The sequence below is a fragment of the Morus notabilis genome, unplaced genomic scaffold (genome assembly GCF_000414095.1).
Source record: "Morus notabilis unplaced genomic scaffold, ASM41409v2 Scaffold384, whole genome shotgun sequence".
Lineage (NCBI taxonomy): Eukaryota > Viridiplantae > Streptophyta > Magnoliopsida > Rosales > Moraceae > Morus > Morus notabilis.
Window position 1 is genome coordinate 1,084,016 of NW_010387635.1, and position 70,511 is coordinate 1,154,526.

The 70,511-nt window shown below is 34.3% G+C and overlaps 9 protein-coding genes across 9 annotated transcripts in view; 5 read left to right on the top strand and 4 right to left on the bottom strand.

Annotated features, from left to right (window-relative positions):
• The window catches only part of LOC21409335 (protein WUSCHEL), a 2,228-nt gene extending 64 nt beyond the window's left edge, over positions 1-2,164 (bottom strand). Inside the window, 3 exon segments of the mRNA XM_024177046.1 lie at positions 1-335; positions 1,143-1,274; positions 1,670-2,164. The exon segment at positions 1-335 is cut by the window's left edge and continues 64 nt beyond it. Coding sequence (XP_024032814.1) covers positions 1-335; positions 1,143-1,274; positions 1,670-2,164 — 962 coding nt within the window.
• A 9,933-nt stretch (positions 2,165-12,097) lies between these two features.
• LOC21409336 (RNA demethylase ALKBH5) lies at positions 12,098-15,334 on the bottom strand. The gene is made up of 6 exons (XM_010115057.2): positions 15,030-15,334; positions 13,917-14,555; positions 13,615-13,700; positions 13,149-13,459; positions 12,976-13,047; positions 12,098-12,868 (listed from the first exon to the last, which is right to left on the bottom strand). Exons 1-6 carry the CDS (start codon positions 15,196-15,198, stop codon positions 12,601-12,603), a joined length of 1,545 nt encoding a protein of 514 aa, XP_010113359.1. The 5' UTR covers positions 15,199-15,334; the 3' UTR covers positions 12,098-12,600.
• Positions 15,335-28,940: 13,606 nt separating this feature from the next.
• Positions 28,941-29,722, top strand: LOC21409338. The gene has a single exon (XM_010115059.2). The coding sequence runs from the start codon at positions 29,003-29,005 to the stop codon at positions 29,546-29,548; it is 546 nt and encodes a 181-aa protein (XP_010113361.1). The 5' UTR covers positions 28,941-29,002; the 3' UTR covers positions 29,549-29,722.
• A 259-nt stretch (positions 29,723-29,981) lies between these two features.
• LOC21409339 (uncharacterized RNA-binding protein C17H9.04c) lies at positions 29,982-34,227 on the bottom strand. Its single transcript, XM_010115060.2, has 7 exons — positions 33,911-34,227; positions 32,193-32,587; positions 32,046-32,079; positions 31,752-31,825; positions 31,471-31,649; positions 30,866-30,946; positions 29,982-30,340 (listed from the first exon to the last, which is right to left on the bottom strand). Exons 1-7 carry the CDS (start codon positions 34,074-34,076, stop codon positions 30,292-30,294), a joined length of 978 nt encoding a protein of 325 aa, XP_010113362.1. The 5' UTR covers positions 34,077-34,227; the 3' UTR covers positions 29,982-30,291.
• Positions 34,228-35,189: 962 nt separating this feature from the next.
• Positions 35,190-37,212, bottom strand: LOC21409340 (protein KOKOPELLI). The gene is made up of 2 exons (XM_024177047.1): positions 37,102-37,212; positions 35,190-36,605 (listed from the first exon to the last, which is right to left on the bottom strand). The coding sequence occupies exons 1-2, from the start codon at positions 37,210-37,212 to the stop codon at positions 35,190-35,192; spliced, it is 1,527 nt and encodes a 508-aa protein (XP_024032815.1).
• Positions 37,213-43,997: 6,785 nt separating this feature from the next.
• On the top strand, positions 43,998-47,247 carry LOC21409341 (endoglucanase 24). Its single transcript, XM_024177112.1, has 6 exons — positions 43,998-44,229; positions 44,711-44,994; positions 45,385-45,822; positions 46,016-46,163; positions 46,649-46,815; positions 46,915-47,247. The coding sequence occupies exons 1-6, from the start codon at positions 43,998-44,000 to the stop codon at positions 47,245-47,247; spliced, it is 1,602 nt and encodes a 533-aa protein (XP_024032880.1).
• A 3,243-nt stretch (positions 47,248-50,490) lies between these two features.
• On the top strand, positions 50,491-53,530 carry LOC21409342. Its single transcript, XM_010115063.2, has 3 exons — positions 50,491-50,640; positions 51,793-52,655; positions 53,031-53,530. Exons 2-3 carry the CDS (start codon positions 51,796-51,798, stop codon positions 53,203-53,205), a joined length of 1,035 nt encoding a protein of 344 aa, XP_010113365.1. The 5' UTR covers positions 50,491-50,640; positions 51,793-51,795; the 3' UTR covers positions 53,206-53,530.
• Positions 53,531-54,702: 1,172 nt separating this feature from the next.
• On the top strand, positions 54,703-57,022 carry LOC21409343 (transcription initiation factor TFIID subunit 14b). The gene is made up of 6 exons (XM_010115064.2): positions 54,703-55,044; positions 55,483-55,571; positions 55,676-55,897; positions 56,104-56,291; positions 56,374-56,495; positions 56,696-57,022. Exons 1-6 carry the CDS (start codon positions 54,940-54,942, stop codon positions 56,783-56,785), a joined length of 816 nt encoding a protein of 271 aa, XP_010113366.1. The 5' UTR covers positions 54,703-54,939; the 3' UTR covers positions 56,786-57,022.
• Positions 57,023-61,366: 4,344 nt separating this feature from the next.
• LOC21409344 (auxin-responsive protein SAUR50) lies at positions 61,367-62,028 on the top strand. The gene has a single exon (XM_010115065.2). The coding sequence runs from the start codon at positions 61,476-61,478 to the stop codon at positions 61,791-61,793; it is 318 nt and encodes a 105-aa protein (XP_010113367.1). The 5' UTR covers positions 61,367-61,475; the 3' UTR covers positions 61,794-62,028.
• Positions 62,029-70,511: the final 8,483 nt, after the last annotated feature.

Consider the following 70,511-nt stretch of genomic DNA (forward strand, 5'->3'; position numbering starts at 1 on the left):
TGGCTGCCGGAGTAGTACCCGCCTCCCGCGGTGGCGGTGGGGTCAGAGAAGTTGGACTTGATCATGTTGTTGTAGCCGTTGATCATCATCATGTCCTCCTCGCTGTGCATGGGGAAAAGAGGGAGGGTTTCAATGTTCCCAAAAGTTTCATGATGACCATGATCATCATCATCATCATCTTCTTGTTGTTGATAATGATATTCTTGATCATAAGGGTCAAGTGGGATATTTGATGATCTCTTCTCAAAGAGAGCATATGGTGAAGAATTATACGGGTCCACTCCTACCCACCCGAAGCCGTGGCTTATGGATTCACTGCTTCCACAGTCCTGCAGCTTCAAAGAAATTTTTATCAAGAGAGAGAGAGAGAGAGAGGTGCATTAAACAAGGGTTTTTTTTTTTTGGGTGTAAAAAAGAAACAAGGGTAAGGTATTAAGTATATATCAGAAGACAAAATAACAAAAAAAAAAAAAAAAGCTTAGATTAGAACTCTTTCTTTTACTCTTTTTAATTAGGCCTTCTCTTTTATTCTTTTGAAGGGAAAATTGATTAGTGCATTGTTAGAGTATATTAAAAAAAAATATTTTAGATCAACTCCTTTTTTCTTTTTACTATTTTTAAGGCATATGGGAAAAATTCTTTCGCCATGAAAAAATAAAAGGAAATATAGAACAAAAAACAACATTGTTATCCTTTTCAGAATATTAATTTTAAATGGGGATCGATTATATTGAACAAGAAGAGAATAATTGTGTTTAGTTAATTTGTCTCTCCTCTTTTTTTGCTAAACCAGATTTATACCTTTCGGGTTGTTGTTTGTTTGTCGTTGTATTAGTAGCTAGAAACAAAATTGCATGCCCTAATCACATATGGGTGCAAGTACGTATGCATCTTTCCATTCGTCACTTTGTTTCCATTTATAATCTGTCTATAATTAAACGGGTAGCAAAAAATATAGTTTTTTAAAAGGGAAAAGTAATTAAAAAGTTAAATAAGATACATATATATTTATGTATTTATGTATGTATGTATATATATATATATATATATAACAATTTGTACATAATTATATCAGCTGGATCATGGATCTTTTGCTTGGCACCAAAGGCACAAGCCCTTTTTCCTTAGTCATCAATACTTACCCTAAATGTCTTCTCCATGGTCACAGCTCCATATCCGTAGTGTCCCATCTGTCCATTTACACCAAGCATACTTGCCGAAGATGATCCAGACGAAACAACTGCAAAATTATGACAACCCATTTTTTTTATTTTTCATTTTTAATTTTTCAAAAGCCCTAACCCTAAGTAACAACACCTTTATATGCTCAATACACATGTTGAGATTTAAAACTTTGCTGACTCTTGAACAAATTAAATCAGGGTCAAGTTAGAAGCAAAGATTTGTTTGAACAAAAAGAATATATACAGTGGGCTTTCATTTTTTTCCCTTATTATTATTATTATTATTATTTTTTTTAAAATCCCTAATAATCATTATACGTAACAATTAGACCCAGCTTAACACTAGAATACATATATAATTTTGGTAAGATGATCAAGAAAACAACTTTGCTGACTTGAACAAAATCAGGGTCATGTAATTAGAAATAAGATTTCATTAAAACAAAACAAAAAAATATATATATATATAAATATATATATAATGTATTATGGGGGTGATCTTGATCATGTTCATGAGGAGTTTTTCAAGCAGTAGTAGTAATAATATTATTATGGTTATTAGAAGAAGTAGTAATAGTAGGAGTAATACCATTTGGAATTAGGGCTGCAGCAGCCCCGGCCGCTGGCGATCTTTGCATATTGATATTGTCAGAAGTGAACCTTTTCTTTTGCCTCTCACGAGCTTTATGGTTCTGAAACCAATAAAACACATTCTTGCCTTCAATCTTGCCGTACTGCCTCAGCCGCGCAGAGATCCTCTGAATCTGCTCTGCGCTCGGTGACCTTACTCCGTTGTTGTAGTAAAGCTCCTTCAGTATCCTTATCTGGTCACTTGTTGGCGTCCATCTTGTGCTGCTTTGCCGGCACAAAAACCCGCTTCCGCCGCCGCCGCCGCCCGATGATCCTTTTGTAGACGTCTCCTGCTGATGATGATGATCATTCGATGGTAGTTGGTTTTGCTGATCGTGATTCGGGTCCATGATTACAAGCTATTACGATATATTGGTGGATAAACAAGGAGATTACAAAAGCTTATAAAAGAACAACAGAAGCTGCTCAAAGAGCTAGAGAGAGAGAGAGAGAGAGAGAGAGAGAGAGAGAGAGAGAGAGAGAGTATGGAGAATATGGGGTGTTGTTGAATAACTTATAACAAGATGGGGGGATTATAAAGAGAGAGGAAGGCACATGGGAGTGAAGTTGATAGAGAGGAAGGAAAAGTTCATAAAAAGGGAAGGGACAAAATAGGGCTTAGAAAGGTGTAGGGTATCAGTGGAATTTACTTGGATGAAAAGGCATCTAAGAAAATCAAAAAAATTATTTATTGCACTTGGAGAGAGATCTAGAAAGAGGGGGATAATATTGAAGTGAAATGTTGCATGGAAAGAAAGAAAGAAAGAAAGAAAGAAAGAAAGGCGAATTTGTGAATGAATGAATGAATGGCAATAAAATGATGCGTTGGGTTTGGGGGGGTGGGGGAAGTGATTTTAGGAGTTTCTCTGAGGAGGGTTCTTCTTTTAATGGAGATATGCTTTTTTTTTTTTTTTTTTTTTGGCCTTTTTACCAGGTCCTATATACTACAAAGAGATATTGTACTTGAGACTTGAGAGCTAGGGCTCTCAGGGGCAAAACTGTCAATCACTTCTCAACTAGTGTACCGTACCTTGAATATAGGGTTCCAAACGTCCTTTTATCTTTTTTTTTTTGCCAATAGGGTTTCTATTTTTTTTGGTTCTGTTATACCCTCAACACAATTAAAATCATATCCTGTCTAGGAAATTCATCAGTGCAAAAATAACAAATGAGTCGGGGGTTGTTCTTTTGAAGTGTAATTTGAGTGTAATTTTTGAGTTGAATTTGAATTATAATTTGAATAAAATTGAGTAAAGTTGAATAAAGTTGAAACTTAAAAGAACGTAAACTTAAATAAAGTTAAAATTTGAGTTATTTTTTTTGAGTTTTTTAAACAAAAAAACATGCCCTTAAACATTTAAACATGAAGTGAAAGTAAGGACCAGTATATAGTACTCTAGGGGATATGATAACAAAAATATATAGCTGAGCTAGTGAGTTGTAATACATATATACATAATTAGCAACTTATAAATTTGCAAGACCAACCTCAATTCTGGTCCATTTATGATGGATTCAAGCTAGTTAGCTGATGATGAGCGGTAACTTTTAATTGCATTGCCATTTAAAGGCCAATAGCTAAAACACCAAAACATTCTTAATCTTTTCTGCCTATCCAAAGCCAATGCTCTTTGATTTGGTCTGTCTAAAAGATGACCATTAATCATGTTCCTATTTTGGTTCTTCCTTAATTATAAAAAGTTTCCTTGATCACTATAATCCCATGAGATTGATAATATCTTATCTTAGATTAGAATTAATATTTTCTGTCTATCCAAAGCTAATGCTCTTTGATTTGGTCTGTCTAAAAAATTATGACCATCCATGTTTCAATCTAGTGGTTCTTCTTAATTATGTGGAAGTTTTGTTGATCACTACAATCCCATATTGAGCTTCTTAGTTCTTATAATATCTAAAAATTAGAACCCCGGGAATTGATCATAAAGAGAACTTACATTATTCCACAAATAGCTAGCTATAATGCTAAAGAATATTTCCGTTCACTTCGTTGATTCGAGTTTATAATTCGAGTTGAGATGTGATTTTGTGTGAGAGCTTTTTACTGTAGCAAAAAAGTTAGATGTGACTGTTTCTGAGAGCTTTTTACTGTAGCAAAACTCGAATTCTAAACTCGAATCGGCGAAATGAACGGGGCCAAAATATCACACAAAAAAATCTATAGTCTTGATATAAATTAGGAGACGTTTGGTTCATGAATTCAGAATTATTCTCGTTTTACGTATATTTTTTGTAAAGAAAAATATTATAATGAATCACAAATCATAATTTAAATCATGACATAAATTCTCATTTAGGCTTGATCCTTATAAATCTCACAGAATATTCTGATCATTTTAATTATTATTCTTTCCCTTTCTGCCAAAAAGAATATATATATATATATATATATATACCACTTTGAAACGGGGGAAAAAAGACAAAGGAAAAGTTGGGAAATGATATAGAAGTACATGACCAAATTATGAAGGATGATGTGTGTAGTCTTTCATGCAACCGAGCACGCGACCCAAGCATTAATGGCAAAGCATTAAATGAGGAAAAGGAAGGGGTTTGATGGGTTTCTGGGGATTTTTATGTTTCATATACAAATGATAATATGGCATCATGATCATGGAAACTGGAAAGTTTCATCATTCTTTTCCCATTCCTCCTATCTTTTCTACAGATGCTTTAAATCTGTACACCCAATTAATTCCATTTCCCAACTCACTATAGCTACATATATTACCCATTTGAATATCATAACTCCTCCCTATTTCATCATCAACACCCACTCAAGTACTTCTGATTTTGTCTAAAGAATTGGAAAATGCTAATTAAAAGGAAAAAAATACAAAAATAGTAGAAAATAAGTTAATATAAAAAGTTTAAGAAAGTATATATGTCAATTTTTAATTATAAAAATTAATAGGTCATAACTTGTCAAGTTATGGTTTATAACCAGATAAGTTATTGACAAACTTGTCAAGTTATGATTCATAGTCAGACAAGTTATAAATAAAAACCGTGAATAACTTATCAAGTTATGGTTTATAACCAGACAAGTTATGGATGAAAACAGTAATTTGGTCTATTTATTAACTTATGTAAACTATTAACCTATTAATTTTAATTCATCTTAAGTCTTTACCTATTTCTCTCTTTCTCTCAAAAAATATATAGGTAAACATGATATATAAGAATTCTGTTGTAGCTATGGAATTTTGATCAAGTTTCTTTACATAATCATATATTTTTTAAAGCTGATTTTCATGTGATTCACATTTCATATTTGGTTCCACTGTGGAGTATTTTTTCAATATCTTGTCTCATATAGTTTTAAAATGGTTTCCAAAAATGGCCGTCTAATGTGCAATCTCAAATTTATGTAACACGGAAATGGCCATTTCACTTTTTTCTTTTAACTATACATTAGACTAATTAGTTTTTTCATCTTGCCTTCTAATCTATAATTTCCAATAGTACTGGTACGAATTAAAAAATACCTTACGGGTAAGACATAATTTGAATAATCAAATTAAAGAAGTATAACTAATCAAGAGATTAACGACGGCCTTAGGAACATTTGACATACGTAAGCTATTTATTATATCACGCCCATTTACAAGATTATCCGAGTAGAATTCTTCATACAAACTATAACACTTTTCTTGAAGAATTCTACTGCAAGGTATGAGGAAAAAAAAATCAACATACCAGTAATTAAGGGGCTGTTGGGGCAGTGAGTTATTGAGTCAAAAACTCAAAAAAACAACTCGAGTTACAATTTTATTTAAGTTCATGTTCTTTTAAGTTTGAACTCGAGTTTGGGACTAAAACTCGAGTTCAAGTTTTCTCTTCAACTCGAGTTCTGAAACTCGAACTCAAATTAATGAACAATATTTTTTCTATTATTAAAAATGCTATAACTTTTTCGTTTTAATTTTGATTGAGATGATTTTTTTCTTTATGCGTTGGCAACGAAAAGACAAATAAAACTCCACCCATATATCCTATTAAAATTTTTCATCAGCATTGAGATTTTATTAAAATACTATCTAAATACAAATTCAAGTTTTGACTCACTTAAACACAAACTCAAAAAGATTCTTATCTCAAACCATAACTCAAATGTACACAACCAAACACAAACTCAAATTACAACTTCAACTTAAGTTATAACTCAAATTCAACTCAAAATCTACACTCAAATCACCTAACTCAAAAACGGTAAAAAAACAAACCCTAAATAAGACGTTGTTTTTAAACTGTCAAATCACATAAAAATTATTCCAATTTACAATATATATATATATATATATATATAATAGATCAAGTTTTTAATAAAGTTTTTCTCATGGTTTAAAGTATTATTCCTATCTGTCAGGAAAAAAGCTACCAAAGAATTCTCTTAACCATATCTAATCTAATGTAATACATATAAAACAAGAATTGTACATGCATAGCATGAGAAAAATGTTTTTTTTATAGGGTAACATGAAAAAGAAAAGTTATGTATACATGTAACAACTAACAAGTCAACAAAATCATGCCTAACTATAGATATTCACCATCTAGTAAGACCAAAAAAAATAATAATAAATAAGCAAAAAAAAAAACCCCCAAAAAGAATGATATAAAATTTCTAGTTATAGACAAAGTTTATGTAAAGCTTAAAGCAATCTTTTTGTCTGGTTTTCGGGCGTTCCTCCCACTGAATCTCTGGTTGTCTTATGTGCTCGAAAGCCTTACAAAGTAGGAAAGTGCAGTACAGATCATGGGGAAGGAAGCAGTAATGGGAATTTATTTGTGTTCAAAAACAATTGTCTTTCTTGTTCATTACTATATAGACTATGTATAAAAAGTCATGTGTCACAGTCACAATCACACACTGGATCAGAGTTCAGACTAGAGAGAGAAAGAGAAAGAAAGGCAAACCAAATTTTTTTGAAAAAAAATGTTCATGAAAATTAAAATTTAGCTATATATATTTTTTTCTCCTAGCTAAAATCCCAACCCTTAAATACTTGAAAGAAACAATTATAACAAATTTTATTTAAAAATAGTTAGTTTATAATTACCCTGAAAATTTTAATGGATCCGATTTTATTTATTTTTAGAGAGAAAGAGAGAAATAGGCCAAGACTTAATATGAATTAAAATTAATAGACCAATAGTTTACATAAGTTAATAAATAGGTCAGATTACTGTTTTCGTCCATAACTTCTCTGGTTATGAACCATAACTTGATAAGTTTGTCCATAACTTATCTGGTTATGAATCATAATTTGACAAGTTATGATCTATTAATTTCTATAACTAAAAATTAGCCTATATACTTTCTTAAGCTTTTCATATTGGCCTATTTTCTACTATTTCCCTTATTTTTATCATATATTCAACAACTAAGATTGAAAATTAGCATAATCTTTGACTTCATCTAAAATTCACGGCTCATGCTTTTTTTCATTATATATTCAACAATTGAGATTGATACATGATATATAGTCATGTTCATTTCATTAATTTGAATTAAAAATTAAAGTTTTATTATAATAAAAAGTTCTTATAAATAGTTACATTTAATTTTTTTATTACGGTAAAATTTTTTTACATAAAATCACATCTTAATTCAAATTAAAAACTCAAATCAATAAATTAAAAATACATTATATATATACATCTTAAAAATTTGCAAACAAAGTTTTTCAGAAATATTACATGTAAATATCTCTCCTTTTTTTTTTCCTTTATTTTTTCCTTCTCACTTCACTTCACCATTAACTTTTAAATTTGCAGGCGAATAGAAAAATTTTGCTTTATCTCCTTGAATTCAACCAGTAGCAGTCTCATTCCTTTTTCTACAACTCTGACATGCAGCTCTCTCTCTCTCTCTATTCCCTATCTCTCATATTCAACTTTTTCAGATTGTAAATTTGTTTGATTTTGACACTATCATCATGAGATTTTCCTTTCCTTATCATACATTTACACGGGTTTTGAGCCCTATCTTCTCTCTCCGTCTTTCACTCTTTCTCTTTCCTCACCATAAAATCAATGTACATGCACATTGTAATAATATATTATACTATGTAATATGGAAAGTTATTATATGTACATAAGAAAATGTCTCGCTCTCCATAACTTTTTTGTTTTTCATTTGAACATTATTCACCATACGTTCATATAACACTCAACAACTTGTTTTAATATATCATACAATAAATAGTCTAATACAAATTAATAATATTGAGTGTTATACTTGAGCAAATTCAATGTTACATAACTGTAAGAAAGATGTTACAGTAGTAAATAGAAAATATTATAAGTGTCTAATTGATCCAAAGACTTTATCTATATTATATATATTTTGAGAAATTTTACGGATGCATCCTCTATTTATGACTCACCAGTGGAACAAGTAGTGAGATTTATATGAGTTCGTATTAAAAATTTACAGCGTGTTATACAAAACTACTTATGCAGGTCTATATTAAAAATTTATAGCGCGCCACATAAAAATATTATTGTTATAGATCTGACTGTTAAAAAAATTGATCAAATGATAAAAATACTTAAGGGCCGTTTAGTTCAGTTATTCGAGTTGAGATGTGACTTTATGTGAGAGCTTTTTACTATAATAAAAAAGTTAGATATGACTGTTTTTAAAAAAATTTTACTATAACAAAACTTAAATTTTAAACTCAAATCAATAAAATAAATGAGTCTTCATTCTACCGGTAGGTCACACTTTTAGGATGCACCACAAAAGAAGTCATGTATATTATATATTATATGTGGGTTTTCGTTCGTTTGCCCAAATTCCAGCCAGTCAGTAAGTGATATTGTTTTCGTTGATATATATCAACTTTTTTGGAGTTGATTTGTCATTGAAGCGTTTAATATATGTCCTCCTCTTATCCACAAATCCTGAGTTGCTTACCTCATAATATATCTATAGAGTCCCCTTTTTGTGTGCATAGCCGCAGTGCCACGCACCCTTTTCTTTCGGGTAATCATCTTCTGCTTCTTATTTTCTTCCCCCATATCTCTCAACACACATCATACTATCATTTCCCGTATCTCTCTCACTCTCTCTCCTCCTCCTCCTCTTTCTCTCTCTAGGTACTACCGCTACTACATGAGATACTCCCTCATTCTTTCCTTTTCTCAATTATCGTTTCTTTTCTTTGCTGTCCAAGTCCAAGAAAGAGACTTGCAACTACATGGGAAACCCTAGCCACAAGCTTTTATTAAGTATATATTTCCTTTCTTGTTTTCGTACTTTGGAGACAAAAATATAAATAACTAGCACAATTGAATTTCTAATAAGCTTCTATATATCTTCTTTGTTTATATACACATATATATATTAACATTGTACGTGCAGTTGAGTAAAGTACCATAGATTAATTACTTGGAATGTTTTAGAGTACTCTCTCGTACTTCATTATGTAAATAGTTGGACACATATATATTCCATCATAACGAAAATCATTTGATTGTTATACATATATATAAATATGAATATAAATATATGTATGTATGTATGTATATATGTGTATATGTGTGTATATATAGACTTTGCAGTGTGGTAGCAGTAGTACTAGTAGTGGTTACTTTCATGTGGTTTAATATTGCATGCTTTGTTTCTACAGATCTAGGGTTTTGTAGAGTGGACCCGTAATTCCATAAATGCAGCTTAATTTGGTTTCGGTCAATTTCCACACAAATACACACAGTTATTTTTATTTTTATTTTTGAAGGGAACAAATAGTTACTAATAAGTTCAAGCTTGCTTGTTTGTCTCTTGACAATAAATGCTTCCAAAGTTGACTGAACTCATATAAGAAGGAAGGACCACAAGAACAATGTCTTATTATTATTATTATTTTGAATTTAATTTAGGCTTGAACTTCTAGTTCATTTTCAAAATTTTTCTATTCCAGTTTGCTGTGAAAAGGACAAGTAAACAGGTTTTAGTACTTCATCCATAATAGTGATTATGTTATAAGTTTAAAGTACTCATTGTCTCTCTAGGGATTCTATTGTTGAAAAGATATAGGACTCTTATGTAGTAGGACCTCATGTTAGTAGTTCTTGTTTCTTATTTTTATATATGGTTAAAATCAATTTAAAATGAAAAAAAAATATGCACAACATATAATGCGTGTTTAAAACAATTTTTAAAATTATTTTCACGTATTTTGAGAAGTAAAAAATGAAAATGAAAACGAAACGATGTTTATTTAGTAAATGTTTTAAAAATGAAAACAGTAAGAATGATTTTTGTGAAACAATTAGAAAACAATTGAAAGTTATTTTTACTTTTCTGTTTTCATTTTTTAGTACTTATCAATAATATTATAATATATTAATTAATAAACACGATTTAACTTTTTTATTATACTCAAAATAATCTCTTAAAAAACTAACCAAACGCAATTTTAGAATCGGTCTCATAATAATTTTTAAAATAATCTTATTTTTACTTTTTATTGAAAATAAAATTATTTTAAAATTAATTCTAAACGCACCCATAATTTTTGATATAAAATTGACTGTTAAACGCAAAGAATTACCGGTAATTTATATTTTTAATACCTATAGTAAAAATCTCCAAATATATATAGATATGTTGTGGAATTGTATGATTTAAAAGAGAAAAAAAAAATCCAAGTAACTTTCACCCATTTGGTAATCGGGAAAGAGGAATGAGGAAAACATGGGAAAGGAACTGTATTGAGAAAGGCGCTAAAGGTAAAGGACATGTTGTGGAATATTAATATTAAGGCCTTAATTAATAGTAAAAAGAAAAAAAAGAATCAAATGGTCAAAAAACAAGGGCAGATATTGAGCAAATAACTAGGCAAACAACATGATTATGTGGAACAGTACTAGGTTGTTCTCCTAGTCCGGGTGTTCATTATTATTCATGTTTGTTGTTGTTGTTGTTGTGCTCCAAATCCAAAGCGGTCCAAATAGTTTGAACAACAACATGACTGATGTAACATTAGCATCAGATATCAGATGGACAATTGGGCTCTGGGCTCCTGCTGAGACCTACTTGAGCTTCCTCTGGCCCTACAAACTTTACTACTCTAACTGGACTACCTCCATTAGAATTCTGGCCCAACTATTTTTCTTTTTTTTTTTCTTACTTTATTATTTTTATCGTGATTATTGTATTTTTTTTTTCCTTTCTGTGTGGCTGACGCAACTTATGAAGTAGGTTCTTGCTTTTGTGTCTTAGGGATTAAGATTTTTTTTTTTTTTTGATGAAAGGATTAAAAGAGATTGTTTGGTAGGAGAGAAAAGTGAAAGGAGGGAGAGAAGTGGGGGGATTAGTGAAAAGAGAGAAGAGGAGAGAATGGATTAAGGGAGATTCCCAATTTTTACAAAAATTAAAAGATACTGGACATAACTCAACGTAACAAAACCGGCTTATTAGGAGAGAATTGCTCTCACCTTATTAAGTGGAGCATGCCAATATCTCCAGTCAATGTGAGATTCTAATACGCCCCCTCACGCACAGCGTGGACCATGCCAAACCGTTGCGAATAAGTCGATATTGAGGGACCCAACATTGCAAAATTAGGACTGCTCTGATACCATTTTATAGAAATCAAAGGATATTAGGCCTAACTCAACCTAACAAAACCGGCTTGTTAGGGAAGGATTGTCCTCAGCTTATTAAGTGGATCATGTCAATATCTCTAGTCAATGTGGGATTCTAATACCAATCCTTTTAAAAACCTAATTTTAATATATTGCAATACGAAGAGACGAAGGGAAAAAATATATACTGAACGCAATAAGAGAAAAGTATCTCTATTTTCTCTTCATTTTCTTTACCTAGATTATATACTTTCTTTCTCTCTAACCAAAAAAGAAAAAAGAAAAGAAAAGAAAAACCTAAAAGGTCTTAGAGCTAGTTTGATGAGAAAGAAGTGGAAGGAGAAAGGGTTGATGGGATATTTGGGATTAGTGAAAGAAATGGATGGCGTGAAGGACTTAAGATCCTTTAAAGAACCAATTCTAATGTCTCTAAATGCGGAGAGCTTAATACAGAAAATACGTACAAAAGACAATAAAAAAATAAATCGTCCATTTTCTCTTTGTTTTCCTCACCTAAGTTAGACGTCTTTCTTGCGTTTTTATTTTCTAAATTTTACCATCGAAACCTAAATTAGGTTTGTGCATTAGGGTGATAATTTTCATCCCACAATATTGCCAGGGCATGGATTAAAAACCTGCTGGAAAGAAGAAACTGATAGCCACAATCCAAATTCAGGCAAGCAAATATCTAAAAATTACAATTTACAACTCTATGTCTTGGACAATACATGTCCAGAGACCATAAGTACAACAAATTCTCCCCTCCACCCCGAAAAAAAAAAAGGTTCTGAATTTCATAGGACAAATCTGATAGCATAACCAGTGATACAAACTGATAATAAGGCTTAAAAAGAAAACTGATAATACTCCGAATGATGCACCCTTTTACTCTGCATACAAGTGAAAAAAAGGTCGAAGAATAGATAATGGCTTTTATTGCCTGTCTAAGAAAAAAGGGACCAAACCAAATATGGTATAACCTATCGTAGATGTACAAAAATGAAATTCCAATCACGCTTGGTTAGCTTCTTAAAATAAACAGCGATGAAGAAGCTTTGATGACAAACTCATGAGAAGAAATCACGAAAGAGTTTATTCAGCTCTTTAGAACTTGAATGACAGATGCAACAACAGAGAGGTTATTTATCAGCATCAGCAGCACAGATTCTCAACCTGATCTTCTCCAGTTCCCTGGCCCCCATTGACCTCGATTTAAGTAACGGGGCTCCAAACGGGGATCACTTCTCCCAGCGGATCCCCTAGCATCAATGTTACCCCCTCTTCTGTTTGAATGTCTCCTCACAGGACGTTCACTATTTAACTTGGTAGTCTTCTCTGCCTCATAAGACAACGGTTGTAACCCTTGCAAATCGGGTTCTGGGGCATAACCTTGCGGTCGCTTGGATTCGTCCATTCTTCTAAATGTGATAGATATCCTAAGTAAAAAGAAAGAGAAAAACATCATCAACGGCATGGAACAAAAAATATCAATCAGCGCCAAGGAATCAAATCCAAATATAAATATTGTTAACTTCACTCTTACCTCTTTGTAGGTACTGCAGGAATGCAATGCTTAGCAGCATCAGCCCCATTACCGTTTAAAACAAGTACAGATCTGTAGGAAACGACATCGTCATGAGACTTAAGATTTTCAATCCAGAATGAAAAACAAGTGCAAATGACAGAATGACAGAAGACACAGCATAGCATACTTACCCCACTGGCAACGGCAGCGGGTACGAACCAGCGAACTCACCCGGACCAACAATCTTCAAGTTTGACCCAAAAAGTATATTGCATTCACTAAGGAACGACACAGTACAGAAGGGCCGCACAAAATCATGATTGTCTATATGGGGAGGTATACAGTCCCCTTCTTCATATATGTTGACAATGCAACTGTCAGGTACACAAGTTGGAGGAATTACATGCCACCTCACCAACCTCCGAATGATCACTTTGAAAAGATCTGGTAGAGGATCCACAATTTCATTGTAGAGGATGCCAGGAGGATTACCATGTTTATCCTGCAAGCAGAGTCAGAAATTGTAAGTTAGCACTGCTTTCTTCTCTAAACATCTCTTCATAATTATACTAATACCGCCCAACTATCCTCCCAAGATGAACCAGAAAATTGGTATAGAAAACTTCAAAACTATTAGTACAACATGGAAAAACATACGGTTGCATAATTGTAACAGCATCCAAATTGAATAGTAACACGTCCCTTTCCCCTCATCCATTTTTGAGGTGCTGTATACGTACGTTCTGCATTAAGTCAACGAGTAAAGTTAGAATGCCACATAACATAAAACTTCTTAACTTAAAATTAAAGGCTAACACCTAACAGAAAGGACAACAAAATTCTTATGGCTTTTTTTACTGCCTGATTATATTTTATGCCATTTCAGACACAATAGTATGAAAAGGGAACGATCAAACATGTTACAAGTATTCTATGTTATAGATTATGCAATAACTAACCTTTCAGTTCTCCTTTTCTCCCTTTCTCCTCGAGCATGTAAACATATTCCACTATCCTCTTCTGTTCTGCAGCACTAAAAATACCCATGTGGTGTTCAAGCCCGTCTAGAATGTTAACTAATTTTCCCTTAATCCTCTCCAAGCAAATAAAATCTTTCTTCCGCTTCACATTCATGAACCTAATATGCTCCCTCTGTTCCCGAGTCAACTTGGGTTTTTCTACAACCTTTGATATCCTCAACTCTCCAGTTGAAGCATTTACATTGACCACCCGTTTGCTCAAATCAGGATCTTCTTCTCCCTCCTCTTCTTCTTCCTCTTCAAGCTCATCCTCTTGGGCCATGTCAGCCCAAGACATCCGAGGGCTTGGGGTCTCCACAGATGGAGATTCACCTGCTACTCCACTTGTAGAAGCATCCGGTCCATGTTCGGCCGGTCCATGTTCGGGCGACCCACACGCCCCATCTTTCCAACTACCCAATGAAGTTGTATCTGCCTCATCGTTCTCACTGCCTGCTGAATGCCGATCATAATTCTCACCGTGATTATTATTCATCTTGTCCCGCGATTCCACATTTTCCACCATCGAATCATTTGACTCCCCAACCGGATTTGGCTGTTCAGAATCACCCTCAACTTCTGCACAATTATTCAAGACCCCAAAAGTCAAATCTGTATGGTTTAACCCTAATTCTTTCAGCATAACGCATTGAAAAGAAAAAAATAAATTAAAAAAAAAACCCAGAATCCTGGTTACCCAAGCAAAAAATCAACTCCTCAAGGCTAATTATCCGAATAGCAACCAGAGAAGAAACAAAACAAACAATTCCTAATCCCCTGTTCCTAGGTGAAGAGCCTCATAATCAATTGAAGCAAAAACCGAACGAGTGAATTCAAAAACCAAAAAGCGTCAAACTTTCCACTTTCACGAAGCGAATTATCCGGATAGCAATTGCAGAAAAAACAAACCAAGCAATTCCCAATTCATATTCCTAGGTTAAAACACAATTCATCTAAGCAAAAAACCGAGCGCGAGAATTCCAAATCGAAAAAGCTTCGAAATTTCCACTTCCTAAAAGCTAAATCATGTCGAGAATCGGAGAGTAAAGGTACCTGATTCGAGGGAGCGAATGCGGCGGGAGAGGATGTCGGTGCAGTTGTGGCAGAGGTCTCTGGAGAGGAAGGGAAGCCATGTGGAGAGGAACTCCGAGGCGATTTTAAAGTCGGAGGGCTGGTAGTTCACGAGGAATGGATCGGCCGGTTCGTCTCGCCTGTCCGCCATGGATGTCGTCAACAAAAAACGGCGATTCTCTCTCTCCTCTTTGCTTTGCTTCTTTGATTCGCTTCGCTTGCTTTCTCGCTCTAAAAGCAGTTGTGTTTTGTGCGTGTATGGAAGATAGAGAGAGAAAGTGAAAGAGGGAGAGAGAAATATGACGAGTCTAAAAAAAAGAAAAAAAGATATTTATAAAAATTACTTGGGAAATAGAGGTTGGGTACTTGGGTGGGGGAGGGACTCGAATTTACGTGATATAGAAGGTTTATAACTTAATGGTAAAAAATAAAAATAAAAAAAAATAAAAACATTTTAGCTTAATTTGATCTTTTATTATGTATGAAAACTTCTATTCTTTTTTTTTTTATATATATATTCCTTTTGATCTGCTAACATATTAATCGGAAAAATGTTTACAAAGCCAACAAATTTTGCGTAAAAATAAAAATTTCCAAATTTGTAAAAAGTAATTATGTTAAGAATTACATTGTATGGAAAATTTATGAAATGATTATAAGATATTTTAAAAACAATAAAAATATAAAATAATTACTTTGATTATATTATACTATAAACATTTGTAGTAACTATTTTAATGGTTTTATTTTTATAGTTTTTTTTATATATTTTAACATGTTTGGTGAAATTTTCTTATATGTTTAACTTTTCTAACATTTAATTGAAATAATTACGCAAAAAGAATCACTTTAAATTCTTTGTTTAAGGTGCAATTTTGGTTTAACAATATTGTTAATCTCTTCATTTTATAAGAATATTGTTCATATATATATATATATATATTTTTATATGGGTGGTTATAAATTTGTATAACTAATATTAAAAGATGTTTTAAAAAAATAGGAATATCATTAACGTTATTTTACTATATCGTGCAAATATTGTCCATATTGCAAATTTGCAATGGATATTTCACTCTTACAGAAAATTACACTAACATGCACCAAAATCTCACAGATTTATATTTATGCCATCTTTATTGATTTAAAATATATATTTTGGTAGAATATTATATTCTTCTAAAATACTTTTTTGAAGATGTTCGTATATCTCTGTCGAAAAGAAAAAAATAATCTGACAGGATATTACTGATAAATTTAATGGTATAATTATAAATGTTAAGTTTATGCTATTAGTTGGCATATGATATCGCATCTTTATATTTCTCCTTTAAAGGTCCGTTTGATTAATGAGTTTAAATCAGTGATTTTAATTTTAATTTTTAAAATTTAAATTTTTTATGAGAGAAAGCACAAAATTAAGAATTATGGTTTAAATTATGCATAACTTTTTAAATAAACGCACCTTAAAAGTTTGTTAGAAAATTACAGATTTTACATCTTTAAGTATGACTTATTAAAAAAATATATTTTTTAAAAACTCTATTCTTTGGGTAATTTTAGTCTAAAAATATAAATATAAGAACTAACATTATGGGGTAAAAATTAGAAAAGCTCCAGGTATTTTTAAAAATTTTCCCAAGTTTATGGAGAAAGAGAATCATGTTATTAGAACTATTTTTGATTTACGTGTATTTTTTGTGAGAGAAAACACTGTAGCGAATCATGAATTATGATTCAAATTATGGTTTGAATCCTCTAACTAAACATCCCCGAAGGGTTTCAGGTTCAAGCCCAATCTGCTTAGCCGGTCCAAACTTGTAAAGTCCGTTCCTGAATAACATCTAGCTTAGGCTGCCAATGAACACCAAATATACAAGTACCGATGATGTAATTACTAATTAGCATCTAATGGATATGGTAATCATATAAAGCAGTTATTTTATTTTATTTTATCTATATTCTTGATATGCATGTTTCATTTTTCTATATTTACCATATTTCCGTTTTAACTTCCATACTAAACAACGATGACTTGGGCAAAATCTCCTTTTAATCCAATTCTATTAACAAAAAATAATGAGGACGACTTGGAGAGCCTTTGAGTACTACTGACTATGGCTTGAAAGTTTGAGCACCAATTGAAAACCAAATCTAAAATCAAATTCAAACTAATTAGTTAACCAAAATTCAACAACATAAGTTGTGCTTTGAACTACCTAAACAATTAGAAGTTAAGGGCAACAATGAGTGTAGACTCCGTATTTTTTGGCATTGGAGAATTGTATAGCGATTTCGAGAGCGTTTGCATATTGAGTGACGGAATTGGGCGACACGGAACGCCATTCGGCTTGGTCTTGGTGTGTTTGAAATAGTTCAAGAGAGTTAGGACAGAAGTTGAAGCTACAAGACTGGACTTGGTTTCCTCACCTTTCTTGTGAGCTTTCATTTCTTTGGGAAGATCTTAATGTACTATGGACTCGTTTACTTCGCTGATTCGAGTTTTTAATTCGAGTTGAGATGTGACTTTATGTGAGAACTTTATATTATAACAAAAAAATTAAATATGACTGTTTCTGAGAGTTTTTTACTGCAGTAAAACTCGAATTTTAAACTCAAATTGGTGAGATGAACGGATTATGGAGTCAAAAGTGAGGAGTGCTTTGGAATTACGGAATTGGCCTGTAATTAATTGAGGGTTTCCTATTGTGCCGTTGTGTCTTGTATTGTATGGGCTGGGGCTGGGGTAAAATTGGAAGGTTGGAGAAGTGGCCAAAAAGTGATACCGTGTTGTGGACGGCAGGGCAATGCTGTGTCAATAACGAATCGACAGGTCTGACTTGTCGTTTCTAATAAACTCGGTCTTTATGAAGTATTTCTTTGGTTTTGTCGTTTTTGTATCAACATTACTTTTATTGTGATATTTGTTCAGGGCTTATTGTGATCAAGTTCGAGGACAGATGATATATATATATACACAGTATGTTTAATGCCTGCACAGTAATGTTTAACGCAGAGGCCTTTTGTTTTATAAATCTAAGTCTTCCTTTTCATTTTCTTTTAAAAAAAAGGAAAAATTGGAATAGTTAAATTTGCTAAATAAGGAAAAAGGCCATTTCTCTGGTGTAGAAATAAAGATAAATAAAAATGTGGTTGTAGTTACACAACGTGGAACCATATCGTAAAAACACTTCCTTTTCAAAAAAAAAAAAAGTGATTGTAGTTTCTGCAATATTTATTTGTGGTAGTGATATATACAATGCCATTAAGTTAAATCGATAATTTTAAATTTTTTAGTGAATTATTTGCTATTTAATATCATGCATTTGGTCATTTAAAAAAAAAAAAAATTTCATGCAATTAGATTTAAATCACCTGTCCAATTTCAATGTAAACATCAAAAATTAAATATGTAATTTGAGTCCCATGCGTTTTAAATTTATTAAAAATGTTATGCAATTACTGAACTTCTCAATATTGTATTCTTAGAATTTAATTTCATATTAAATTTTTATCTTGGTCTCAATCAAATGTTGGTTTTGATAATTTAAATGACTGACTTTACTAGTTGTGAGTTATAGTGTGAACGTGAAAGAAGGAAAAAAACTCCCCCTATCTATTGCTCTACTAGAGTTTGGTTCTTCTTTTTCTTCTGCGCTACTTCAACTGTAGGCTTCACTGGGCCGGAGTCCGGCGCCGTCGTAAGGCAATGCTTCAGACTCTTGGCTCTGAGGGTGAGTCACTAGATGCGGCGGCTTAGATCTCTCCCGGAAGGCGCCGTCGATTTCGTGGGTGGGGAGCAATGAGAGATGGTTGGGGACGATTGGCGCGGCATCCATTTGGCTGCCGTCCTTAGGAGCATCATTGCTCCGGTAGATGTAAGCCCCTTAGGGTTTAGCTCCCTCAAATCGACAGTTCCTTCAAGGGGTGGTTGGTTCGGCGATTAGAGATGGCGATGGAGGAGATAAGTTGGGTGTCTTCTTCGAGTAGCATGTTGTGCTGCAGCTCTCTCGCCCATCCGTGGTGGTGCTCGGAGCGCCATCAGAGTCTCTGCTGGTGTCTTTTGGTGTTTACTCTCTTGTTTTAATTTGTGTGTTTGTAATAAGGTGTTGATATTTCTGCCGTTCTATTTTAGTTTGTTTATATTTCGTTGGTGTGTGTTCGGCGTGTTCTAGGTCTTGTCACTGATGTCCCCTCGTTATGGGGTTGGTAATCATACCCTTCAGAACGCAAAAGTTTATCTCGACGGGAAGGATTTCTTCTAGTAGAGCCTTGATTGTGCTCATTGGTAGTGTGCCGATGTGTTCTTCCATTTTAGGGCCTCAAGCATGCCTCTGTTCACTTGTTGGGTCATTAGCGTTGTCCTGTGAATGAATCTCAGTTAAAATAGTGAAAGTAGGAATACTAGAGGTTCAAAATAAGTTAAAATCATAGGCAAATATCATAATCATATAAAAACAAGATGGAAAAACTAAAACTCAGTAGTGGAAAAAGAGAGCTAATATATATGTAAACAACTTTTAATCAAATACTAATCCGAAGAAGGCAAAAACATGAGAATAAGCAAAAGGAACAGAAAAGAGATAGCCAAAAACTACGAGTCAAAAAAGGTAGATAAAACCAGAATCCAAATGAGGATGATATATTCTTGATAATCTCTGGACAAATTATATAAAACTCAACGTGTCAAAATCAATTGTGCTCATCAGAGCCATATAAAAAAAAAACATGTGAAATAAAGATATGTATGTAAGCAAGTTACTAAGATACAAATAAACTGCAAGTCAACACCTGGGAACTACTAACTAATGAGATTAAAAAAACCAAGAAATAGACATAGATTAGCAACATTTATTAACAGTATAAAGGAACTTTTACTAGCCCTCTACCTCAGTACTAGCCATTAATATAATAACAAAACTATGCATTAACAAAGATAATAAAACAAAATCGGCACATATTAATAGCATAACAGCAAACCAATATATCCAATATCAACAAAAGACATTAAAAAGCTATTGGTAGAAGTTATTAATGGTACCTGGAGAATTGTAAACACTGCTTTAATTGTGAGATATCAGCCAACTAAAGGTGAACACAGATAGTCAAAGACATAGAAATAAAGAAATAGAGCAGTAAATGATCGAGAATGGAATGAAGCAGTAAATTATCACAGGTCAAACAAAGGTGAACACAAGTAGTCAAAGATACAAGGGTAAAGAAACAAAGTAGTAAATGATCGATAATGGAATGAAGCAATAAATGATCATAGGTGAAACGGAGGAGAAAAAACGTCAAGTACGAGAGAAAGGAACAGAAACACACATGATAAATTCATGTAAAGCAGCAGCATTCATAAATAAGGAATAAAAAGGTAGACGTGAACATTATATAACCTATAATAACATAACACGTAATAGCACATAGTCGGTTTATAAAAATTAAGGGATCAAAATTTTCTAATTAAACGATAAAACCAAAAGGAAAAAAAGGGACAGAACTTAAAAAATAATCGCCTCAGAGAAAGGAAAAAGAAAAAGAAGAAAAAAGGGAAAAAACTGTAAAAAAAAATTTCCCTTAAAATTGCTATGTGTTTCAAATAATGCAAAAAGAAAAAATCGGTAATTCATTTAATATCTATGCAACAAAATAGGCACAAATCATCAAGCTAGCAAGATAAATCAGCACCATAGAGAGCACAGCTCATCAATTCAATTAAAGGGAAAAATCAAGATTTACCCATACGCGACACGCAATCAGCCAAGAGAAGGTCCACCGATGCACTTAAACTCCCTCCACAGAAGAATCTATCAAACCAAAAGATAAAGCATCTAAAATTTTTTTTTTAACAAAATGACATATACTACCCAACAGAAAATTACAATAGATCTTGATGAGTTCTAAAAAATTTATACAAAGCAGCACAAAACAAAGCAGCCAAGAGAAAAGGGAAAAAAAAGATTAAAAGGAACTGGAAAAAAATATGGACAAAACATGCAGTCCGACAAAAGCACATAAAAACCCAAACTAAAAAGGTGAATCAAACCAACAGAGAAGCAACCAAGAAGAATAAGAGAGCCTTGCACCAAGAGCACAAAAAAACCGAACACAAATCACAATTGAAGCAGTCGAAGAGCCCAGGAGAAAAAAGACATAAAAGCCCGAAGTTTCTGCCTAAATCACATGAAAAGGGCGAAGAGATTGAAACCATAAAGGAAGAGATGCAAGATTTTGACCAAAACCATGCGAAAGAAATGGATCAGAGCGGAAAAGAAAAAGTGAAAGAGGCGGAGAAGACAAAGAGATCGAGAAAGGAGTAGAAAGTAGGGCTCCACGCCTGTGAAATGACCGAAAACCCCATGCCAAAAACAAAGCAAACCATAAGAAGCTGGAGGAAAAACGATACAACCACAACCCAAAGTATAAGAAGACCAAAAAGCCCATGCCCAAAAACGAAAGCAAGGGAAAAAAGTGCAAAACTGTCATTGCACTGTACTACGCACAGTGAATTGAGTCTGAATGAACAGTGGACAACTCCTCCCTTTTAGTATATCTGTAAGCACTCAGTAAGCCTAGCTCGGGCCTGTGCGCGAGGGTACAGGGCCCCGCATAAGCCATGCCTAGGCAAGGCATGGCTGAACTTCTAATGAGCGGTAGAAGTGTGGCATGGCATGGGCGAGAAACCAGCATGCAAGGGCGAGAGACCAGTAGCCACATGGATGAGCCACGTTGGCTCAGACAAGGGGCGAGAAAGAAGGCTTAGGCGCGGATAAGCCTCAGTCAAGGTTGTTCTGAGATTTATGGAAGACATGGGCGCTGAGGAAGCACCAAGGCAACGGTCACTTCGTGGGAAGGCAACACGTGGCCATGATTAGCTAACCTCCATAACGTGTTGAGAAGGACACTTGGGCCACGATTGAGTGATGGGGCGCCCAGGTGGACAGGTGGCAACACGTCGTAGGCTGTTGACCGAGTCTGAAGGAAAGTGGACAGAATCATAGCCTAGTTGGCTGATCCACGTACAAGTAAATGCCTTTAGTGATCCCTAGTGGTCTGGGGGTGTCAACCATGTAGTCCCTTGTAACCTCTATAAATAGCAAAGCCCTCGAGACACAAAACTCACGAGAGAATAGCCTTGAGTGCTAGTGAGTGTTGTGGTGATCTGGGTGTGAGGTAGAGCTATTGTTGTATTCATTTTCTGTGATTAAATAAAAGGTTGGAAGCGAGTTTCCGTACTTCGGTTGTGTGCTTGTTAATTAGATCATTGTGGGTAAACACTTGGGTAGGCTGACTAGATAGAGTGACTTAGTGCCGCACAAGGCCTTTGTTTTGGTGTTAACTTTTGGCCCTGTGACAATTGGTATCAGAGACGTGCAAGATAATGACGACAGCAATAAACAAGCTAAGAGAACGAGTGGCTCGTTTGGAAGACTTTGTTGGGGCCCTTTAGACTGATCGTGCTGTGAACCTTGCTGTTCAAGTTGAACAAGCAACCACTGAAATCACGAGATTGAACTCAGCACGGGTATAGATTGTGAAAGATGTGGAGGAACGGTTCACGTCCTTACTGCAGGACTTCATCACGTGGGTTGACTCAACGAAGGAGAATTCAAAGAGATTTGAAGAAGAATTGAGCCTTGTCAAGAAGGCTATTGCGGGCACTTCTAGTAGTGGCGATGATGGCCCTAGTTCATCCAAACTCAAAGTCCCAGAACCGAAGTCCTTTAATGGCGATCGGAACGCAAAGGAATTGGAGAATTTCCTATGGGATATGGAACAATACTTTCGGGCTGCTCAAATTGCAGAAAATGAGCAGGTAACCATTACCAGCATGTATCTTGCCGGTGATGCCAAGTTTTGGTGGCACACCCGGTTGGATGACGATGCGAGCGCTGGAAGACCCCGGATCGAGACGTTCGAAACGTTGAAAAAGGAATTGAAGGAGCAATTCCTGCCCTCGAACTCGGCATGGGTGGCCAGGGAAGCTTTAAAGAAGTTGAAACACACAGAATCTGTAAGGGATTATGTGAAGGAGTTTAGTTCGTTAAGTTGAATATCAAGAAAATGTCTGAGGAAGATAAACTCTTCAATTTCTTCTCAGGACTTCAGCCATGGGCCCAGACTGAACTCAGGAGGCAAAATGTGAAAGACTTACCTACGGCCTTTGCAGCCGCAGATGGCTTGATCGACTATAAGACCGAATCGTCTTCATCTAATGCGAACAAGAGAAAGTCCAAAGAAGATGACAAGCAGACCAAGAAAACGGGTAAAGAAGGGAAGAAAGACAAGAGAAAGAAGAAAGACGGTGAAAGCTCGAGGCCAAATCAGCCTCAAGGTAAGAAGACATCGGGATGCTTTCTTTGTGATGGCCCTCATCGGGTGAGAGACTGCTCGAAAAAGGAAAAGCTTTCAGCCCTTATTGCTCAGGATGGGTCTGATGATGAGACTGTGGTCAATCCGAGGGTGAACCTGCTGCAGTTGCTGAATGCTATCACATGAGACAGGCATAGTTCTTACAAAGGACTCATGTACATGAACGTGACGGTGAACGGACGTGAAGTGCGAGCCAAGTTGGACACTGGTGCGACCAACAACTTCATCTCTCAGCGGAAAGTTGGAGAGCTTGGAATGACCGTCTCCAAGAGCTTGAGTAAGGTTAAGGCTGTGAATTCCGGTGCACAACCTATCCAAGGTATGACTACTTCGTCCCTTAAAGTTGGCAATTGGGAACAAGAGTGTTGCTTTATGGCGGTGCCTCTTGACGATTTTGATCTAATCCTTGGCATTGAGTTCTTTGTCAAAGCGAAAGCTGTGGCCATGCCACATTTGTGTGGGCTATTCATACAGGATGAAGCGAAGCCGTGCTTCATTCAGACAGAATTTGGTGGACAGGTTAGCGAGAAGCTGTTGTTACAATCGGCTTCCCAACTAAAGTCAGGACTTAAATGGGGAGAGACAACCATGGTTGCTGCCTCGGTCGAGATCAAGCCAGACCAAATTGTAGAAGTGCCTGATGATGTCGCTGTGGTATTGCATGAGTTCAGCGACGTAATGCCACAATAATTACCTAAGGTATTGCCCCCACGGAGAAATATTGATCACCGGATTGATCTTGAGCCTGGTGCAAGGCCCCCTACTCGAGCCCTTTACCGAATGGTGCCCAGGAAGTTGGCGAAACTGCGTAAGCAGTTGGATGAGTTACTAGAAGCAGGCTACTTGCAACCATCGAAGGCTCCGTATGGTGCACCTGTTTTGTTCCAGAAAAAGCAGGACGAATCCCTTCGAATGTGCGTAATTATCGAGCACTAAATAAGGTTACAGTGAAATACAAATACCCCATGCCAAACGTAGCTGACTTGTTCGACCGGTTGTCAAAGGCATTGTACTTCACCAAACTGGACTTGCGTTCGGGATATTGGCAAGTCCGCGTTGCCGAGGGAGATGAGGCAAAAACAACAATGGTTACTAGGTATGGCTCATTTGAATTCCTAGTGATGCCTTTCAGTCTTACTAACGCCCCTGCTACGTTCTGTAACCTTATGAATGATGTTTTATACGAATTTCTGGATAGCTTTGTTGTTGTGTATTTGGACGACATTGTAATGTATAGTGGGTCCCTTGTACAGCATATAGACCATTTGAGAAAGGTATTCTCAAAATTAAGGGAGAACTCATTGTACGTCAAAAATGAGAAATGTGAATTTTGTATGCAGGAGATTTTGTTCTTGGGGCACAAAATCCGACAAGGGCAAATTTGAATGGACAAGCGGAAGCCATTGTGGAATGGCCTGCCCGACTAAGGTGACTGAGCTACGATCGTTCTTGGGCTTAGTTAATTATTACAGACGCTTCATTGAAGGATACTCAAAGAAAGTGACTCCTCTCACCGACTTGCTGAGAAAAGACATGAAGTGGGCTTGGATGGTGGATTGCCAAGAAGCGTTCAAAGGAATCAAGGTTGTAGTGACTTCTTAACCTGTGTTGGGATTGCCTAATTTCGAGTTGCCTTTTAAAGTGCATACAAATATGTCCGACAGAGCTATTGGTGGGGTGTTGGTGCAGGAAGGACACCCTATCGCCTATGAGAGCCGAAAATTGAAAGACGTCGAGCAGAGATACTCTGCCCACGAGAAAGAAATGGTGGCCGTGATACATTGCTTGGAGGTGTGGAAACACTACTTGCTGGGAACCAAGTTCACTGTTGTGACGGACAATGTGGCCAATACGTACTTCAAGTCTCAAAAGAAACTCTCACCCAAGCAAGCCCGTTGGTAGGAGTTTCTCGCTGAATTCGACTTCACTTGGTTGTATAGACCAGGCAGAGAAAATCGAGTGGCAGATGCACTCAGTCAAAAGAGGTACAATCTTTCGTGGCTTCTCTAACCATTGTGCAATCTGATTTTATGGAAAAGATCAGGCAGGCAGCAGAGGCAGACACTACGTATTGTCAGCTGAAACAACAAGTCCAGGAGGGACTAGTTCAGAAATATTAGATTAAGAATGGTCTGCTGTATGCTCGAGGAAGCAGACTATTTGTCCCTAAGGGTGGGGGACTAAGACGAGACCTATTGAAAGAGACCCATGATCCACAATGGGCTGGACATCCGGGCGTGGAACGCATGACAGCCTTAGTGTCGAGACACTATTTCTGGCCAAAGATGGAAAAAGACATTGAGCTATATGTTCGCACTTGTCTTATGTGTCAACTAGACAAGACCGAGAGGAAGAAACAAGCTGGACTTCTTCAACCCCTACCAATCCCCAAAAGACCATGGGTATCAGTTTTCATGGACTTCATTGTAGGATTTCCGACAGTGAAAGAATTAAGTTCGATTTTGGTGGTGGTCGATCGATTTTCAAAGTATGCGGTGTTCATTGCGGCACCCCATGCATGTTCCGCGAGTGTGGCCACTGAGTTGTTTTTCAAGCACGTGGTGAAGGTGTTTGGCGTGCCTCGGGACATAGTCAGCGATCGAGATACTCGGTTCACTGGTAAATTGTGGACTTTTCTTTTCAAACTAATGGGTTCAGAATTGATGTTTTCTACAGCCAACCATCCGCAAACCGATGGTCAGACGGAGTGGATAAATGCGCTGCTAGAGGAGTACTTGCGACACTATGTGACAGCAAGTCAGCGCAATTGGGCAGATTTACTTGATGTAGCCCAGTTTTGTTATAACCTTCACAAGTCTTCTGCTACGGGTTTGAGCCCTTCAGAGCTCGCATTGGGTTATCAACCATTGACGCTGTTGGAGCTAGCCAAGCTAAAATCTCAAAGAGAGTGTCCAGCAGCATATTGCTTTGCTCGAGACAAACATGAGCTGATTAAGCAAGCGCGAGACAGTTTGGCAAAGGCGCAAAGACGAATGAAGAAGTATTCTTATCAACACCAGTGAGCCTTAGAATTCAAGGAGGGGGACATGGTGCTGTTGAAGCTAACCCCACAGATTTGGAAGAAGGTGACTGACCGGCGGTATCATAAGGGCTTGGGCCAAAGGTATGATGGACCCTTTTGTGTTTTGCAGCATATAAGTAACGTGGCTTACCAGCTGAAACTGGCAGAAAGGATGAAGATACATCTGACCTTTCATGTGAGTTTCCTTAAACCATATCATGAAGATGAGACTCAGTAACAAGGAAAAAGAGCTCCTCCCGTCGTGAGAACTGAGTTCAACAAAAAGATGGTGAAGATTCTTGACCATCGAACCCAAGGTACAAGCAGGAAAAATCGGCGGACCGACTATCTTGTACAATAGGAAGGCGATGACGAGGCAACATGGGAAAAGGATCTTACTTTGTGGCAGTTCGAGAAACAGGTGAAGGCATACTTGGAAACCCTCTTGACGAGGACGTCGGCTTCATCTTGCGGGGGTGGGTTTGTAAGCACTCAGTAAGCTAGCTCGGGCCTGTGCGCGAGGGTACAAGCCCCCGCATAAGCCATGCCCAGCCAAGGCATGGCTAAACTTCTAATGAGCGGCGGAAGTGTGGCATGGCATGGGCGAGAAACCAGCATGCAAGGGCGAGAGACCAGCAGCCACGTGGATGAGCCATATTGGCTCAGACAAGGGGCAAGAAAGAAGGCTTAGGCGCGGATAAGCCTCAGTCAAGGTTGTTCCGAGATTTATGGGAGACATGGGTGCTGAGGAAGCACCAAGGCAACGGTCACTTCGTGGGAAGGCAACACGTGGCCATGATTAGCTAACCCCCATAACGTGTTGAAGAGGACACTTGGGCCACGACTGAGTGATGGGGCGCCCAGGTGGACAGGTGGCAACACGTCGCAAGCTGTTGACCGAGTATGAAGGAAAGTGGACAGAATCATAGCCTAGTTGGCTGATCCATGTACAAGTAAGTGACTTTAGTGATCCCTAGTGGTCTGGGGGTGTCAACCACGTAGTCCCTTGTAACCTCTATAAATAGCAAAGCCCTCGAGACACCAAACTCATGAGAGAATAGCCTTGAGTGCTAGTAAGTGTTGTGGTGATCAAGTGTGAGGCAGAGCTATTGTTGTATTCCTTTTCTGTGATTAAATAAAAGGTTGGAAGCGAGTTTCCGTACTTCGGTTGTGTGCTTGTTAATCGGATCATTATGGGTAAACACTTGAGTAGGCTGACTAGGTAGAGTAATTAGTGCCGCACAAGGCCTTTGTTTTGGTGTTAACTTTTGGCCCTGTGACAATATCTATAAAGTGATCCTTTTAAGTCCGTGTTCGACTATATTAACAACCCTATTCAGATTTTAGAGTTGTTTTTTTGGGAATTTCTCCCGTGCGCCTCTATATTTAGATTTACCGGTACGTCATGTAATAATTTGTTTAACTACAATTGGATTGGCTGAGAAATTGATGGTGCACGGTCAAATCGTGTATCTGCACCCATCATAAAAGAAGTACAAGTAGACTTTTCTTGTTTAAAGAAATGGTGATGTGCCGTTTAACTATGTTTAGCTAACTATTTAGTGGGACCACTATATAATTTGAAAAAAAAATTAAAAACAAAATCATTTTGAACTTCTACCTCTTCTCTCTCCCTTTAAACCCATTAAATAAGTCACAAAAGCCCTGATTTTCTCAACTTTTTTTTTATTCTAAAAAAAATAACTTTTTTTTCAGCCATTAATTTACATAAATACCGATTATGAGTGTATTGTTTTTAAAAATGCATGTTTTCTTGTTTATTTACAAAAAATCTCTTATGTATTAAGACCATTATATCTTCGTATAATGAAAAAAGGAAAAATTTGATTAAAGAATAAAATTAGTAAGAAAATAGATCTAGATATAGAGAAAATCAATTTCCTAATTTCGTTTCATCCATAATCAACACCGAATATTAAATTATATTAGCATTTAATGAAAATATAATTATCTTAAACCAAAGAAGTCTCCTTTGATGAAAAAAGGGAAGGAAACAATCCTTTTGAAGACCGAAGGTCTATTATTTTGCCCAAAACGCAAGCCCTAAAATCAAGCTTTAGCCCTCAACTCTGCTCAACCCTAAAAAGAAACTATGGGTAAGAAAAAATCTCCCACAAAGAGGAAGACAATAGTTGATATTTAAGTGACGTTTATTTTAAGAGTTTTATCTGGATTAAAATTATAGTTTGTAGTTCTATTATAATGTTATTTTTTTTTCATAAAAAAATTTAAATTTTAAACATTAGAATCATAAATTATTCTGAACTTATGAATTAAACGTAACGTGACCTTAATAAATACAGCTTCAAAACTACGCATTTTATGTAATTACTTCCAATATTAAACTCATTTCAAAATGGAGATAAAAGGGCCCATTTTGGGTTCAAGCCCAATATGTTTAGCGGATTAAATCGTTGTAAAGTCCGTTAATTAACTACCAATGGTTGAGAGAGAGAATATAAATGGATAACAAGCAAATACAACCATCCATCCATCCATCCATCCACTTCCAAGTCTCTGCATCACAAAGCCAAAACCAATGGAAGCCAAACTCCATTCCCTTGTCACAAAACCGCCATTACCGACAACCCTCACAAAGCATTCAACCACCGCCAAGTATCCGACACTCTTACCGTCCCGCCACCGCCCACCACTCAAATTCAGCCCCATCAGCAGCAGCAGCAGCAGCAACAATGCTAATGAGTCCAGCGTCTCGGAGAGTGACAACCTCCCGCGGCCACAAATAACGCCGCCCCCAGAAACCGTCGAGGTGCGGTTCAGGAGACGGTCGAGAAGGCGCTCGAACCAACAGAGGGACGACAAAAAGGGTGACAGACGGCTTGCAAAGGCAGAGCAGGCTCCGGTGCAGAAGAAGTGGGAAGACATGAACGTAGCTGAGAAGGCCATGGCGCTCTACGTGGGAGAGAAAGGCCTGCTATTTTGGCTCAACAAGTTTGCATACGCCTCCATCTTCATCGTCATCGGAGGGTGGATATTTTTCCGGTTTGTGGGGCCGTCACTCAACCTTTACCAGTTGGATTCTCCTCCTCTCTCTCCTGATTCCATGTTCAAGGGTTCTTCTTGATCACCAATCCCAGACACGCCCTAAGATCTGTTTTGTTCTTCGTCAATGACATTGGTTTTCTTTTCTGGGTATTTCTGTTCTAGGAGGTTTTGTAGCTCTATTTCATCACAAACCCACATGAATGAAATATCCTATAAGTTATGAATAATAACTCAAATGGAAACACTTTCATTACATTTTCAAGTTTAATATCTTAAGGTAAGTTTTTCCATGTCTGAATCTCAGGTGCAAAGCAAGCACGCAATAACCCAACAAGAGGACTAGGATGTGTGATAATGGGTTTGTGTTCCGAAGAAAAATATGGCCATAATATAAAAATAACATCAATCAAAATAAGGAGAGGGAGATTTAGAAAAGTGAATTCCATAGATCTAGAGCTTTATTTACTCGTAGGATGAAAAACGAATAAAAAGAGAACATTTTAGAGTACAAATGCTCTAAAAATGCACCCACGCTTTCACTATTAGATGGAAATTATGAACCAGTTAAATATATGTTGATTACACACTCTGCTTACAGAAATATTTATAAATAACCCTGAGATGTGGATCATCCAAGGCACATTAGCATGTCGTACCTACCGCTATTTCATCGAGATCATAAAACATCACATCTTACAATTCATAACACATAGAGACCAAAAAAAAAAATCCTTTGAATACCAAAGATACAACAACTGGAGTACGGATTGTGTCAAAAAAAAAAAAAGGGGGGGGAACAACTGGAGTATGGAGTGTAAGCAGCTAAAGGGCATTGACCGGTTGCGCAACTGCATCCCTTTCAGTCTTGCACCTGCAAAAGACAGTATAGAACAATAAGGGGATTTTGAACGACAAGATCTTAATGAGGTAACGAATTCCTTTTCTGATAAGATACGAATAGATCCATTTATTGGTTCTAAATATTGTGATATTTCCAAATAACGCATACACTGATAAGTGAAAGTCTCTAACGCCCCTGATTCATAAAATAGCAAGAAAGAAAAAAGTCAAATACTGAAGGGATTTTAAATGACTTTTTGTTTCATTATAGATGAGCAATGGTTCTCTTTGGTCTAGTGGCACTGGGGGTTTGAGTGGAGTGAGGTGGGGTTTGGTGCAGAGCTTGCGGGTTCAATCCGGTGTTGAATCAAAATTGTAAACGAGCAATGAGATATGTCAACAGGTAATATTTCTAACTACGGCTCTGATAAGAGCTAAAAATACAGAATTGAGGCTGTGGCACAACGCAATGGGCGAAATCAATATTCCTAAAGAATCAGATAATAGATTAAGTTTGGAAGTCAACACCAGTAATAAAAACCTTGTAGAAACTAACCTATTGCAATGCGATCGAGATGCGTAATTATGGTTGTTGCAATTTGTGCACATCCAATCACCTTCACGCCATTGCTTTGCACTGCAAGGGAACAAAAATGATGAATTATTCTCTCTCTCTCTCTCTCTCTCTCTCTCATCCCCCTCCTGCCATTTCTTTGCACCGCAAGGGAACAAAAATGACGCAAGGGTACGAAACGACAGCTATTCTTCCTTTGCTTTGCTACCGCCCTCCGAAAGAAGTTAATCCGTAGTAACCACAGAAAGGAAAGCTATTTGAACAAGGGCAAGCGAACCAGAAATCTAACCTACGTTCAAGGGAAACTCTCTCTCTCTCTCTCTCTCTCTCTGTGTTCTTATGCAAGAATATCTAACCTATTGTATACAAAGACAAGCCGTGATCACCATCAAACTAATCTAAACAATACCTACATTAAATAAGGTATTACATAAGAAAATTTCTAAACAATAAGTAGATTTAATAAGGTATTAAAAAAAAATTGTAGCACATCATGATCCTAGCACCACTTTTTCTACCTAGATAGATCATGCAAAACCTATACTTATGGGATGTATATTTAAAAGCAACAACCAATCCCAACTCACCCTTTTCCAAGAAGTGTGGGTGTAGTAGCATGCTGCGGCAATACCGTGGCAACTTGCAAATTAGAAGCGAAACCTGAACCAGCACTGGAGTAGGAAGTGTATGATCCAGGTTTGGAGCCAGCAATAGTGCCTATTGGAGGTTCAAAGCCCGGGTATGATGATTGTTGTTGCCCGTTTGTCTGAGATCCGTAAATATATAGGAGAAAAGAAGAGGACGGGGCATTAGGGCAGGCACCATTAAGATAAATAATCATGAATAATACAAAAAGTAAAATCCTTACATGTCCTATGTTCAACCTCTTGTTGTCCCAATCATGAACAAACTCCTCGGATGCCAATCGCTTTGTTCCCAATGCTTTATACCCAGCAAAAAGAAGTTAAAAAAAAAAGCATATATTAGCATTTAATTTCTTTTACTACTAAAATGGGACTGAAAACACCATGATAACTAATGGAGTTGGGGAAGGGGTACGCCCAGGGAGGCACCTGCCAACCCAGGGCCTTAGGTAGCTTCAGCCCCGATTGTTGTTAAAAAAAAAAAAAAAACAAAAACAAAAAAAAAAAAACAAACCAACCTGGTGGAACTGGAGAAGCATTGCACTTCTTGCACTGCAGTAAAACCAAAACTAGATCACATGACTAAGATAACCACAGCAAAACAGTGTATGGTAAGAGTAGAGTCAGTAGACAACTATAGGAAATGCCATGAAGCATCACCAAACCTGTGCACGAGAAGAGTAGTTATGGAAACCACAGCTGCAGATCCAATCACCATTGCGCCATCCTTTGGGAACTGAAAGAAGCTGATTACTAGGGTTCGCATATGGAAGTCCAAAATTAGGATTCCCACCTAAGGACCAAGCAGAAGCTGGCAGAACTCCAAACTTATCGGTCCCGACTGCAGGCCAGTTAGAGGTCAAAGGAAAAGACTGTTGGAGAGCACCATTGCCCATTAATCCCATCCTTTGATCTGCTCCTCCTTGGACCCTGGCAAAATAATGCGAATAAGTTGGGAGAGTAGCTCCAGGCATTGCAATCGCTGGCATTGCTGCTACCTCCTTTGGTTGCCCGCACTTTTTGCACTTTTCTCTTGATGCATAATTGTTGTTAGTGCACCCTATAGATCCATTTGCCATACAAACCCATACCCAAAATGCAGCCAGGAAGAAGGAAAGGAAGCCATTTATACGCACACCAACCCGTGTCCATCCCAACACCAAAACCACACATACAAAAAAACACAAACCACTCAACCTAATCTGATAGCAAGTTCCTAAACTTGACAAAATAAATATGCATGAAGTAGGTAACTCACAGCATTTATCATGCCGTCACTAACTCAACACTTAACTACATCAGATGTGATAGAAACAGGTTAATGATGTAACTGGAAAATCAACATACAACAAATCAAACACAGTTTCTCCGCTGTCCAAGTATAAGTTATAAAAGCTAAAGGTGGTCTTTTAGATATTGCAACGAAAAACAAAAGGACAACGAGGATAGGAAGTGGACAAAACAAATCTAAAGGGAAAAATAAGTGACTATTTTAATAATTCATAAGTTCTTCAAAAGTACTAAATTTTGGAGAACAAAATGCAAAAGTACATAGAAGCACCAGAACACCACTCTTACAAAAGTGATTGGGCATGTGCTGAAAGCATTCATAAGCTCACATGGTTTCGGATTTACAGGTTGCCTACCCAAAAAATGGATAAAGTAATTCACTATGAAAGTAAAGGCCTATTTTACTTGCAAGGGTCCAATGAGTTTGACAAAAGCGTAGCATTAGTAAATTATTAAGTTTTAAAGCAAGATCACGAGATAGTTGTGACAAGAAGTGCCCCCCCCCCCCCCCCCAAAAAAAAAAAAGAAGCTACAAGAAGAAAATCAGATGTCATTAAGAGAAAAGTACTTCATCCTTTTATACTTGTGGCCAAAATCCTAAATTTACACTGTTTTCGCTCGAATTTGACTACAAAAACAAAAATTCCGATGCTATCGAAGTAATTAATGTTTAAAGAAATTTAATTTCTTTTAATTGTGCCTACTGGCCAACAAGCTCTAGAAAAACCAACAAGAGTAAATTGCAGTTTCAAACACCTTCCAATAACCAAAATAGGAAACAAAAGTGCTGAAATCTCAAGTCACATAATTTACGCTGTTTTCTTCTAAATTCGATTATGAAACAGTGATTCCATTCATCTCAAATCCAAAAGCACCAAAGAACTGAAATTTCTCTAAATAAGTAAGATACACCAAAACAAAAATGAGTGAAACAGTGTAAATTCATCAATCTCAAATCCAAACCCAGCAAAGAACTGAAAAAATTCATCAAACAGAGCACAAAATTCGATCCCAATACTCGAACCAAAAATTCCATCAATCAAACCAAAATCCAGAAAACAAAAACTATGAGAGAGAGATTGAATTGGCTAACCGGTGCAGATCCAATCGCCGATGCGGGGGAGCCACTTGGAGTCGGCGGGGGTGTTGACGTCGACGAGGATGCGAGGCTGCTTACAGCGGTTGCAGAAGGACCTGAAGGCGTAGTTCCTGTTCTTGCATCCGCCGCATTCCCAGTCCCCTTCTCTCCCTTCTCCCATTGCTTCTTTTCTCCAAAATCTCCACTTTCTCTAGAAAATTCGGAGATATTTTCCTTCTGCTCCAAGCAGAGAGAGAGAGAGAGAGAGAGAGAGAGAGAAGGAAGGTACAAAACGCAAGGAGGGTTTCGAAGGAGATGCTTTGGGTTTTGGTCTTTGGATACGGAGATTGTAGAGAGAGAAAGTACCATCCCTGTGTACGACCTAATTCCCTTTTTAGATTTACTTGCTTTTTGCGAGGTCGTTTGGTAAATAATGAAAGTTAAAATTTTCTTTTTTTAATAAAAAATAACATTTCCTTGAATTCCTGTCCAGAGATCCTTCAAATAATAATAATAAAAATAATAATAATCCTGTCAAGGAACACAATTTTAGGCGTGATTAAATTGAATTTGTACTAAATTAAATATAATATGAAAATTTGACATAACCAAATAAAATAGGACACTTAAAAAAATGTGTTTATGTTAAAGGTGGGTGTGGAACCAACAAACTATAAACAAGTGAAAAAGTAAAGGGGAGAAGACGCAAGTAAAGCAATAAACAAGTTACAAGTACGCTAACTAGCCAAAAAAAAAAAAAAAAAAAACACCAAGTTACAAGTACACAAGAGACATGTACCTTTAATAAATGTCAAAAATTATTGTGGTTTTAGGAAATAACCAGCGACATTAAAATGGTTAATTGACAGGTAAACTATTGATTGATTTTTTTTAAAAGAAAAATTACATTTTATTAAAATAATAATAAATAGTCGTCTTGGTATAATATTAACTCATCAAAAGATAATCGCAAGCTAAACTGAAAAATCACCTCAGGACATTATTGATTGATTTTGATTAAATAGTGATTTTACTTAATCAGAAGACCACTTGCTGATTATTATTTAAAAACGATCATTTTCAAGTTTAATAAAAGTTGAGACATTTCAATATGACAATGTTTTGAAAGGCCATTTCTCACATATTTTATTAAACTAAGTAAAGTAACAAAAAAAAATGAAGAGAAAATTTAACAAAAATATTCAAATTTAACAAATATACTTCTTTCAATTAACTTTTCAAAGAAATAAACATCTCATTTTCACAATTAGGAGATGGGTCTTACGAGTTACAATCACATCTTCAACTTTGGTGTCTTATTGGCAAACCTAATTACCCTCACACGTCCTCGTCTATTAACCATCTTCACTCCTCCACGGCCTCCAAACCTTTGCCACCAACCAATCCCCTTCCCCAACCTCTTCTTCGGCTCGCCCAATTTACCCGTCCCCGCCTTCTTTACACGGCGGCGGCGGCGGCGCCCACCGACGTGCTGCATTAGCCCCTCTACCAATGCATGAAAATGTCTAACATTTTTACGGTCAGTACTACTCTTGACCACTGATTTTCTTGTCCCCTTCCTATCCTTCACTCCTCCAATATGCGCCTTTATATTATTATTATTATTCTTGGCGTGAAAGATTCTCTGCAGTAGCTTCCGGTTGTTACCGCGGTGGTGATGGTGATGATGATGGTGGTGGTGGAAAATCAGCCCTAACTTGTTCTTAATCCGCCTCAGCCGTCCAATTCCTTTCTCCGAATTATCTCTTTCTCGTCTCGAAAAAATCGGATTAATTCGAATATGACTTCGACTGTATGACGAGCTGCTTTGTGTTTGTTCATCATCACTTGATGATGATCTCACTGATGATGATGACGTTGAAGATCTTGTCGGGCTCGCAATGGAATTATTCGATTTTGTTTCACTTTCGGATGAAGAGGAAGGATCTGATGATAGTACGATGTTTGATCTGCTCTGATTAGCCTGTTGATCCATTAACAAAGTTGGCCTCGTGATGATCTTGTGATGATAATCACCTGATCTTGTTATTCTCCTGGTAGCACTACTCGCTTTTCTAGCCGTTGGATTATTATTCTGATTAATTCCGAAAGAAGGCCAACTCGTGCCAGCCGAGTCATCCTGATCTTGACTCAGCGGTACCCTCAAGCCATGGACGTAACTCGTTCCATGTCGACTCACCGATTCAAGTCGATTTCTAGGCTTGTAAATGTCAAAGTACTGGCTCGGCTGATGACTCGCTTGTCGACTCAGCGTTTCATCATAATTAAAGCTCTTCTCCTCCTTAAATATTGTTTCGCTTGTCAAAGAATTGTTGTAATTCTTGGCAGGAGTATTCATCATCAAATTTTGCAAGGCCAAAACTCGGGAATCGATTTCGAAAATCGCGTCCGTGACTTCCTTCGAAAATTCAGATAATAATTTCTTGTCCATCATAAGACTAGTACTACAACTACTACTACTAAGATCATTTGAACAATTGCCAATTCGGAATTCGGGCTTCTTTTGATCACATGGATCTCTACTTTGGCATTGATTCTTTTTGTTTGATGAGAATCTGAGTTTAGAGACCTCTGAATAAACGACACGATCTTGTGAAATAGCAGTACTTGTCTTAGAGAGCCTTTGTCTGGCATCATCCAGAAGATTCTTTAGTAGTTGCAGCGCTTTCTTATCTAACAACTTGCCAACCTTTGTGAAGATGAAAAATCACATGATTGGTTATGATTTCCCAAATTAGTAAAAAGAAGGAAAGTACGAAAAACAGGATAAATGGCTCTTAAACTTGTAATCTGGATTGAATGAAAAATGTAATGATTAAGAACCTTGTATGACCTTGTTGAACACAAACTTTGTCAAATTCTTAAAACAAAGCTTATTGATAACTTGAGAGTCAGAGTGCCTATGGCTCGTACCACATCTGTGTACTGGTTCTTAGTGTTCAACAAGATGTTCATACATCTTATATTCAATCCGAATTATGATTTTAAAGGTGTTCATTTTGTGTTGATCGAAATTTTGCTTCAACTTTAAGAACTAGTCAAATAAGAGTATATATATGAGAGAGAGAGAGAGAGAGAGAGAGAGAGAGAGAGAGAGTGAAGTTAATCGAAATTTTGCTTCAACTTCAAGAACTAGTCAAATAAGAGTATATATGAGAGAGAGAGAGAGGGAGAGAATTGCTTACATTTTCTAAGCTTATATTTGGAATACCAAATCCAATAATATTTTGAAGAAGCCCGTATAATTGTCTCAGGGCAAGAAGATCAGACTGCATTTGCACTTGGTCACCTTCCATGTTTAAGGCCTGCTGAAAGATTAAGACTGTTTTTGTCAATAACAAAATTTCATTATTAGAAGGGAAAAAAAAAAGAAAAAAGAACAAACAAAAAACTCTGCAATAATAAAGTCATATGCTTATACAAACGAAAATATGTCTAAAATTACTATAGGAAACTAGTAAAGGAAAATGTTAAACTGAAATATTTGAGTTGTAATGAGATTTACGTATCTAAGTTTACTCTATTGAGTGCTGAAAAAAAAAAAAAGTGGATGCCTTGAGATTTGATCTAATCTAAAGAATAACAGAGCAGACAGAAACAGAAATGGCTTATAGAAATGGCATGAATCAACATATTTTATCACTAAGCAAGAAACTAATAAATTGTCTTTTGGTTTCTTAGGAAAAAAATAACAAAACCTGTAGAAAAAAAGGGGGAAAAAACGATGGGCCAACAAAAACAAGAATCCAGGTATCAAGCAAAATAACTCTATTGACATAGAAAAAAATACATGTAACAAGCAAAATGCCACGCAAATCTACCAAAAAAAAAAAAAAAAAGCCACACAAAGAAACTAGAATCTACCAAAAATTTACGCAAGTTGTTCAGTGTATATCTGTTTACATATATATATATATATATATATACACATATACAAGATAGAGACAGAGAGACAGAGAGAGAGAGAGAGAGAGAGAGAGAGAGAGAATTCTGAAAAAGAAAGAGATAGCGTGAGAAAGTGTAAATCAATTCCCCTAGTTTGTTTTCCAAATTCACATTGAGAAAATCAACAAAATTGGTAGTGTCTTTAAAATTTTATTAGTTCATTCTTGACCCTTTGTCATCGGAAATGAGAAAATGAAAATTGAAAATGGAAATAAAAATAAAAATTTCAAAACTTACTTCTGAAAATGATCACAAATTTGGTGTTGCTTTATGACTGTGAGAGTCGACGGTTGAGGAAGAGTAGGATTGGCAGGTATTTTGGGTTTTTGGGAATGATTATGACTCGTCAAGGAACCCGGATTCTCTGTCTAAAATGCCTGTCGATTTCCCTGTCTATCCAATAACTATTTGACACCTCATTCCACTCACTTAAACCACTAACAAACAGAGAGAGGAAACAACAGAACTCCTCCGTTACTATTGCATCTCCTTCCTCGTCCATCTCCATCCAAGTCCGGAAAAGCAATAATGGCATCGGATTTGCAACAACGACGTCGGAGATCACAACGGCGGCATCGATTTTTCTTTTTCTGGGTTTTTATTCTTTGATCTTCAGAGCATTTAGTGTTCTGAAAAGAAAAGGAAAAAAAAAATAGAACCCATCTTAGAACCCAGATAAAAAAGAACTAGAATCACTCACATTAGGACCAAGCCTTAACGTTAGCTTTCGCCATCTTCCTCCATTGTTTTGCCGTTTCAATTCGATATATATATATATATTGTTTTGGTTGGTGGGTTTGTAGCCTTTGAGAGTCGAAACTGGTGCTTTGCTTTAGTGAAATAAACATCACAATTTTGTTTTTTTTTTTATTTGCTCATCAATGGACAGATATTTTAAACAGAGGATCTGGGTTCCTCATCATGGTGGTTTATTTTCTTGTCTGGCGCAGCCACACAGGTGAGGAGGATCTCAGCACGCACGTGGCTAGGCCAAGGGGAGATTATGGGCCCATGGACTTAAGACTAAGCCGGCTGGGTAGTGTAAATTAGGGGGAGAAGTAAAGGGGGATCAAGGAAAATTGGAAGGTCAATATTTTAAAAAAGTTAATAAATAAGTTAATGTGATGTAAATCCGGTTTTATAATCGATTAAAATTTTGAAAATACTCTCTTAATAAATTTTAAATTTACTGTTTATATTCAGAATTTATGATTTTCGGTATTTTTCTATTAATATGAACTTAGTAAATTCAGTATTTATCAAGTATATCTGAGATTTATCGTCATACTTTTTTCTTTTTTTCTCATAATACGAATTTAGTAAATTCGAGATTTTTCATTTAGCCTGCTAATAGCAACTTAGTAAATGTCGTAAATTCGTGATTTATTAAATATATCCGAGATTTACTATTAAAATTTGTAGTATTTTCTTCTCCTACTAATACGAACTTAGTAAATTCAAAATTTACCATTAAATTTTTTATTTTTTCCGTACTAATATCAACTTGGTAAATCCTATATATGCCATGTATATATGAGATTTACCATTAGAAATTGTGCATTTTTTCCTAGTAATATGATCTCAGTAAATCTTAGATTTAGTAAGTATATTCAGGATTACCATTAAAATTTATACTATTTTTTTTTAAATGATTCTAATCTAGTAAATCTTGAATATACATGGATTTACTAAAGGATAAAAAAAAATCAAAAAAGGGTAAAATTAGAAAATAAAAAAGTAAAATCATAAAATAGTCTATTAATTTTTATATATTAATAAATTGGTCATCTGCTTCTATAAGTTTTAAATGTAAGTATATTTCATACAATTTTCTTAAAGTAAATAGCAGACTTTATAGAGAGGGAATAAAAATTTATAGCATATTTTGTTAGAGGTGAAAATTAACAGCAGATTTTAATATTAATCTTTTGAAATACCACTTTTACCATGTTATTGTCTCTCAGAATATCTGGTCAGCGCCAAAGAAGAAGACCGAAAATCACGCGAAATTACGAATGGAACATTTAGGGGTTGTTTAGTTGAAGAATTTGTACTCCAATTTGAATCATCATTCATAATTTGTTACAATATTTTCTTTTATAAAAAATACACGTAAATTGAAAATAATTTTAATCCATCAACTAAACGTCTTCTTAATTCATGATTCTAATTTTTAAATTTTAAATTTAAAAAACTAATATAAAGAATTAAAAATTAGGATTTAAAATTAGAGACGAACACTTAACATAAACATTTCAGAAATCTCTGCTGCCCCTCTTTCTCCCCGCCAGAATGTCTCATCGTCTTCGAAGAAGACGGCCAAAAATCTCGCGACTCTCACAGATGAGAGGAAAAAATTACGTCTTTATTGCCTTTTCTCCCCGACAGAATGTCTCGCAGTCGCCAAAAAAGACGGGCAGAAAGTTATTAACCAAAGAATTCGATTAATAACTGGTGGTTTTGGGACATTGACTTTTTGATCGAAAGTTGTCGAATCTTGATTTGGTGGATGAATAGGGAATTGAGCTGAGGATGAGCAAACTCAGTCGGAATCCGACTAGTTCTGGTATATTTTCGTCATTTTTTGGGATAGTAATTTTGCAGTTTACAAGTAGATGTCTATTTTCAAAATTGGGTACACGTGTATTTTTTTTAGCGTTTTAATTGAGTCTACCGATAGAACCAATTGTTTAGAATAGTAGTGGTAATTCATGTTACGTGTCGTATTTTGATCGTTTCTTTTTAAATTTACAGTCAACCCAAACACGACCCGTAACACGAAATTTTTTAAAAACCGCAACATGAACACGACACGACCACTTTACGAGTTGACACAACACGACCCGAAAATGACCCGTGACACAAAATTGACCCGTGAACCCGAAATTGACACGAAAATTGTATACTTTCATTTAGTTTTTTACATATTAAAAATAACTTAAACTTCATAACACACTAAATTACAATAACATCCATTGAAATTAAGCAAATAATAGTATAAAATTTTGAGTATAACTATCATGATATCACCAGTTTATAATAAAATTTAAAATATGCAATGAAAAATATATTTTTTAGTTTTTTACGAGTTTCGTGTCGTGTTCGGGTTAGGCGGGTCCAACCCGAAATTGACCCGGGTTTTTCGTGTCAATTTCATGTCGACCCAATTCTGACCCGAACCTCTTTTTTCTCAACCCTAACCCGTAAAATTCTTGTCATTTTTTAGTCATATCGTCGTGTCGTGACCCGTATTATCGGTCCTAATTTAGAAGGGTCGTGAAGTTGCCCTATAAGTAAACATTCATGTTTATTTTTGCTTAATTTGGATATATTCCCCACTTTCAAAATAATAAATAAATAAATAGGGAATCTAAAATGGTCATTCAGTTTAATTATTTAATTCGAATATTGAAAAATTTAAGCTTACTTTACATGTGACAATGCTACGTGTGAAAACTATACTTTAAAAATAGTACCCAACTTAGACTAACCACTATGAAGTATAGTTATTCCTCTTACCACTTTTATGTATAAATCAAGCTCAAACTTTTTCATATAGACATATGTTTGGTATAAGGGAAAATTTACCTATTAGTGCATCCTCTATTCTTCACCCCACAAGTGTTATGTAGCGGAAGAGAGGAGTGTAAGTGGACGTTTGATTCATGGATTTAAAATAATGATTCAGAATTATTCACGATTTACGTGTATTTTTTGTGAGAGAAAACACTGTAACGAATCACAAATTATGATTTAAATCATGATATGAATTTACCAACCAAACGCACCCGGTACTACTTATGAAATCCAATTGTTCGTCCGTGTAATTTTTCAATGAATCACAAAAAGACGGCTTTAACTTTCGTTTATACCACTGGAAAATAAGCAATGAATTACCTCTCGTTTTCATTGACAAATACTCAGAACTTTGCACTTAAATTTACAAAGGTCAACAGATATCCAATGCAAAAATTGAAGGGGACTTTAATACTGTCTTGTTGGCAGCTCAATAACTATTTTGCGTAAAATACATTTCTAAGTTTTTTATCAACGCCTTTTTCAAATTCGCCATATAAAATGCAATGCAAGACAAACATAGAAAAGAATCAACTCTTGAAAAGTGGCTAGGCATATGCTTGATTCAAATGTAAACAAGCAACTTACAACCTCACTTTTGTTTCAATATGGATTGAAATAAAACAAGGATACCTAACCAAAGACTGAATAAACTAATTTGTTTAGTTAATTTAAAAAGAATTTTATAAAAGTAATGAATTCGTATATTGTCAAGTTTTAGAGTGAGATCACATGATAATGACAATGGCGAGAATTACTAAACTAATTATCTCATTGTTTGTGGCTCTGTGCAGATAGTATTTCATCCATAAATTAAGCCCAACTCCTATTTAGTTCACTGATTTGAGTTTTCAATTTGAATTGAGATGTGACTTTATGTGATAGTCTTTTACTGTAGTAAAAAAGTTAGATGTGACTGTTTCTAAGAATTTTTTATTATAACAAAACTCGAATTCTAAATTCAAATCGGTGAAATAAACGCGACTTAAAAAGTTACTATTTCATACCCTATATTTTAACCTCATCAACAAAATATATACCATGCATTTTGGATGTTCTAAATGTTACGTACCATTATATCTTAATTTCGTTTCATATTTACACACTTGTTGACTATTAACTTTACTACTTAAAAGATTATTTTATTATTTAGAGTTTATTATCAACTTGTTCACTCTATATCTCACAACTAAGAAAGTTATCATTTAAGTTGTCAAAATGAACATTCAATCGAAAAAAAAAAAATACTAATTTGATATGAAATTAAAATCCAAGAGTATAATATTGAGAACCTCCAAAATGGATGGTATTTTTTTATAAAATTTAAAATGCATAGTATAAAATATCAAATAATCAACAACAAAAAAATTAAAATTAGTGAACTAGCGTTTTTCTACCGTGTTTGAGATTATAGAGCAACTCCTTTCGCATATATATTACTGCCACAAATGAATATTGTAGACACTCAATCACATTTTTATTTATTGTATACGTTTTTATTTATCTTTATTTCTTCACCAAAGAAATGATCTATTTCTTTATTGAGCAAATTTAACTGTTCCTTTTTCTTTTTTCTTTTTTTAAGAAGATGAAAAATATAACTGAGATTTATAAAATAAAAAGCCTCTACGTTAAACATTACTGTGAAAGCATTATACACACATTTTGAAGCCTCTGCATTGCCGTAGGAAAAAATTAGATTTTATGATACATATACATACATATATATCTATATATATCGCTGATATTATATCAGATGGCCTCAAAATTAATTACAATAAGCCCTCAAAAATATTATCACAATAAAAGACATGTTAAAACACAAAACGACAAAACCAGATAATAATTCATTAGACTCGGGTTCAGTAGAAACGACAAGCTATAGCTGCCGTTTTGATACTGACAACATTGTCTGGCCGTCCACAACGGTATCACTTCTTGGCCACGTCCCCAACCTTCCAATTTTAGCCCTATCCAAGCCCTCTGCACAACCTTTGTGGACCCCAATATTAAAAGACAATTACGTCAATTCAAATCAATTCCTCAGTTTTGGCTCCAACATCTAACGCTCCAACCGTCAAGTTATAGCATTTTTTCAATTGGGCCTGTTAATTTACTAACTCAACTTAAAAATTTAAGTTTTTAAAACGTGAATCAATAATAATTTTATATTTTAATATTATTTTTACATGTAAATTAGATAATGAGTAATTATGTGAGTAATTTAATTAAAAAATTTAATACATAAATATTTAAATTTGAGATATATTAAAAGTATAGCATATAATGATAATTTTAAATGAAAATAAATAATACAATTACGAAAATTTAAATTTAAAACTTTTCACTCTAATACCATATTAATTTATTAATCTATCTTAAAAATTTAAACTTTTAAAAAATATACTAATAATAATTTCATACTTTAACAGAACCACCGTACTTTTCATAAAAAACTTGTTCATTTTTTTTTTTTTTTTTTTTGCTTGAAAAAACACTAGTTCATTACATCTTAATATAAAATGTCTCGGATAACTTTATAGAGATTGAGAAGTTCAAAATGGAAGCTCACAAGAAAGGTGAGGAAACCAAGTCCAAAGAATGGTTATGGTGGTTATTTGTGTTGGTGCTTGCGGGTGTTGTAGCCTCAGCTTCTGTACTCACTCTCTTGAGCTATTTCAAGCACATGACCAAGACCAAGCCAAGCGGCGTCCCACATCGCCCAGGTCCCGTCGTCGCTCAATATGCGAAAGCTCTCGAAATCGCCATGCAATTCTTTGATGTCCAAAAATGTATGTACAGAGTCTCCCTTTATTGTTCGCTCTAAATTTTTAGGTTGTCTAAAAAAAAGTAAATGTTTGGTTCATAAATTCAGAATTATTTTTATTTTACGCGTATTTTTTTGAGAGAAAAACGCGGTAGAAAAATATAAATCACGATGCAGAATCAAGAACACAGGAAACAAACGTCTCGAATGTTGTTGACTTGTGTTGTAGTTTGAATATACATGCTTCCACAATTGGTTTCAAATTAGTGCCCAAACTTGAAGACATAGTTAGTAGTTAATACTTCTCCAAGTCCTTTTTTTTTTCATTAATTTTCGTTAACAGAAATGAGCCAAACGTATATTTTGTTCAAAGTAATCTTTGTATAGAGACCAATATTCTTAGTTTAATTAAGCCAAATTTTAGCAATAAGGCATGGAGACTATTTTTGCCCTTAATTTAAAAGGTCTAAGAAGTGAAATTATTAATGAAACTTTTTTTGTCCTAGCTGGTAAGCTGGTGGATAATAGGATTTGGTGGAGAGGAGATTCCGGGCTACAAGATGGGATTGATCAGAACTTGGATTTGTCAAAGGGAATGTATGATGCGGGTGATCTTGTAAAGTTTGGTTTCCCTTTGGCTTTCACAGCCACAATTTTGTCATGGGCAATTCTTGAATATGGAGACCAAATGGAAGCTGTTAAGCAATTGGGTTTTGCTCAAGACTCTCTCAAGTGGATCACTGATTACCTTGTCAATGCTCATCCTTCTCCCAATGTGCTCTATATTCAGGTTTCTCAGTTGCTCAAAATCATATTCTAAATTTGAAAGAAGTCGATTTTTTCTGGGAAAATGACAAGATTCTCATTGTTTTTTTTCAGGATTACTTAAAATTCTTACTCTTTATGTTAGATTCAATCAAAATTAGATATTGTTATCAAATAAGTTAGGGACAATTATGTGAAAATGAATTAGTCGGGGTAATGTGAAATTTTGTCTAATTTTATGGCAATGTCAACAAAAGTACATTTATCTCAGGCACATAAAGCCATAGTTGCATAAATTTGTCATGTCTTGTCATTTTTTTTTTTTTTTTCATTTTTCAATTTACCATATTCTGATTTATGAATGTACATGTAGTATTTGAAATGGTTAGTGTTCTATTCATTTGTTTGTATGTAGGTGGGTGATCCTGAATTGGACCATAAATGTTGGCAAAGACCTGAAGCCATGACAGAGAAAAGGCCAACTCTACAAATCAACACATCCTTCCCAGGAACAGAAGTCGCAGCAGAAACCGCGGCAGCTATGGCGTCGGCGTCTCTTGTCTTCAAGAAACTGAACTCTTCTTACTCTAGTATGCTCCTCATGCATGCTCAGCAGCTCTTTACCTTCGCAGATACTTATAGAGGTTCTTATAGTCTTAGCATTCCACAAGTCCAGGAGTACTACAACTCGACGGGTTATGGCGACGAGCTCCTGTGGGCGGCTGCCTGGCTGTATCATGCAACTGGAGACCATTCGTATCTTGATTATGCGACCGAAATAAACAGGCAAGAATTTGCTAGTTGGGGAAGTGCAAGCTGGTTTAGTTGGGATGACAAGCATGCTGGAACACAGGCATGTATTACCATACTATGTTTTCACTTTCCTCTTTTTATTTAGCAATTGGTACCTAACAAAATATTTAGACAAATCTTATTTTGATGTCAAAACAAGATTTGTCTAAATGAACCAGAAACCGTCGTCTAATATGTGTCGTAAAATGACACATTTTTTTGTAGTGGACATTAATATTGCTATTTTGAGGCAGGTTCTTCTATCCCGGATTAGTTACTTTGGTGCGAAGGGGATCTCGGTCGGTGAAAATATTGCTCTCCAAATGTACAGAAAGACTGCAGAGGTTGTCATGTGTGGGCTTCTCCCTGATTCGCCACCAGCCACATCAAGCAGAACACAGAGTAGTATCCTCTCCTTAAAAGAACTATTTGTGAATATCTCATACACATCTATTTTAAACAAGAATATCCTAGTTTTACAAATCATTTGGACTATTAAAACGAAAAAAATTACAGAAAAAAAAAAAATCCCATATCTTTGTTAAGTGAAATGCATTGTTGAGCTTATATTCTTAAGAACTACAAAATTTAATCCCGTAGACGTGAGGATTTTTCAAATAAGGTTAGAAATAGTTGTCAGTGAAATGAATTGTTAATAGTATAGACTTTGCATCTCATCTAATTTTATGATATTAACACAATTGAAAGGTATTGTGGGGAAGGGTTTTAAAGGAATTGACAATCTGAAGGCATATTTTTGTAATTCTTGAGCATTTAAGGATGCATATTGAATTTTACTTGAATCCAAAGAGGGATGGAATTTGCCTTTGGATGAAAATTGCTCAATGAAAATTGTTTATGTCATTATGCTTGCCTTTTGGATGTAGATGGCTTGATTTGGGTGATAAATTGGCATTGTCTACAACATTCCATGGCTTCTGCATTCCTAGCTGTTCTTTACGGTGACTACATGCTCACATCCCAGACCGAAATTCTCTACTGCGACGGCCAATCCTACACACCGGAAGATCTTCGCAAATTCGCCATGTCACAGGTACAATAATTCATTGGCAATCAAGCTCATACGCCTAAAAAATTCATGCTACTCCTAACCAAAAAAAATGATTTTTTTTTTTTTTTTTTTTTTTTTCAGGTTGATTATGTGTTGGGCCAAAATCCCATGGAGATGAGCTACCTTGTTGGATACGGTAACAACTACCCTCAACAAGTGCACCATAGGGGATCTTCTATTCCAGTTGATGCTAAAACTGGGTGTAAAGATGGATTCGAATGGCTGTACTCACCCAAACCAAATCCAAATTTAGCTATTGGTGCGCTAGTTGGTGGACCTTTCTTAAATGAGACCTATGTTGATTATCGGAACAATTCAATGCTAAGTGAACCAAGCACTTACAACAATGCCCTCCTTGTGGCTCTTCTCTCAGGATTGGTTTCCAGTTCTTCTGTGGTCCAATCTTTTTCATAGAAGACTTTTTTTTTTCCCCCTTTTTCTTTTTGCCAAAAGATATGACATTTGTCTAGGTTGTATAATGTGACATCTCTTGTGAGTTATTGTTAGGTGCTACATTTTATGCTAGTTTTAATTGTAAATACGAGTTTTTTTTTTTTCCTTTTTTTGACAACGTAGGATTGGACCTGTACCCTTCCACATCCAAGCCTGTCCCTCCTTATGGCTTATACCAAGAGGTCAATGGCTTAAACATGAGTTTTATCTTGCTTTTCTTTTCTTTTCCTTTCTTGTTTTTTTTTTTTTTTTTTGTTGTTGTTGTTGTTGTTGTTGTTGATGTTGTGATACATTTCATGTAGGTTGTAAAATGTAACATCTCTTACTAGTTGTTCTTAGGTACTGCATTTTATGTAGTTCTGCCCTTTTCTTGAAAATAATTGTAGATATATGAGTTCATCTTGCTCTAATGAAATATCTCCCTTTTATGAACTTGGACAATTAGGTTTGTAGCATGGATAATTTTTGTTGAAAAACAAGATGTAAATTTCATCAATTCATCCCCACACCCCATGTAAAAATTACTACATAATAACATATTTATAAGAGTATAACTGAAATACAACAATTCGTTTTAGAATATTTTGAGAATAGAAGTATTACGTAGTAACTATTATAATGATAAATTCAGAAATCTTTGATCAATTTTAGAATTAGAGACCAAAATAGTAAAAAATTAAAAATTTACAGAGTAATTTGTCAACATAAAAGTTTAAAGTGTTCCAATACTTATAGTTCAGAAACTAAAAGTGTTAATAACTAAAAAGATTAACTTTATAAATGGTCTCTAAGGTTTACCTTTAATTTTATTTTGATACTTGACTTTTAAAACGTTCCACAATTAGCTCACGAGGTTTTACTCCATTTCGGTTTCCATCCTTGTGTTAACTTAGTGTTGAATATTTGACGAAATATGTGAAAATTAAGGACTAAAATTAGAAACATATAAAGTTTAGGAATTAAAACAATACAAAAAAAAATTAACAAAAACTAATTTTCACAAATAGTCTTAAAACTTTAAGTGTTTCTAATTTTAGTCCATAATTTATATAGATTTTATCAAATTTTAAAGATTAGTTAATAGAAGGACTAAAATTGAAACAAAATAAACCTTTATGGACTAACTGTGAGACGTTTAAAAAGTTAGAGACCAAAGTGAAATTAAGACTAAACTTGAAGGACTATTTGTGGAATTAACCCTAACTAAAAAAAGAAGCATGTCGCTTGTTCCTATTTTTACTTTTGTTAGGAGAAGAACACGTGTTGGGTGCATTTGGAATTCGTTCCAAAGTGATTTTGTATTTTATATGAAAATGAAAATGAAAACGTTTTCAATCTCATACATAAATTATTTTTAAAAATGCATTTAATAGTTTTATTAAGAGATTGTTTTCAGTATAAAAAACCCTATTAATGTCTTCCTCTGCTCTCGAGATGAGAAAATGAAAATAAAAAATGAAAAACGACTAAAAATTATTTTTTATTTCTCTCTTATTTTACACTAAATCAAAAAATCATTTTCATTTCTGTTTTTTTCTTTATTACTCTAAACGCCGTTTTAAAAATATTTTTATTTTTTTTTTATCAAAAAACGTAAAAAATAAAAACTAGATCAATTTCAAACACGACCGTTGTTTACACCTTTTCTGCCAACGAGAAGGACCAAAACTATAAAAGTTGTATCTCTCACCTCTCCTCTCTCTCTCGCATTGCTATGATTCCTTTTGTTCATAATAATCAAAAGCTGCATTCTTGACAAAAGACGAGGAAGAGAAATCAGCTCTTCTTTAGTTTTGGAATTGAAAATCCAGAAATCCCTTTTCCTTTCCCTCAAAATTACAAGGTTTTTCTTCGATTCCTAGCTCAGTTTCCACTTCCATATTTCCACTAATTTTTTAAGGACTAATTATACATTTTTTTTTTTCCGAACTATAGCCGTTATCACTAAATATTCGGAAACTTTAGTTTTAGTCGTGTTTTCCCTCAAATCTTAGTAATTCTTATAAATTTTTTCCCTCTATTACATTCTTAGAAGAAATGCCACGCGAAATATAAAAATTAACAAAAAAACTCATTTTCTTAAGATTTTCAACATAAATAACACGTATCACAAAGGTTATGAATGTTATTGAACAATTTAGTAAATAAGTATTCTATTAGCTCATCTTCTATGCAATTATCCAGTGCAATTACCCAAGTAAAATTCACACCACAAAGCATATTTATAACAAATTGTTTAGAATATTTTACGAGTAACAAAATTACATACAAACTATAATAATATTAAGGTTAAAAAATCTTTAGTTAATTTTAAATTAGGGATCAAAATTGTTAAAAATAAAAAATTTGTCAGTTTATAGACCAATTTATTATTTATCACAATGCCGTATTAATGATGATATTTAAAAAAAAAAAGTTATTTATCTGTTTGTGCCTTTTGTTCTAGATTTACTCAAAAACTACTCTTAATTTTAAGTGTTGCACACACACACACACACACACACACACATATATATAAATATGTATATATATATACTTAAATTACATTTAACAAGTAAACTTATACTTTTTAACAGTCGACACTCGATTTTATCATTTTAATTACTAAATTAACCTTCATGGAGTGATGTAATAATATACGTTTGTAGCAATAAAAAGCTAAAAGTCACTACCAGTTAATTTTAAAAGTCAATCGACTCTTGATGTAGAAAAGATACATATTTGTATGATCAATGGATACCAGAATATACTTTTTAAATCAACGTTTGGTTGTGAGACGTTTGGTTTATGGATTAAAACCATATGATTAGAATCATTTTCGATTTATTTGTGTTTTTTATAAAAGAAAATACTGTAGCGAAGCATGAACCATGATTCGAATCAGGGAACGAATCTAGGTACCAAACATCCTCGAATTTATAGTATAATTTGAATCGTAATTCGTTATAATATTTTTTCTAAAAAAAATACACATAATTGAGAATGATTTTAAATTTATCAACCAAACGTTCTAAATCCATAAACACACATAATATAAGAAAAGGTAACCCATTAAAAAAAGAACCATGTCGTTCCTATTTTTTTTTTTTTATGTTTGGTTGAAAGATTCAAATAATGTGATTCAAACTATTTTTAATTTACATGAATTTTGTATCAGAAGAAAAGAATGTCGTTTATGCCTTTTCTGTCAACGGGAGAGAAGCACCAAAAGTTTTCTCTCTCATTGTTATAATTTATTCTGTTCATAATAATCAAAGGCTGCGTTTCTTCACGAAAGAAGAAGAGAAGCCAGCTCTTCTTCAGCTGCTGGATTCATAACTCATCGATATCCCTTGCCTTTCCCAAAATCTCAAGGTTTTTCTTCGTTTCCCAGCTCAATTTCCACTTCCTTAATTTCGCAACAAAGTTTTTTTTTTTTTTTTTTTTTTTTTAAATCCCGCAAAAAGCTTGGGTTTTTCGTTTATCATGTCCTCTTTGTGGTTCCAGTAGCGAAATCACGCTCTTAATTTCCGTGCATTTTGGTTGTTTTTGGCCGGTATTGAGGGTAACTTTTTTCGATTAGGGAGAGATTTGTTAATGGATTTTTCGTTTTAGGGAAGTTGATTAGGGTTTGTGAGCTCGCTTCGGTTAGATTCGTTTGCTTGATATTTCTAATTAGGATCAAGATTTTCGTTTCAATTTCACCCATTTGTTTGTTAAAAATTCGAAACTTTGAATTGGATTGGCGATATTTTAAATCCTTTAATCCCGAGTTTTAGGACGAAATTTTGACCGATTATGTTTTGTTTTCTTTGTTTTTTTCTTCCCTCAATCTGATATTCGTAAGTAGTTGTTGATTTACTCTTTTTTTTTTTTTTTAATGAGAAGTATATGATCGTATTTTTAACTTATTTCTTTGTATTTTTGGGTTGTTTTGGCTGGAAAAGAAAGAATCAAAGAACTATGTTTTCAATGCATTTGACAGAATTTGCTTGGTTTTCCATGTTAGTGATAATACATTGTAAGCTTGTAAGCATCAAAATATTCATCATGTAATTACAAGTAATTAAGTGGTGCATCTTAAAATTGTGCTTTTTTTGTTTAGCATTTTTTTGTTTTGTTTTGTTTTGCTTTTTTGGTTTGAGCATCTTAGAATTGTGTAATAGCATTTTTTTTTTTTTGTTGGGTTTGAGCATTTGAACAAGATTAACAGGGATTATCTTGTGTGATTAAGTTAGTTGGGATCAATTTTCTGAAGACAAAAAAAGTTGGGATTACTTTTTAGCTGCTATTACCAGACACTAGGCCTTCTATTGCAAGATGGAATTTTGTTGAACTATTCAACCGATTTGATACTGCTATGATGAATCATCTTTCTCCTCATTACTCTTTTTTGAGCTTCACATGGGCTAGAATTTTGAAGGCTCTTTTAAAATGATTTAGTATTTATGTTGTATATGCCGGCTGGATTTTTATCTCTTGGTATCGACTTGCTTGAATATACTAAATTTCCGCAACTTCGGACAGGGGATGGCAGCAGGAGAAGATGTTGACTTGTCAACTTTGAAGTCGCAGCTATGCCAAACACATGAAATCTGGAAGCAGGAAATGGAACAACGCCAATCCCAAGTGGACGTGTTGCAAGCAAAACTTATAGAGGTTAAGGCTTGCATAGAAGAGTCTGAGGAAGAGTCCAAAAAGGAGTTAGAGGTTCTTTGGCGGAGAGTTAAAACAACTGCGACATTGTTGACGTACTTGAAATCTAAAGCAAGACTCATGGCTGTTCCTCATTTAGCCCATACGTCATGTGGTATCAAGCAATTAGAAGGTATAGGGCTTGTTGACAAAAACGGTGCACCGTTGTCTGCTTGGTCTAAAAATGTTGATCTTTCTTCCTTCGACGGTCCGGATGAAGAGATTTGGATTGAAATAAAAAAGCAACATGGTTCTTTGGATGAGCAAGATGTGGCATATATTGGTGAAATACTCAAATCCGTGCAGATGGTCACGGATGTGATGGAAGTTCTTGTTAAAAGAGTTTTACTGGCTGAATCTGAAACTGCAGTTGAGAAGGAAAATGTAAGCTTAAGCCAGGAAGAGATCAAGAAAAAGTCGGTTCAAATTGAGAACATGTCTGTGAAGTTGGAGGAGATGGAAATGTTTGCTCTTGGTACAAATAGTATTCTAAATGAAATGAGGCAGAGAGTTGATGATTTGGTTGAAGAAACCTCTAGACAGAGGCAACGAGCTGCGGAAAACGAACAGGAGCTGAGTCGTGTGAAGCGGGAATTTGAGTCCCTTAAATCGTATGTCAGCAGTCTCATTACTGTACGGGAAACACTCCTTTCATCAGAAAAGCAGTTCCAAACTATTGAGAGGCTATTTGAACGGTCAGTTTGTCTCGTTGCGTGTTTCATACATTTTGAATGCTTCATATACGTTTGCTTAATAAAATGCTTTATGTACTTTTCTCTTGATGATAAATCACTCACCTTTAACATTTGGTTGGTTATGTTACTAGCTACATGCTTTGATTCACTTTTCACTTCTAATCTGGCATTTTCTACATAGGTGTTTCTATTGTCCTATTTTGTCTTTGCATTGTGTCTCATTGACGGGCAAAATTCCAAGACCACATCACAAAGTGCCCCAAATTCAGTAGTTACTTGAGAACACCTGTTTTAGGCTTCGAGCCCTTGACTCTTTTTGCAACTCCGTACGCATGTTTTCATGTTTTATTCCTTCGTTTTTGTGCTTCCATGCAGATTAGTCGCTAAAACAACACAATTAGAGGGTGAAAAAATGCAGAAAGAGGCAGAAGTCCAGAAGCTTATGGAAGAAAACGTGAGGCTGACCGCTCTTCTTGACAAGAAAGAGGCCCAACTTCTGGCCATGAATGAGCAGTGCAAGGTGATGGCATTGAATGCGTCGAACATATAATTCGGGAGGGACCCGTCTTGTTCTTCTGCGTGCCTGCTGCCTGATGAAGCCCCTCTTTGCAAAATCATTTTGGTTCAAGTCAAAGTTTGCCTGTTGATGTACCGGAGAGAACATCTGGGATTGCGTGATTCTAGACCCCGAGCTTTATCTATTCTCGGAATTTGGGCCTTTTTCTTTAAATTCTAACATTGTGAATATCCCCCATGCATTGATTTAGTGCCACAATCTGTGTTGTTAAACCAATTCACAGAGGAACATTTCTGGAATGAAACTTGGTGTGTTGATCAGTATGTTAAAGAGTTCAATCTCATATGTCCTTTGCTACAGTAATTTTGTGTGCCGTCTCATTGTCATTTCGATACTTTGTGGCTTTCTCGAATAGAGTGTTTTATTTTATAGCAAAGAGATGCCAAAATTTGGAGACCTAAATTAAACGCTTCTTTGATGGCATCTAAAGGGGTGTTATTGCAAAGTTTATTATACAAAATGGAAGCAGTGAAGTGAGGGAAAATTTGCGCTTCAGTTCTATGTGCAAATTACCTTTCCCTTGAGCTAAAATGCTAAGATTTTAGTTTGAAAGAAAGTAATGCCTTTGCGTTTTAAGTTTGGGGGAATGTGTATGAAATTATCCTTAGGCCACTTGGAATCTTAAATAACTATATGCTTTTGAAAGAAGGATAATTTATATTTTTCAAAGGGATATAAAATTTCATTAGTGTATCGATGTGTCTGTATGTGTTTAAAAAAAAAAAAATTTTAAAAAAAGTCCTATTCAAAATGCAGTGAAAATACATTGGTGTACTTGTAAATTATTTTTATGCACTTTTACTCAGTTAGAGGGTCAATTACATAAAGAAATGAATTACAGCGCTTATTATTATTATTATTATTATTATTATTATTGCAGCTATTAGCCATGTGTCAAAAATAATAATAATAGAATTTTTATGATAGGACCTGTCTATTGCTGTTTTAACATTTATATGACTGTAGCAGTTCGCATATGATGTAGATTTACAACGTAGACATTAAATCAGATGCTTAAAATCTTAATTTAATAATTAAAATAATGGTTGCTATTACTAGTTGTAAATAATAGATATATCCTATATTAAAAGTATAATAATAATAATAATAAAATTAAAGCCCAAATGCCATGTTTAGTATAATAAAAAAGAGGAAGAAAGGAAGTGAGTGGAGGGATTATTGGGTAGAAAATAATTAATGAGTTGTTTGGTAGGAAAGAAAAGAAAAAGAAAAAGAAAAAAAAAGTAAATAAAAGCTGCTGTAAGGCCTGTCAATTTTCTCTCTTTAACATTGGGTAGAAAATTAAAATTCACCTATTGAAAACTAAAATAACTTTTTTTTTATCCCAATTTTAAAGCTCAATTAACATCAACTAATTAATAAAATAATTATTGAACTTATTACATATTTTCTTTCCCACCAGAAAATCAACTTTTATTTCCTTCACATTTTTTTCTTTTACGTGTTTTCTTTCCGTTCTCTTTTCCTTCCCTTTTACCAAACGGAGTGTGAATCATTTATCCTTTTACTCATCTTCGAAAGTTTAGCAACTTGTGAGAAAATTTAAAATCCCCAAATGAAAATCGCAATTCTCTCTGTGCGTGGAATTCTGGTTTCGCATTGCTTTGCTCAGTACTGAAGAGTAGACTGATAAGCTCGAATTTCCCCAACTAGCAAAAAAAAAAAAAGCTCGAATTTCCCCCAAAAATGTCGGCAAGAAAATCAGGCGAAACACAACCTGACGATGCCTCCTCTGTGCCAGTCTTACAGCCTGTCAAAATCCACAAATCTGCCGAAGATAACGACAAGAAGGTAATGGCTATTACAATTTTCTCGGATCCCAAACAACCCCAAAATTTCGAATTCCGCAATTTCTTTTGCTTGGATGCCATGCAAGTGACTGAAAGGAATAAAAAAGAAGAAAAAAAAACCTGGGCTTTATGATTCAATAACTAGGAAGCTTGAAAATGTTGTGAATTTATCGTTGAATAGTTCTATTTACTTCGATTTTAGCTTTCAGGTCCATGAATTTTGAATTTTTCTGGCGAATCATAGTCATATCTGTCATTTTTTTCAGTATATTGTTTGTTCTAAATCCATAACAATGATGTTAGAAGAAGAGGAAACTTTGTTTAGCTGTAATCTAGACAGTTTTTTTGTTTATAGTTTATTTTTTTCATTTTTTTCCTCTCTATTTATTTATTTTTTTGGTTTTTTTTTTTTTTTTTTTTCCTTTTCTTTTTGGGATAGAGTGCAAACAAGAGACTTAAAGATGCTGAAGTTTGTGTTCCAATTGTATATGGAACAATCGCGTTCTATCTAGGCAGAAAGGCCAGTGAGTAAGTGTTCTCTTGTTATGAGGTTCCCTGTTGTTCTAATGTGTGCCATGTATTTGACTAGTTCTTAAATACTGTGTTTTCCTTTTGTTCCTGTTGTTAATTAGGTCCCAATCTCATAAGTGGACGGTTTACGTGCGTGGGGCGACAAACGAGGATCTCGGGGTGGTGATAAAGCGAGTTGTGTTTCAGTTGCACCCCAGTTTCAATAATCCTACCAGGGTCCTTGAATCGGCACCATTTGAGCTGACGGAATGTGGTTGGGGCGAATTTGAAATTGGCATCAGTCTGTTTTTCCACAGTGAAATCTGTGATAAACAAGTGGACTTGTGAGTTTTTTTAATTTTTGAAATGATATTCGGTAATGCTATTTTTTTCCCCCAAGAGTTGTCTCAAATGTCTTTCATTTCTTATAGGTTTATACAAAAGTTGTATTTCAGTTTGGATAATTCTTGAGAGTTGAAACATATTATTCGGTAGTGATTTTGCTTGAGGTGGCAGTTAGATATAATTGGAGCTTTACAAACACTTGCAGGTTTCACCATCTGAAATTATATCCTGAGGATGAATCTGGACCCCAGTCAACTAAGAAACCTGTTGTTGTGGAATCCTACAATGAGATTGTTTTTCCCGATCCTTCAGAAGCACTTTTGGCCCGCGTGCAGAATCATCCCTCTCTTGTCCTGCCTCGTTTGCCTGCTGGTTTTACATTGCCTAGCCCTGGTAATTTCTCAGACCCAGTGCAGTTTTTGTGAGTACTTGCCTTTTAGAATGCTTCAAGTTAATTTTTATTGGGATTTTGCAGTAACAACAGAAAATCCTAATGAAAAAGAAAGAGGAGATACCAAGGATCACCCACTTACTCAGTGGTTCATGAACTTCTCAGAGGCAGATGAGCTATTAAAACTTGCAGCTGCTCGTCAACAGGTTAAATTGGTCTCTTTCTCTGTTTAAATTGATAGTTGATCTGGTGCTGCCTCATACTAATCCTGTGATTGGAAATTTTTTCATCTTTTTTCTTCTGTTATTTTATTTTATTTTATTTTTTGCGCTTATATACGTGTATGTCATTTATTTCTCAAAAGTGGTGGAGAATAATTGTGTTGACATTGTATGCAATCTTGTAGGTGCAAATTCATATTGTTAAGCTGAAAAGACAGTTGAGCGTGATGGATGGGCTGCCTCAGCTGTCAAAACCACCTTCTGGTTATGAATGAAAGTACATGAACATTGTAGAACAATATTCCAAGTTTTCTGACCAGTGTAAATCATGAATGTTCGTGCTAATGATTCTTAGATGAGATCACACATGTTAGCTTAGGTTTGGAACTATCCATTTTGGCCAATGGCCATATTTATTTTCTTTTGGTGTCGCTTTTAGAGCTAAGTGCAGATTAGTGTATGAGCAACAACTGTTAATTATGTGTATGACATCAACCTCTCTTATATGTGCATCAGTGCATGTTTCTTTTAACATGTCCTTTTGAGGAAAAAAGTATTAGAGGAATGAATTTAGGCCCCGTTCATTTTACCGATTTGAGTTTAAAATTCGAGTTTTGCTACAGTAAAAAGTTTCCAGAAAGTCACATTTAACTTTTTTACTACAGTAAAAAGCTCTCATATAAAGTCACATCTCAACTCAAATTAAAACTCAAATCAACAAACTAAACGGGCTCTCTTTCCCCTTCATTTGTTCAAAATGATGATGGGATTGAAAATTCTCTCTCTCTCTCTCTGTTTCATGCTTTATAATTTTAGCCGTTTTCATTGGCTTGGTAGCTTACACTATACTAAAATGTTAGCTCATAAAATGTTAGCTCAATGCAATCTTTCAACTGAAAGATCACGTGAGTGAATGAATTTTTTGGTCTTAGCTGGAACTAGCAGCCAAAGAAAGAGCAGCAGAGTAAGTGGCATCATCTTGTTGTGGAAATTGGAGTTGGGGTTATAGTATTATACCAAAGTTATTCTTCTCTGATTAGTGTTTTATTTTCAGGTAATCTCTTTCATTAATCTGCTGCTGTCAAATATATTCTACTACGTGAAATTTAAGTTTAGAGGTATCCTGAAACCTTCTATTTTGCTTGTACTTGGACCTTAGACGTTGACATGTTGCTTTCATTTATTAAATATCTTTTTTTTGTTTCATTATCAACTATCTTCTCTAGGCCCATGGTATATGATGTGACTAGTAGCTCACTGTTTACTAGACCTTAGCTGTCCTGTCGATTTTTTTTTTCAGAATGAAAGTGGTCGGGAGAGCCGCCTTTTTCATGATCTATTCTTTTTGAAAGTGGTGTCATACTTCATTACTTATCTTTTGAGATTAAGTTTTATCTCATTTGTTGAAGTGGCTAAGGAATCTCCTCATGAATCTTATCCCATTGTGAATATATCTTCCTCTACCACCTTCAGTGATCTTGAGAGGGATCGAATTACCAAGTTTGCCTATTTGTCTTAGTTGTCCTTCTGAGTTGGGAAAAATATTTGCCTCTTGAAGTGGGGATTCAGATCTTATTAAAGGCATGTTTGGAAGGTATATTCAAATCATATTCTTGATTCTGACGTGTGAAATTTAAATTTTTTGTTAGAGAAAAATACTGCAGTAGAATAAATGATTTGAGTTTGAGTATATGAAGAAAACGTGCCCTAAGCTTCCTCTACAACCTTTAATAATCCTTGAAAATGTTAGATAACCAAGTTTGCCCATTTGTCTTGGTTGCTCTTTGCCTTTCTTTTCCTCCTCAGTTGGGAAAATTAGCATCTTGACTTGTCTCCTGCACAGTGCACATGGGTGTAACGAAGTATTAAGTATAAACCATACCTGTCTTTGTAGGCATCACCATCGCCAATCCTCTCTTCTATACGCTTAACATACTAATAACGAAACCAAGCTTGATTTAGCATCTTTCTATGTATCCATCGTATTAGCTATGAATTGAATACCACCGCCAAATTTGACTGCGTAAAATTATTGCAGGACGAGGTACGCGGAGAATGTCAAGATCAAGAATAGTTTGAGATGGTTAGTTTGCGATGGCGTATTATTGCAGGCTTATTTTTGCAGCCTCTTGCGAGTTTGTCTTTATAAAGCTTTCTCAAGACAGGTCACAAGAGTAACGTGGCCGTCACATGTTGATTACTTTACAGGGTCAACATCTACAAAAAGAAAATGCGTTTTGTTTATCGGAAATTATGATGACAATGATGGGTTATCCTCTGAGTTTCCATCTTCCATTTGTTATCCACATTTGTAGAAAGAAGATGGAAAGCCATATCCATGTACCATCCCTTCGAATTCTCCATCATGTTTTTCCCTTTTTTTTTTTTTGGGTGAATTTTCAACCGGAAAAATCTGAACTAAGCTGATATTTTCTAATACTATTTACAAGGTCCCGTTCCCTAGTGTCAACATTGTTCAAAATCTTTTACAAACTCGTGATCGATTTACAAGGGAGAAAATGTTATTAGAGAATAAAATATTTTACATCATTCCATGTTAAAAAACGATTATTAGAAAGGAAGTTGTCTTTTTTTTTTTGTTGAGATTTTAACAGCCGGTGGACAAAAGAAATTAGTGGATAATTTAGTAAATCGAGAATTTATCTTGGGTCGTTTTAAAAGTAAATGAACTTTGACTTATAGTTCGGAAACCAAATATGAGTTGAATTTTGGGTTAATATTGGATGTGATGAAAACAAAGGATGAGAAGTTGTAATTGAGTTGTTAATGGGACTGTGTAAAGCTGTAATGGATGGATAAACCTTCCATATGATATGTTTGACAAATGTATTTTAACTTATGATTCTAATATATAAATTTATAAATTTTTCACCAATAGCTCAATCAGTATCACTGACTTAAACGCGGGAACAAAACGGGCATTTTTCTGTAACTTCTCGTATATTGACAGTTGTAGTTTTGGGTTTTGTCCACATGGGTAGTTCTTCATTGCTGAGACATCTCATAACTTGCTGGAGCAAGAAAAAACCTTCCTGACAATTATCTGAAACTTTCCTACATTGTTCAATCTCACAGATTAAATGTATATGCTTCCAATTCCAAGTCCTGTAGTTCCTTACATCATTACCCTCTATTTTGTTTTACATTAAACGTATTGGTTGGAAGGGAGCAAAGAATGATCAAAGTTAGCAATGTGTCTCCCATGTTAAACAGGAGAATGGAAGGAAAGAGCAGTGCTTTTTATACTTTTGTTTGGAAATACGCTAGATTTAACCTTTATTTTTACTTTTTATAATCTTTGCTCTGGCTCTGTATATAAATACACTATTTATAAAGATTAAGTCCCAACTTATGCATTGTGAGCCCAGATATTATAGGATATTGGTGGTGTTGAGCACGTACAAATACTAATGGTGCCCCAAACATTTTTTTTTTCTTATAATGGGACGTGAGATATATTGTCATTAATTTTGTGGTCCTCAGTCAAAACCACAACATATCCCCATTTTTTTTCCTAGACGGTGCTGAAAACACTAACGTAACTAAAATGTTCCACTATTTTGGACCACTTTCCTCGTCGAAAGTGATCCTCCATATCTTGGTTTTTCTGCTAGATTCATGATCAGCAGGACTTTGCTAGGCTGGCGATCCATTTATAGTTGAACTGCAGAGACTGGTTTATTAATGGCGTTCCAGCTTTTGTAGTATTGAATATGCGTTTTGGTAGTTATTTCTCTTTACTCCTTGGCTTGCATTCACCAAGCAAGCTTGGATTTTAGTGTCGTTTTAGCTACTCTTGGATTCCAATCTGTCCCTTCTACTCTTTGAACAGAGTTATAGAGTGACAGAAGGATGGATCATGAATCATTGCATTCTCTTTACAATAACAAGAAATAAAAATGATACAAGAATTTTTTTTAAAAAAAAAAAGAAGAAAAAACAAATCATCTCTTTTAATTACTGCTTGACGTGACAAATACATAAAAAAAAAGTTGCATTCTCAGACCTTACTCACCACTCCTACTAAGAGGCACTCTCTAATTTGATTACACTAGTAAAGGACACCACACGGAATTTTTGAAATGCAAAATAGGCTTCTAAACGAATTTTTTTTTTCAAATTTAATTTTCAAGACCAATTTGAATCACAACTTTTTAATTGTCTCTTGGAAAAATAAGCGAAGGAGACTAAAATTAGTAAGCAATGCATATTACATAAGGTGACATATACTTAAAACTATCACGTATAAATAGAAAAACTCAAATTAGTCCTAACTTGTGTTGCAAATTCCCATCCCCCTTAGAACAACATGCTAGTATGCTACATACATGTCATTTTCTAAACAAATTCCCAAAACCACATCCTTTTTTATCGTCACTTGATAAGAAATATAACATCGAGAGATACTACTATTACTAAGCATCATACATGACATGACAAACAGTAAAAATGATCATATATTAAGTGTACGTAGAGACGTAAGATTAGTCATTTCGCTACGAACTAATTGCTCGTAGGTACTTTTGTTGCGAGCATCCAACCACTTTATAGCGGCAGGCTACGTACATGTACTGACAAAATACGATTGATAAACATGGTGAAAGAAAGGGGGAGATAGGGCCCCATGTTGTTCTAGTAGGAAGCTACAGGGGTAGGGCAAACCCTAACTGGTTTGGAGAAGAATTGCATGGGCTTGTACAAAGTTGCCTCTCATAAACAATTATTTGGTCTTTTTTTTTTTTTTGGACCCCACACCCCACATGACTTTGCTTTCTCTTCTTATAATTTCTCCCCCATAAATACCCTCTTCACATCTTCAATCCTCCCCCACCACCACCACCTTAAGTACTCTCATATACTAGTACACAATTCTCTCAAATTCTCCCATTACAAAGTCCCTCTAAAAAGCACACCAAAACAAAAACAAACAAATAAACAAAAAAAATGGGTACAAAAAAGTCCAACAAGCTAGCACAAACTGCTGTATTGAAGCAAATCCTCAAAAGGTGTTCAAGCTTTGGGAAGAAAAATGGCTACAATGAACAAGGACTTATTCCTGATGATGTCCCAAAAGGTCATTTTGCTGTTTATGTTGGCCAAAACAGAAGCAGATATATTGTCCCCATTTCATGGCTTGCTCATCCTGAGTTCCAAAGCCTCCTTCAAAGGGCAGAAGAGGAGTTTGGATTTGATCATGACATGGGCATAACGATTCCTTGCGAAGAAGTCGTTTTTCGCAATCTAACGGCCATGATAAGATGAAAAAGGAAAGAAATTTCCCATTATAATAATTAGCTTCATTTTTTTTCTCCTCTCTTTCTTTCTTTTTGATCTTTTTTTCTTGTACTTAACACTATTGATATGTATATCAGTATATGATATTGATCTTCCATTTGCCACTTGTGGTCCTCACCAGTACTACTTCTAATCTCTCAAGAGATTTTTTTTTCTTTCTTTCTTTTTGGCCTGAGATTGATTTTCTCAGAGATTATTGTATACTTTTATTATTATTATTTTTATTATTTCACTTGTACAGTTTTCCTTAGCGTTGCATCTGTGGCCGCTGAGAGATTAACTGTTATAATTGGAAGAGTTCATTACGAAATTTAATTCCCTGTTTCCTTAGTCACGCTTTGTGATAACGTTCATGTATCTGAATTTCCAAGTTTTGGATGAGAATGAAGAACGATAATTAAGGAAGAAAATAAATGACCAATAAGTGAACTTGCGTATAGAACAGAAAATACAAAATGGGGGTATTAAATTCAAAAAAAGAAAAGAAAAGAAAAGCTAAATATAGCTGGTAATATCAATTGTCACAACTAGTTTTAGATAACCTTATCATGATTAGCGGTTCATTAACTACTTGATGGTGATAACATGCATTACTATTGTACGTATAATAGTCAATCTGCATATTAGTCTTGCTATAGATCGCTTTTTGTGGTCAAACTATAGATGCTACGCAGGTATTTTACACATTTATTTTTGAACTTGTAGCGTTTTGACAATTTACTCTGTTATTTTTAATTTTGGTAATTTATTCCCTAACTTATAAAACAGTTGCAACGTGCTCTATTTAGTCGTGATTGTGTTAAATTGATGAGTAAAAAACATTTTTAATGAAAAATTTAAACGTCTCAATTCAAATTGTACGCAAATTTATATTTTCTTGACTATTAATCGCTTAAATCTAATAAAAATTATGAAAAAAGGGTTAATTTGCAATTATTTTGTAATTAATTAAAGAGATAAATTGTCAAAATTAAAAATTTAAAGGATAAATTGTCAAGTCTCTACAAATTTAGAAGGCAAAGGTGTAAAATACCCAAGTTGAAAAGGCATGAAAAAATATTCAATACAAGGGAACAAAGCTAAAAGACACGGCTAAACACATCCATCCCATTACACATCTAACTTTTTGAACCATTGCATGGCATACGTAACCTTGTTTTTTTTGTCATGACACATATGACGTAATTCTATATATAATATAATTCCAATTTTCTTTTTGGTAGCAATATATTCCAAGTTGCTGCATGCTATTATATTGGTGGTATAATATAGGTAGGTATATATACGTATAAATGGCTGCTTTTTATGACTTTAATAAGCAATAAACCCTTCAATTTTGCGGTTCCTTGGCATTTGGCAAAGTTTTATTAACCGGTTAATTATCTAAGAAAGAAGGAGAGATTGATAAATTAAAAAATGAAAAAGCAAAAAAAAAAAAAAAACTAGAAAGAAAGAATGCTGATAAACCGGGGAAGCGGATTGAAAGGATCAAATATAAACGCACCCCTTGTTTGCCACAAATATATGTCACTTTTGCTATGTCAATTTCTCATAAAAGAGCAATCCGGACTACTATGAAAACGATTTTTTATGTGGAAATGTGTATCTAGCAGATCGTATATAATAAAAAATTTTATAAACTTTTGAGATACTCTATAGATTATATTAATTTATGCACGAATAAATTAATTAAATTAATTTATTTACCTAGCGAACGATTAGGTCGATAACTTGAGTTTTTTTACCACGAACACTCCTTATTCTAAGCTTGTTTAGAATACCCGAATCTTCCGCGTCAATTCCTTAAATCTATGAAGACGTGTGTGGGGGCACACCTGAAATAAAATAGAATTAGCAAGAAAACACTCAAGTTTTCCATGAACACCAACACATGCACGATGTGAAATTTTGGAAGAAAAATTTTCTTTTCTCACTCTATAAACTGGCCACACTATGCTACGGAAAGAAAAAAATTATGTTCTCCAATTTCCTACAATCTCCTATTTATAGAGTAGCAATCAAACTCACATAAGAAGTCTAAACTTTATCTCCAAGATAAAGTTTAATAATTATCTCTCACTTCTAATTGATTTTGAAAACAAAATTCCCTCTCTCCCTTATCTTATAGGGACGGCCACCATAGGGATATTCCTCCCTGTGGTAGGCGCAAATAGCAGATAGGGAAGGAGAAAAAAAACTTATTTATCCTGTAGTCTAATTTTGACTCAACTTTAAATTCTAATTTAAGTCAAACTTAATTTAATTTGAATTTCAATTGGATACAACTTATCAAATAAGTAAATTGGATAACTTAGAGAGCAAGCAACTGAATCTCAGAGGGATTCACACTGTGCTGGGGTGTACACTATGTGAACACCTCCATATATGTGTTCTAAAATTTAAATTTAAATAATCACATTATTTTTAATTTATAAGTAATTCTCAATTAATTATTATTGAGCATTTTATTTAGAATTCCATAATTCTAAAATTCTCATTTTTCCCTTAGTGTCTCGTAGGATTACAAGGACGACGCGGGGACTCATGAACCTATAATTCTGAGCTCCAATAAAATTAATAATTAATAAAAACTCTTTAATTAATTAATTAATTCTATTAATTCTAAAAGTTACTCTACTATAAACTTAGAATTACACTCTCATAATTATAGATATAAATTACTTCTAAACTGTGACGCATTCATTTGATATTAGGGGTGGCAATTCGTGTCACGTGTCGTGTTTTGATCGTTTCTTTCTAAATTTACAGTCAACCCGAACACGATCCATGACACAAAATTTTTTAAAAACCGCAACACGAACACGACACGACCACTTTACGGGTTCACACGACACAACACGAAAATGACCTGTGAACCCGAAATTGACATGAAAATTGTATACTTTTATTTAATTTTTTACATATTAGAAATAACTTAAAATTCATAACACACTAAAATACAATAACATCCATTGAAATTAAGCAAATAATAGTAAAAGATTTTGAGTATAACTATCATGAGATCACAAGTTCATAATAAAATCAAAAATAGGTAATGAAAAATATATGTATTTTTTAGTTTTTTATGAGCTTCGTGTCATGTTCCGGTTAGGCGGGTCCAACCCGAAATTGACCAGTGTTTTTCATGTCAATTTCAAGTCGACCCAATTCTGACCTGAACCCTTTTTTCTCAACCCTAACCCGCGAAATTCGTGTCGTGTTGTCGTGTCGTGACCTATATTACCGGCCCTATTTGATATAGTCATTACATATAGATCAATCCTCTATAAATAATTCATAATTAGAGCTAGGTGAAATCCGCTAACCTCTCTCATTGCATAATTATCCTTTAATATCATTGATTCTCTAATGAACAGTGATTCATAAAATAAATTTATGAATTGGAGCTCCTACTAGTCCAAGTACTGAATCAATCCTCAAGAGAATTATTTATCTGCTTCTTTCTCAAGAAGGAATGGATTCCATCTGGTGTATTAACATTTTCAGCTACTCACTTCATCATATCTCTAAAATACAAGGAATATGATTCAACATCTTGAAATCCGTACCGAATAAATTAAAAAACATAAATCTATAAATAGAGATCTGTTAATAACTGAGGATTAAGATCATTCTATATATGACCATCGGTAGTTTCAATTAAAATTTCTATACTTAACGGAAATTATCAGAAATTTATATTGCGTTTGTGTCCCGATTCCACACAATCTCATTATGCGTAATACACCCATTCAATATCTCGTCATATTAATAGTGCGAATAACACATTTTCATTCTAAATGGGAATAACACGTATTAGTAATGTTTTAATTAAAGATTCTAAACTTTAATTAAATTCATTACGAACATCATTTTGATTATTATCCTTAAGTATTATCCTTTCACATATAACATTTATATATAATATTTAAGGCCATATAAATAATCACAGAATTTTCAGTGATATTTATAAAATATTTAATAATATATGCATATAAAATAATGAATACACTTTTTTATTAAATTAATAATAATTATCTTATTACATTTTATATTTTAAGACACCATTCTAACACTATTATTAAAGATTTTCCTTTAGATACCATTGAAAAAGAAGTAAGACTCAAAATAACAAAAAAGTGGCATGTTCTTCAGCAATGAAATCTAGCTATAGCTAGTGATATATATTGCTTTTTTTTTGGGGGGGGCCTTACCAATGAACTGGGAGGGTCCAAGATAGCAGACAATTGAACTGACAAATTAGGTATAATTTGTGAGTGTTTTCTTTTGATGATTATCATTAGTTTATGTATTAATCATATTAGACCTCTTTCTATACACGTCTGCTTAATTGTCGTCCATTTTGTACATTAGAAACCACATGCAAGTGGGGCCTCACTGTCCACCTTGTGGCCCCCACTTGATCTGTGGACTTATGTTGGTTTATGCTGCTAGATGCATTGCAGTCCTACGATGGATTAACTAACTGAGTCACACTTGGATAACTACTCTTTTGTTCTTAATTATCTCTCGCTATATATATAATCATATATAAGACAAATTATATATATATGATTATTTATGTATGTAATTATATATACTTTGTTGATGTTCTCTCAAAACGACCGTAAAAAAACCGTACTTTCATGTAACATATAGGTGAAAACGTAACACTAACATTAAAAGTACACAACACTAAGAAGTTATTCAAATCTATTGTTATATCTCAACAATGTTAATATTATGTTGAATAAATATATATGTTACGTGAAAATACAGTTTTTTCCATATATATATATATATATATATATATGTATGTATGGGCTCTTTTCGTGAATTATATTTTATTGGCTATAATATGTTTGTCAATTGTTCCTGTTCAAGGGAACGGTAGTGAGTTTGGACAGTTTAAGACTACTCTTTTTCAAAGGCTCCACTGGGTTGAAATATATACCATGTTGAGTACATATGTCCATATATCTGTCTGCTTTTGTAGAAAAGTATAAGGAGCAACCTTTCTTGTGATTCTAATAAGAGCTGATTGCAAAAATGACATAAAGAGGTTTCTTTATTTGCAAAATGACTACCCAAAAGTTTTAATTGGCAAAATGACTTAAAACATAAAATCCTTTGTAATAATAATATAAAAAAAAAGACAAAAAAGAAATACTAAAATCAAGCATCATTAACACATACAGGGCAAAACATCCGTGTAGCGGTTTTTGCTCAAATTCACACTGTCGAGAGCCACCGTGCAGTTTCTCCTCATCTCCGACAGCGTTAGCAAAAACCTAAAGAAAACCGAACTCTTGGTTAATCTGGTGAGGGCTTTGGAGCTTTTCCTTAAAGAATCCGAGTGCTTCGGAGCAGTGCTTGAGCTAATCCGGCATGAGCGCCAATCGCGGCGGGGAATCCGGCGAGAAATTAGGAGCGGCCAACGGTTTGGCGGAGGCGGCGGCCATGGCGGAGGTGGATCTTCTCTGGAAATAAATAAAATTAAAATTAAAAAGTCATATTCCTAATTTTACTTTTTCACTTGGTTATTTTAGCCAAATTCTCTTCTAATATGGACAAAGTCTCACATGAGAAATAGTTGTAAGAATTATGTGGCCCACGTAATAAAATAAAAACTCATTAATATTATTTATTTAATGGTTTAATAATTATCTTAATACTAAAATTTTATTGGTTATGAGGGGTTACAAATCTTATGTAGGGATGTGTACTTTGATGGAATGCACTAATTCATGGTCTATAAAATAAGAGTCTAGTCCTCTCTCTACCTAATAATTTTGTATATCTTCTCTCCATCATAAAAATATATTAAAATATTACAGAGGGTCTAGAGAGAGAAACTTAGATTCTACTTCTCCTTTAAATTTCCTGTAGAAGTGATCTTCTTCAAATTAAAGTAATGAGTCAAGATATGCTTTTAATTTTAATTATGTGAGAATCATGATGTTCTAAAATCTTTGGATATTATAGATTTATAGTTTACAATAGTCTGATCATTGGAAAGAGGCCAAAATATTTCACATCCGTTTTTCCTAAGCAGGTTTAATCACCTTTAGGATTATAGATTACGAAATATTTCAGCTTCTAATTTCTATGTTGCTTGAGGTTTTTCAGGTCAAAATCAATGTTGCTTTCCTTCTTTTATTTTTCTTTCAACAAAAATATTTGCCAACTTTTCTAGTCAGCCCACGAAAATTATGGCAATTATTCTTATTTCAAAAAGAATATATATATTTTACATAATGACATAGTTCTTAATCATGAGTCACAAATTAAATTACAGCACTATAAATTAAGTACTCATTAGGGACACATGGAATTTACGGAGTTCGTGTCGTTTCCCCAATAAGTTGATTCGAAAATGTGAACTTGAATGTCTTTGTTCACTTACACAATTACGCCTTTTGTCAATTGCGTGCTATTTGTCTATATATGCATGGCCATGAGCTTGCTTGCTGCCTAACAAGTCGTTTCTCACTTTTTGAAGAAAAATTTACATAAAAGATAAAAGATAGATACATACATATATATATATATATATACATATATATTCGTATATAAGATATAATATTCATGTGGTATACGTGTAAGCCACTAATTCTTAGTCTTAAGAATATGATGGGTTGGCTTTTTGTACTTACATAACACAGTACTAATTTGATGTTCTATGTCGATCATCAATAAGGTCCAATATTAGTACTATTCTCTAATCCAATGTAGTCAACAAATTAGGAAGCTAATTAATGGTGGCAACGAAGTGAAAATTCTTTAGACAATATTAAGGTTGGGTTTGGTATTGCTTTTCGCTTTCAAAATCAGCTTATGCTTGTAGCAAAAGTTTATTTTAATATTTAATAAATCTTTTCAAAAGTGTTTTTTGAAGAACTTAGAGTTAAAATTAGAAGCAACCTAAAGATAATTTTAACTTTTAGATTGTGCGGGAATTAGTATAGTATAATTAATAAAACTTTCATAATACCCATAATATCCCTAATGAAATTTAAAATTTACACTCTTCTCATAATATAATGTAATTTAATGTAATAATACAATAATATAATATAATATAATGTAATAGTAATATTATAACAAATAATATCATAATTATATTAATAACTCTAATATTATTATTTTATTTTATAATATGATATTATAATAATATTCTAATTATTTTAATAATATGATATTATAATTATTATTTTATTATCATATTATATATTATATTGTATTGATATAATTATATTTATTATATTAACAATAATATAATAATTAATGTAATTTAATATTAATATAATATAATAATTATAATATTAATATTATTATCTATTATAGTGTATTACAAGTTATATAATATATTAATTATAATATATTTGTTTAATACAATATAATAATGATTATATATTATAATTTAATTTAATTTAATCTAATCATAATTTTTAATTATTTCAATTATTATTTTAATAATATTATTATATTCTATAACATAAGTATATAATATATTATATAATAATAGTTTTTTGGTATTATATTAAATATGATAATCAATATATATTATATTGCAATTATATATATTATATTATAGTATAATATAATATAGTCGTAATTTTTAATTATCTACAGCAATTCAACCTCATAATTTACTAAACGCGATTACATTGATTTTGGAACCAGCACAGCTACTATAATTATAGTTTACTAAACACTCAGCTGCTTTTTGTAATACTTGTTTTTTCTTTTAGCACAATTAAAAGCAATTTTTTTCAAAATCTACAATAATACCAAACTAAGCCTAAATTGAAGGTCAGATTGAGTGTTTGACGTACAAATTTTTTTTTTTTTTTTAATGGGACAAATGATATAAATCAACTTGAACTCTATAATGCGTTCTTTTCTTTTTTGGTATATATATTTAGCATGGATCACAATTTTTGCCTTGCATACACACTCATATATATATGCACATATACATATATGCTATATACAATATAGATAGGTGTCTAATGTCGACCATATGTTCTTTTTGGAAGTGGGTTGGGTAGAGACGATGAGTTGTTGCATGTAGGAGCAGACATGTTGGTTTTCATGTATCCCAAACGAAACCTATTATGCTTTTTCTGTCTTTTTGCCTCTTGGGTTTTGGTGGCTCTTATCGCCACAATGCTATAATCCAAGACCAAACATGGTCTTTCCAACTCGCCAAACACATTAAGATTGAAAAATCCTCTCTCTCTCTCTCTCTCTCTCTCTCTCTCTCTCTATATATATATATATATATATATCTATTCTAAGGCCTCGTTCATTTCACCGATTCGAGTTTAAAATTTGAGTTTTGATATAGTAAAAAACTTTCAGAAACAGTCACATCTAATTTTTTTGCTACAATAAAAAGCTTTCACATAAAATCACATCTCAACTCGAATCAGCAAACTAAATGCGCCCTAAGCATCAATCCATTTTTTTGAATTTCATTGCCGCTCTCCGTTTTGTTGGTTTTTTTCTTCTTTTTTTCCTTTTACTTTCTTCCTTCGTTTCTTTCTTTCTTTCTCTTTCTTTTATTTTTAGGGACATTCTTCGGTACGCCAATGATTAACGCCCCAAAGTGATATTCACAAGCGGTCAATTGTAGCACAAAAGGGCGGTCGTATCCACAGAGAGATAACAAAATAACAA

What these genes read in the sequence shown, in the direction of transcription:
- LOC21409344 (XM_010115065.2), top strand. Translation starts at nt 61,476, where the DNA reads ATGGGTACAAAAAAGTCCAACAAGCTAGCACAAACTGCTGTATTGAAG.
- LOC21409336 (XM_010115057.2), bottom strand. Translation starts at nt 15,198, where the DNA reads ATGGCGGACAGGCGAGACGAACCGGCCGATCCATTCCTCGTGAACTAC. An exon ending in CATTCGCTCCCTCGAATCAG is followed by an intron (nt 14,556 to 15,029) that starts GTACCTTTACTC and finishes ATAATTGTGCAG; the next exon opens with AAGTTGAGGGTGATTCTGAA. An exon ending in CCTGCAGTACCTACAAAGAG is followed by an intron (nt 12,869 to 12,975) that starts GTAAGAGTGAAG and finishes CTTTTTACTTAG; the next exon opens with GATATCTATCACATTTAGAA.
- LOC21409342 (XM_010115063.2), top strand. Translation starts at nt 51,796, where the DNA reads ATGGCAGCAGGAGAAGATGTTGACTTGTCAACTTTGAAGTCGCAGCTA. An exon ending in ATTGAGAGGCTATTTGAACG is followed by an intron (nt 52,656 to 53,030) that starts GTCAGTTTGTCT and finishes GCTTCCATGCAG; the next exon opens with ATTAGTCGCTAAAACAACAC.
- LOC21409341 (XM_024177112.1), top strand. Translation starts at nt 43,998, where the DNA reads ATGGAAGCTCACAAGAAAGGTGAGGAAACCAAGTCCAAAGAATGGTTA. An exon ending in CCAATGTGCTCTATATTCAG is followed by an intron (nt 44,995 to 45,384) that starts GTTTCTCAGTTG and finishes GTTTGTATGTAG; the next exon opens with GTGGGTGATCCTGAATTGGA. An exon ending in GCAAATTCGCCATGTCACAG is followed by an intron (nt 46,816 to 46,914) that starts GTACAATAATTC and finishes TTTTTTTTTCAG; the next exon opens with GTTGATTATGTGTTGGGCCA.
- LOC21409343 (XM_010115064.2), top strand. Translation starts at nt 54,940, where the DNA reads ATGTCGGCAAGAAAATCAGGCGAAACACAACCTGACGATGCCTCCTCT. An exon ending in CTAGGCAGAAAGGCCAGTGA is followed by an intron (nt 55,572 to 55,675) that starts GTAAGTGTTCTC and finishes GTTGTTAATTAG; the next exon opens with GTCCCAATCTCATAAGTGGA. An exon ending in TTGCAGCTGCTCGTCAACAG is followed by an intron (nt 56,496 to 56,695) that starts GTTAAATTGGTC and finishes GCAATCTTGTAG; the next exon opens with GTGCAAATTCATATTGTTAA.
- LOC21409338 (XM_010115059.2), top strand. Translation starts at nt 29,003, where the DNA reads ATGGAAGCCAAACTCCATTCCCTTGTCACAAAACCGCCATTACCGACA.
- LOC21409339 (XM_010115060.2), bottom strand. Translation starts at nt 34,076, where the DNA reads ATGGGAGAAGGGAGAGAAGGGGACTGGGAATGCGGCGGATGCAAGAAC. An exon ending in ACTACTCTTCTCGTGCACAG is followed by an intron (nt 32,080 to 32,192) that starts GTTTGGTGATGC and finishes GTTTTACTGCAG; the next exon opens with TGCAAGAAGTGCAATGCTTC. An exon ending in TGCTTCTCCAGTTCCACCAG is followed by an intron (nt 31,826 to 32,045) that starts GTTGGTTTGTTT and finishes CTGGGTATAAAG; the next exon opens with CATTGGGAACAAAGCGATTG.
- LOC21409340 (XM_024177047.1), bottom strand. Translation starts at nt 37,212, where the DNA reads ATGGAAGGTGACCAAGTGCAAATGCAGTCTGATCTTCTTGCCCTGAGA. An exon ending in CAAATATAAGCTTAGAAAAT is followed by an intron (nt 36,606 to 37,101) that starts GTAAGCAATTCT and finishes ATCTTCACAAAG; the next exon opens with GTTGGCAAGTTGTTAGATAA.